Source organism: Bufo gargarizans, chromosome 6 (assembly GCF_014858855.1).
Source record: "Bufo gargarizans isolate SCDJY-AF-19 chromosome 6, ASM1485885v1, whole genome shotgun sequence".
Taxonomy (NCBI): Eukaryota; Metazoa; Chordata; class Amphibia; order Anura; family Bufonidae; genus Bufo; species Bufo gargarizans.
Genome location: NC_058085.1, coordinates 92,966,784 through 93,038,872, shown reverse-complemented (window position 1 = coordinate 93,038,872; position 72,089 = coordinate 92,966,784). Strand labels below are relative to the sequence as shown.

Here is a 72,089-nt window from a genome sequence, read left to right as displayed (position 1 = left end):
TGCTGTGTTTTTTTTTTAATGTCACGTGTAGGTACATGATCCACACCTGATTTTGCTGCGAATTTTAGGCCCAAAAATGGCATGACCAAACATGGAAAATGTCTGCCCTCCCTGCTCCATGATATTAACACAAATCTACAAGCTTGCTATCTCTTTGCCCCCTTCCATGTTCACAGACCCTGGAATCCACACGATGCTGTGCTAGCCTCTATTAGCATCTGACAAATTGCTATCATTGATTGGATTTCCAGCAGGCAGCTATAGGCAATTAGAGAACCCAAAGTGACGCTGCACAATCAATATTGAAATTGAATATAAGCCTTGTAGGCCATTGTTTTATTGATTTCTATTGTCCACTGGCCACAGGCTCCCAGACATAACACATGAAGTATCATGAAAGGAAACTATTATGTAATAGATGGAATCCATCTATTAGACAGAATTTTGTCTCTAACAATAAATTAGCAATTTTAATACTATATTCTCATGATTTCTGCATTAGAGAATACAGATGATCCTATCCTCTGCAGACCCTAGACTCCAATTTCATTGCTCGGTGGCCAATTAATTATTTTTGTGAAAAATTGATATCTATTAAAAATGTTAAGTAAAAATCATACAGACGTAAGCAAAAGGTTGGTTAGCTCACCTGAATGGGTTTACTGGCCTGTCTCCCTAACGAACCTTCTTCTTTCTAGGATTTTTGTCCTTGCCTTCTCAGTTGGGTTCTTGTCTGGCCTTTCTCTCCCTCTTCTTTTTCCTTTGACCACCATAATGCCATGACATTGTCCATTATGGTTTTGGCATAGATAAGGTAGTAGTGATCTCTTATCCCCATCCAGCACCGATAATTGCAGCACGTAAATGCAGCTAAGGAGTGGACAGTGATCAGGAATGAAGTTTCATATAAACCAACTCGGCCTGTGTAAATGGGCCCTAACCATCTATGTTGACTGTTTCTTATATTTTAAAGTCATCTGGATGTATCTTTAGGCCCCTTTAAAGGGGTTGTCCGGGTTCAGAGCTGAACCCGGACATTCCTCTATTTTCACCCAGGCAGCCCCCCTGACATGAACTGCTCCTATGCTCTCCTTTGCAAAGGCATTTTTTGGGAGATTCGGTGACCTACCGAGCTCTCCATGGGGCTGCCAGGAAGCCTGGTAACGTCACCGGCACTGATGGGCGGGATTTAGCGCTGCCCTAGACAGTAAACCGGCTAGGGCAGCACTAAAGCCCGCCCATCAGAGCCGGTGACGTCAACGAACACACTGCCGGGCGGAAGCTTCTGCCCGGCAGTGTGTTATGATAAACAAAAGAGCCTGTGCCCTGCGCAACTTAGAGGAGGGCAAGGGAGCGCATCGGAGCATGAGATGCTCTGATACTAGCCTCAGGGGGGCTGCCTAGGTGAAAATAAGGGTATGTCCGACAACCCCTTTAAAGTGCCCAAAGCTCAGGCAGATTATCAAGCTAACAACAGACTGCACGAATGCTTGTTAGCGATAATCTGCCTTTGTAAAGGTGCTGCCGATTCTGCTTGTTCATCGGGTAATAGATTATTGGCACAGTCCCATAAATTATTGTTTGCCGGCAGCTGATCGTGCTAAACTGCCTCTGCTGCCAACAAACAATGATTATGTATGGGCACAAGCGACGGCATTAACGATCACTCCTCCCCATACTGTGGAGGAGATCACTGCATGTAAATGTACTGGTCTCCTTCACTGACTAGCAGACGATTGTCAGGAAGGATTGCTTCCACCCTGACAATCATCTGCTCCATCAAGTAAAGTGGCCTTTTTGGGGCTGGTTTTAGGGGTATGTGACCTCCAGTAATCTAATTGTGGCTTAGGTTAGCTGTACCTACTGTACTCGTGTTGCCCTGCTTTCAGTCAATTTGAACTCGCCTACTACTTGGGGCCACTTTTAGTTCGTTTTTTTATCAGGGATACTTTAAGTTCTCAGTCCTGAATGGCGCTGATAATTACACAATGCATGGCGAATGGTACAATTTATGACAAAGTGGGGCAAAACAGAAGTATATTACTGTACAGCCACAGGGCACTATCGCAGTACGCCGCCCTGCAGGGTATTGCGATAGTGAGGTCATGGTTAATAGGCAAACGAGGGTTGCTCTTGGTTACTCACAGTTTATGGGAGACACTGGGCAGGCGTACAGCAGTGATGGAGAGGCTGGCACAGGAGACCTCTGGGGCACTGTCGGTGTATAGGGACCAGGCCTGATGTTGGGCGAGGTGCCCTGGATGTTGCAGATGTTTAATGTGCCGGGGGCAAGGTCCCTTTAAGATTCGTGATGCCAGTGCGTCCTTTACTGGGAACAGTTAACTTTATACAGTCTTTAGTAAAGTTCCATACACAGCAGCAGTTGTAAGCAGGCTTTCACAATAATGGCAGGTACAATGTTCCTTTGCAATATACTCAAAGGGTGAAAACAACACTTACAGACCAGGCTGAACTTTTCCTCAGAAATCCTGTGCACTATTCCTCAGAACTCCTGGCTGTCTTTATCCCAAGGCCCGTATGCCCTAATGCTGGCTTTATCCTTGGTAGAAACTTCCTCAGGTATATATCCTTGCTGCGGGTAAATAATCCTTCTGCCCTTCAGCTCTCCTGTCTGGCTGGAATACTGGCTCTGCTCTGCTTTGTTGTGGGAACTTGATTTCTCAGGAGGTAACTCCTCCCCTGGTGACAATCTTCTGAGCTAACTCTGGCTCAGGAACCTCAGGCAGGCTAGACTGCACTCACTGGCCTCCTGGACTACCCTACTCTTTCCTGTCTGGGCCTAACTATATATATTAGGGGTTCCCTAGCTCCCTCTACTGTCTAGGAGCAGGAACTACACCCTAACAGGCCTGTCACACAGAAACACATAAAACATCATATCAGGTACAATATAAGGTACACATCCCAAACAGATACAATGTTACAATTTTTGTCTGTCGTAGACTTGCATTAGAACTTCAATAATAGTAAATGGGAATGATAAGGCAGTTTTTCCAGACAAAACAAATCTTTAGACATAATACCAAAGCTAAACCAGACATCCAAAAGGTCAGTCTATCTGGTTTTGGTGGTAAACAAGTCTGGCTTTTTCCATCCAAAACATATTCCAATTGAACCCCTTATGGTAACTGTGGAAAATTATTAGCTTCTCATTATAAGCAAGAAAATCCCAGTCTCTCAGTATTCATTAACCCTTTACACAGTGTCATTCAAATAGAGTGCAAATAAACAAGATATATATCATAACAAACATATAAAATGCAATTACACAGTATTAAACAATATAAGTCAGCATTGGAGTTGATAACTTTACACAGGGGAAATAGGGGCAAATGTCCACAAACGTCCACACTTCAAAGTACAACTAGCTGTCTTTGTTTAAGATGGTTTTATATGTGATGTTTCTTATGTGTGAATTGTCTTTTTGATATGAGTATTATAATGTGATTTTGAGTTTTAATTGGTTACCGTCTCACCTGTCTGATGTGACGCGGCCTGAGGAGTGATATATATAATACACGCCCCGACTGAGTCACGTGAGGCTTGAGAAAGCGCAGGTAGCGCGAAGCGGCTGCTGCCTGATTTACCTGTGTGGTGCCCGTATCTACCTTGTTTTAACCATCAATAAAGTGCCGCTATTCACTTCTCTTCACTTGTTCACTTCAAAGTACCCCTGCTCCAGGGCATCCTGGAGGCGCTATGAGAGGGGAGTGTAACAACTGGTGTTGCTATAGGGTGCATTATAAATGGGTGGACAATGGAAAATTGAGGAAAGCAAGATGTCTGTGTGGCAAACTCCGCAAAGACGAGATGTGCCTGAAATATCATGGCAGTCTGCTTCCAGTGGAGAAGATGAGGAAAGAGAACATCTACATCAGAGGCGACATCACTGGATATAAGCGGTATGAAGTGCTGCATTATCCTGTATATGTGTGTAATTTAATGTCCATCTTAATATGTCTTTAGCACTATGGCTGGGGGGAGGGGTACACTGCAGTATACAGGGGCGGATTGGTAACTAAAAGTGGCCTTGGAAAAAAAACTTAAAAGTGGCCCCATGATGTAGGTAGGTCCAAACTGATAGAAGGGGGGCAACATAATTAAGTAGGGCCAACAAAAGTAGGGAGGGCCAGCAATACCATAATGCAGAGCAATATACCATGCCAGCTGAACCAAATACCACAGTGCAGCACAAGATACTGCCACCTGCTGCAACTGTATCACTGTCATGAGGACATAGATATGGTTGAATTCAGGAGGGCACCTGTGGCTGCTGGACAGTTGCATAGGAGAGAATCAGATCATTATGTACCTGGATGGTGGCCATGAGAAGGGCTTGGGTGACCCTCCTAGGAATCAGCCCACTGGGAAATTTCCCTGTAGGGTCTATGACCAATCCACCCCTGGCAGTATACTTTTCCTTTTCTCGTGGGGCCCAAGCATAAGGAACAGCCCCTGACCTTTGGTCCCCTTAATCCTCCTCTGATCTGCTGACCATTGAAACAAACAGCAACAGTTCATGAGATCACATTATTAAAAGGGCTATCTGGTCAGTGGCAGACTGGAAACTTAAGGTGGCCATGGAACAAATGTAGGCGGCCCCAAATTGACAGAAGGTGGGGCAACACAAGTAGGCGGGGTCAGCAATACTATAGCGCAAAATACTATCCCCACAGAACTAAATATCACAGTTCAGCACAAAATACTGCCCCAAAGGCTGTCCCTCTGTGATGGCCATTAATAGCTGTCATTTTCTGTCTGTCCTTGGGGAGAGAGAAAGTTATAGGCCATACATGGTGTTTGATGTGGTGCCCAAATTTACCAAGAGGACTGTAAAATTGTGGATCAAACAGGGAGTGAATACTGAGCTACATTGTAGAGCACGCCTCAGTGAGCGATCTCAGCTGAAAGCATCATGGTTGTCTATATAACTCTAGTGCACTTTATCCCCAGCAAGACCTCAAGCACTGAACTAGTGCTGAGCGGGCATGCTGATGAATAAGACATCTCAGCCGGTACATGAACACATCGGACTGGCACAGAAGATAGAAGAGGAGCAAGTCAGGCTGGAATGGCGTAAAGTGTATATGTAAGTAATGTGGGGATTCGCTCTGGTAGACAGGGTGTGCGGACGCAGTACAGAGGCAAATTACCAGTTCTTAAATCAAACTTCCATGTTTATTCACACTGAAGTCAAAAACAAAAGGTCACTTTGCAGTCTTGGTGTTAGTTCACACACAATGGAAAGTCCATATAGCAAAAATGACCTTGTTGGCAGTTCTACCTCCAGCAGTCCATAGCAGGCTTTTAGGGGGACTGTTTCCCCTAAGCACGGGTCTCAGCCCTCCAGCACGGCATAAGCCTCAGATCCCAGCACACACACACCTTGCTGCTGAGCCCAGCTGTCAAACCCCGGACCGGCACTTAAAATCCAGTCCGATGTTTGACCCCACCTGGCTGCAAATCGGCCCAGCAGCACACGCTGGGAGGAAAATACCTGTTTTCCCAGACCATACCCTTCACTGTGTCACAGTAGCGATTGAGTGTGGGAGTCCATGGTGAATGTAAGTAGGACAGAGCAGCGAGTGGATGAATCGCCTGTGTTATTGCTGATCTTGAAACCTAGGGGAAATATATTTGGGGTGGGTTTGGAGTGGCTTGTGCGTGGATGACAGTGAAACTGAAGGGGGAATATGTTAGTAAGGAAGGAATAACAATGATGCTGTGTGAACTGATGTTAACCATTTTGTCATTCACTACACATGGGCAGTGCTTTTACCAGGAAGCAGCCATTGTTTAAAGGGCACTGTCAGGAGATTTGTTTCTATGAAACTGGCTGACCTGTTACATGGGCACTTGGCAGCTGAAGACGTCTGTGTTTGTCTCATGTTAATATGTGTCCCCATTGCTGAGAAAAATGATGCTTTAATATATGCGAATGAGCCTCTAGGGGCAATGGGGGGGTTGCCTTTACACCTAGAGGCTCAGCTCTCTGCCACTGCTGCGCCCTCTGAACTTTGATTGGCAGGGCCAGGCAGTGTAAACGTCATCATGTAGTTGCAGAGAGAGCAGAGCCTCTAGGTGTAACAGCAACACCCCCATTGCTCCTAGAGGCTAATTTGCATATACTAAAACATAATTTTTCTCAGAAATGCCAACACATATGAACATGGGACCAACACAGACACCTTCAACTGCCAAGCGGACATACAACTGGTCAGCCAGTGTCATAGGTACAAATCTGCTGACAGATTAGCAATAGAAACCAACTTTCGCATGACCAGTATTTGGTCAGTATTTTGCATCAGTATTTGTAAGGAGTGGAACCTACATAGAAAACGGGTCATTTACTTTCATTTTAACGCCAGTTTTTGCCATAAAAATAGTTGCAAGACCTCTTTTTGTGACTTTTTAAAGGCCAGTATTTGCTCCGTCCTTCCCACTCGGTAGTGGGGGGGGGGGGGGGGGGTGACTGGGGCTGGGCTGTTGCTGTGCCATCGGCCACAGCACAATTATTTACATCGATGACAGTTTTAGGCCTAAAAGTAGTCGAAAAAGGACTCCATAATTTCTATGGGATTTCCAAAAATAGGCAAGTAAGTTCTCTCAGCTATCTTTGGAAGTCCCGTAGAAATGAATGAAGAGTGCACCGCCCAAGCATGGCCACCGCGCTTCTATGGAACTGCCTGATATATGATAAACTGGAATAAATTGGTTTGTTGCCTTTGGCATTTGCAATCGAAAATAGCTCAGACAGCATTCAGCTATTTTCAGTAGTCTCATAGAAATGAATGGAGGATGGCCGCATATGTCAGGGGCTCCATTCTGGAGATAGGTGAGGGTTCCACAGGTGGGACCTGCCCCTATCTGACATTGGTGCCATATCCTAGCAATATGCCACCAATATCTAAGATGAGACAACCTCTTTACCATGGTGGGATTTAACTCTTTTTTTATGCATTTTTTGACAGCTTGCTGTCTTACATTTAGACTGTTTTCTATGCCTAAACCAGGCGCAGAAAATGATGAATGAGACGAGCCTGCCAGCCCATCCACTTGCCTACCCACGCCCCCTTGTGAGCGTGGAAGAAGGTGCAGATTGTGCTGCAACAAGACGTGTGACAGAATCTGCGCCCATTCGTAAAATACCCCCTAAGGCCTCTTTCACACGGCCGTTGCGGAAACATGTGTGGGTGCGTTGCAGGAACACCCGCGATTTTTCCGCGCGAGTGCAAAACATTGTCATGCGTTTTGCACGCGCGTGAGAAAAGTCGCTCATGTTTGGTACCCAAACCTGAACTTCTTCACAGAAGTTCAGGCTTGGGATTGTTATTCTGTAGATTGTATTATTTTCCCTTATAACATGGTTATAAGGGAAAATAATAGAATTCTGAATACAAAATGCATAGTAAAACAGCGCTGGAGGGGTTAAAAAAAAATATAATAATTTGACTCACCTTAGTCCACTTGCTTGCATAGCTGGCATCTCCTTCTGTCTTCATCTTAGCTTTGTGTAGCAACAAGGACCTTTGGTCACAGTCATCACATGATCCATTACCATGGTAAAAGATCATGTGATGGATCATGTGATGACTGTGACGTCACCACAGGTCCTTGTTGCTACAGAGAGCTAAGATGAAGACAGAAGGATATGCCGGCTACGCGAGCAAGTGGACTAAGGTGAGTTAAATTTATTATTATTATTTTTTTAACCCCTCCAGCGCTATTTTACTATGCATTCTGTATTCAGAATGCTATTATTTTCCCTTATAACCATGTTATAAGGGAAAATAATAATGATCGGGTCTCCATCCCGATCGTCTCCTAGCAACCGTGCATGAAAATCGCACCGCATCTGCACTTGCTAGCGGATGCTTGCGATTTTCACGCAACCCCATTCATTTCTATGGAGCCTGCGTTACGTGAAAAACGCACAATATAGAGCATGCTGCGATTTTCACACAACGCACAAGTGATGCGTGAAAATCACCGCTCATGTGAAAAGCCCCATAGAAATGAATGGGTCCGGATTCAGTGCGGGTGCAATGCGTTCAACTCACGCATCGCATCCGCGCGGAATACTCGCCCGTGTGAAAGGGGCCTAAGTATTCTCTTCTTTTTAAATCCATTCTTGAATTTGGCTTCAAAAACGACATAAAGAAAACTGACCGGGTCAACTCAGCCTAAGGCCTCTTGCACATGAATGTATTTTCTTTCCGTGTCCGTTCCGTTTTTTTGCGGAAGTTACTCCGTGTGCATTACATTTCCATATATGTCCGTATTTCCGCTCCACATAAAAATGGAACATGTCCTATTATTGTCCGCATTACGGACAAGGATGGTATTGTTCTATGAAGGGCCAGCTGTCCTGTTCCCCAAAATACGGAATGCACACAGACGCTCTCTGTATTTTTTGCAGGTCCGTTTTTTGCGGACCGCAAAATACATACGGTCGTGTGCAAGAGGCCTAACAATAGAGATATAATCCTATTGCTGCTGTGAATACGGACGTGGTATCAGGTCAAGTTATCATCTGGTCCTCCTTTCTCTCCATAAATTGGTGGAGAGTGGAGAACATGTAGGACGTGTCCATTTATTTGGTGAATGTGACACAACTTATAATCATGTTAATGAATCTACCAGTATGTACATATTTGTTTGAAGTCTTAGAGGAAATGGGAATAACATACAGACTTGCAGAGGTTGTCCAGATCAAATTGGTGCCATGGATAGCCTACATACCACCCAGCGGTGGAGCAACCATTTTTTGGTTGCTATAACAGTTTTGCCATCTAGGCTGGGTTCACACCTGAGCGTTTTACAGCGCGTTTTACAGCGCGTTTTACAGCGCTGTAAAACGCTCAACAAGGAGAAACCAATGCTTCCCTATCAGCATGGTTCTCACCTGGGCGTTTTACAGCGCGTACGATCGCGCTGTAAAACGCCCGAAGCCCCAAGAAGTACATGAGCTTCTTTGGGGCATCTTGTCGCGCGTTCCCGTACATAGACTTTCGGGAACGCGCGACAATGGGCGTTCGCTTGTCTCTGTATGCACGATTGCAAACGCCCGTAGAATCGCGCATACAGAGCGCTCCATCGCGAACGCTCAGGTGTGAACCCAGCGTTATGGTTGACCTGTGTCATATTAGCTGGTGGTGACGAAATTCTGAGGCAGCTTTTTTGGAGCGACCTTCTACATAGGAAAGTCTCTGCATACACCATGAGATGTGTCAGCCAGACCATCCATGGGGACAAGTGTAAAAACTCACTAGGTACAATTTCTGCATGTTACATACATCTCATTCCTGAATTTTATTACTAGTAACAAAACTTTTTGATAGCCGCACCCTGTGTAGCACATATTTCAATGTAAGGCCTCCTGCACACGAACGTTTTATTTTTTCGTTTAGGGCTTTTTTGCGTTCCGTATACGGTCTGTATACGGAACCATTCATTTCAATGGTTCAGCAAAAAAAAACATTCCGTTTCCGTATTTCTGTTTTTCCGTTCCATTGAAAGATAGAACATGTCCTATTATTGCCCGCAAATCATGTTCCGTGGCTCCATTCAAGTCAATGGGTCCGTGGAAAAAACGGAACACATACGGAATGTACTCCGTATGTCTTCTGTATCCGTTCCGGTTTTTACGGAACCATCTGTTCAAAATGTTATGCCCAGCCCAATTTCTTCTATGTAATTACTATATACTGTATATGCCATACGGAAAAACGGAACGGAAACGGAAACAAGAAACAGAACAACGGATCCGTAAAAAACTGACTGCAAAACACTGAAAAAGCCATACAGTCGTGTGCAGGAGGCCTAAGAGAGCTCAAAGATATGTGACTGCATCACAAGCCCCAGGGGGGACATCCATGTGAATGCAAACTCCTGTCATGTAAATCAGCTGTTTGGCATATAAAAGACACGCACTCGTTTCCACCAACAGTGAAGTGGCCTTCAGCCTGCCACCTGCCCTGCTGACACTGGATACTTGAAGAACATGCAATGTGACAGCTAGAAAAGGACATGTCCTCAGGAAGTCAACCCACGTGTGCAAACACAGACTGGCAATGGCTATTTACACTGCACAGCAAACATCGGCGTCATTCAGCTGTCATGCTCTGGGTTGCAGATGGTAGCAGGTTGAGCTTGGACTTGGTTTTGGATTATAAAGTGTTAATGACCCTTATAAAGGAATATTTTAAGCAGCCGGTATATATAGACTTTGATTTAAATAGCATCTGTATACTGCATACGAGCAGGATACGTTATTAGGCTGGGTCTACGCAGTGACATATAGATGCAATCTGCTAGGATCTCATGCATATTCACAAACGTCCATGTGATAGTCGAAATTCAGGGGAAGGGCTTTGATTGGGTTTAGAGAATACTTTTCCTGTATACATGCAATGTCATGCACTCGTATAGACTTAGGGGATGATTCACATGACCATGATAGGTCTGGTCCATATGTCGGCCACATTTCCCGGACTCGTGCCTCCCCTGACCCAAACTGCTGAATAACAGTCAGTTCCTATCTGATGGCTGGTTTATTGTATTGTGCTCACATGGAGCGGTCTGTCCGAAAGATGCGGCCGACACACGGCCTGTGTTTCCAGGACCGAGCGCTGCCGTGTGAATCAGCCTATAGGACTTTTTATGGTATGGCCACATGTTAGGTTTTCTGATGCAGTTTTGGAAGCTTTCTACCCTTTTATGAGTCACTCCTGAGTTTGCCTTCCAAAACTGCATCAGGAAACCGTCTTACATGGACCGATATATCCGGCAATTATCAGGAACGAAGTAGATATTCCCGATAAATGCCTGATCATCAGCAGAGATGAGGGCTGCATTTACATGCCGTAATCACCTCCACTATATGGGGACAAGCTTTCCCCATAGAGAATTACTGTTTAGGCTGCACGATCTGTGGCACCTTTTAAGCTTCATTCACACATCCGTGGAACACGGTCCGTGAGATACCGGACTGGCATCCTTCTTAGTGCAGGAGCGCACGGCGTCATTGTTTGCTATGACGCTGTGCGCTTTGTGCCTCCGCCGCAGTACAGTAATACACTCGTATAGATCATACCAGTGTATTACTGTACTGCGGCGACGGCACAAAGCGTACAGCATCATAGCAACCAATGACGCCATGCGCTCCTGCACTAAGCAGGATGCCAGTCCGGTATCTCGAGGACCGTGTTCCACGGACGTGTGAATGAAGCCTTACACAGGCCACTTATCAGGAATGAATGTTTCTACAAATGCTCAACCCACATAATTTGCCCTTTTATTGCTCTGTGTGAAAGGACCTTTAGGCCTCTTTCACACGTCAAGGTTTTGGTCACTGATTTCAATCAGTGATTGTAAGCAAAGGTGAGCAGGTGCAGATCTTTCCATTATACCTTATCTCTTTAAAGGCCCCAATTCTAGTTTTGGCTAACATTATCACTGATGGAAATCAATGACCAAAAACTGAAGTGTGAACGAGGCCTTAGGCCTTGTTTACATTTTCATGTCCATGATGACACCTGTGACAAGATGGTCAGGTTTTTTTTAGCTTAGAAGGTTCTGTTTTTGGTCTACGTGTCCTCTATGTTAAATTTCAGCATGCTCTGGGTTCTGCTGGTTTTACCCCATAAATGTGCATATATTTTTTTGCCCTGCTTAAAAGTGTCCGTTTGCGTATTTTAAATGGCATTTTTGTACCAATGTATGTTCTGAACGGATCAGGTTGTATTATCTCTAAAATGACCCAGACCAAAACTATTGTAAGTCAACGGGGGCCGGATCCGTTTTAGTTTGTGTCCGAAAATTTAAGATTTAAATACTCCAAGCCTCCCATATCTTAGTTCACTTCTCTTGAGCATTTCTTTGCTTATATAAAATATTCTCATAGTTTTTGACCTTGTTAACCAAATTTATCCATGTAATCACATCTGGAGTATATTGTGAAAACCGGGACCGACTAATCGGGAGTCTGGCCAAAAATAATATTCTACCTAGAAAAATATTTTTAAATTTATGGCTGCTTAATAGTGTTGATCAAGTGCCAAAGTGCTTGGGTGCTCGAGTAGAACACTTTGGGATGCTTGGGTGGTCTACAGAACACCCGAGCACAATGGAAGTCAATGGGAGAACCCGAGCATTAAACCAGGCACCCCCTTCTCTGAAGAGGGGAGGGTGTCTGGTTCGCATGAAAAGGTCAGAAATTTATGGAAACACCACTGAAATGGTTTGGGAACAGCATGGGGAGGATGTCTGGATGCATCTTGGACTCCCAGGTCGCTGCTGGGAATGATGTTGTCTGAGTAGTAGGCCAATTCTACAGACTGACAATAATACCCACACGACCAAAGATAAAATCGATTTCAGAGGAAAAATTGTTAGGAAACATTCTTTCCTGTATATTTACTTGTGTATATAAAGTGCAAGTGCTGCCAAAAATTACAAGGAAGAGGCACTCCGATTTAACCTGTATATCACATAAAGGAGGGCCTCATTCACATTGTGGTACAATTGTTCAGGTAGTGGGACTCCTACACATAAAGGAGGGCATCATACACACCCATGAAAAATTATGATTGATGGCCTGATGGTGACCCTCTAAAACATTAGGAGCAAGGGCCTGCTGGTGACCCTCTAAAACATTAGGGGCAAGGGCCTGCTGCTGATCTGACCATCTAAAATATTAGGGGTGAGGGTCTGCTGCTGAGTTGACCCTCTAAAACATTTGGGGCGAGGGCCTACTGCTGAGCTGACCCTCTAAAACATTAGGGGTGAGGGTCTTCTGCTGAGCTGACACTCTAAAACATTAGAAGCGAGGGCAGCCTAAAAAGCTGTTGATATGTTGGAGGAGGATGTGAGGGTTGCCATATTGAGCCTTCAGATTCCATCTTGTGCTTACTACTGCCATTTTATGTTATAAACTGTTAACTTCTTTGCTAAGGTTACTATAACCTCAAGATCACTCCTAGCCCCCACCAACCTGGTCTAATAAGGAATTTCTATAATTTCTAGAAAGACTGGTACGTGATTAACACCCACATTTAGGATTAGGGAGACGCTCCGGGCATATAGCCTAGAGATGCTCATTTCAGATTGTAGTTTTAATGAGTTATATGATGCAAATGGTTAACTATGCCTCCAGTTGGAAATGATCCAGAAAAATGCTATATTAACCTCTGCTTTCTTTCAATAAAGTTAGAAACACTGTGCCTGTTATCAGTTTCTCGGAGTACTTGCATAACTTCTAATTCGGAGTCCACCGCTCACCTGGCATTGGGGTCTTTGCCCCGACAGAAACTTGGTGCCCAAAAACATGGAGCACGACTTAAGTCCTTTCTGCTAAGACCCCCGACACCTGGACGTGCCACATCGGGACAAACAGATAAAAATCAGCGCTGAGGTAAGAGCTTTTTCTTGCAAGTAGTCTGTACCTCCCTGTCTGGTATTTGTCTTGTTGGAGGGTCCGGCAGAGTATAAGGTAACTTTATAATCGTGCCTAATTTATATTTAAGAGTCTGCGACCCTGATAAAGGGCTGACAGATAAGTAGTGGATGGATTCAAACCAGGATTTTAGCTGGGAATAGCTTGGAATTGTTCTAGGAGCAACTGTCTAAATATTTGTCATTGTCTACTGTGTGTGTAGAATTTGTCAGGAAGCTAGGGGAAAGGGTCAGAAGCACAGTGAAGCTTTGGCTCTAAAGTAACACATCGGGTACACCAGAAGGATGCGGTAAGGAAGCCACTGTGGGAAAAGCAACACAAAGGTACACCTGGAAGGATAGGGTGGGGAAGCCTTTGTGGGAAAGAATAGACGTCGAGATTTCTCCCTGGTAAGCACAAATTCAAGAATAGGCAATGGGTAACCAGAACAGTGTTCCCGAACATTATGAAACAACTAAACAACTGGTAGAAAAGAGAGGTGGCAAAGATGGGTTAAAGAAAGTTGACAAAGTGTTGGAAAAAGGAGGTATGAAGCATGGAAACCTCAATTTAGAGGTTTGGGAAAGGTTCAAGCACACCCACAGTGGGTGGATTAAGGATCATACATGTGAAGATGTATTTAGCATCTGGACTATGGTAGCAAGAGAGACAGAAACCGAAGGTTGGAAGCCACAAGTTTACAGGGGAAAGTTGTACTACAAACCCCCTGAAGAGGAAACTGAAAAGGTTACATCTGGAGGTCCACCACCTTATAATTCTCCAAGGGTGCATGCCTCTCCCACAGCCCCGGCACAGGGACCAGAGGGATGGGTATGCAGAACCTCTGGGAATCAGAATCCAGATTGGACTGAAACCTGCAGAGTGTGTGGTGCCCCCAGATACTGTACTGGATTAAATTCAGTGCTATTGAGAACAGGGATGATACCACAGGTCCCTCAGGCACCTGCCGCCAATGGAGCTGGTGGTGGAGATGGCCAAGACTGTCAACAGGCAGCACTACCTCCCCATTATCATCAACAGCACCTTATACAGTATGTCCCATGGAGTCCGAAGGACAAACTGGGACTACTGTCAGGAATACCTGACCCACTGACGTGACCCATGCCCACATCCCGAATGTTACAACAGATACAGGCAACTTACAGAGCAACATGGGCAGACTTAAATGACTTGGTAGCCCTAAAGTTAGGGGAGGCACAGTATAACCCGGTTAAGAATACCCTAGAGGGCAACAGAGTGAAAAATTACCCAAATGTGGCCTGGAGGGATTGGGAGAAGACAGAACAGTCAGGGACAGAGTACTGCAGGACTTTTGGTAGATGGGCCAGGACAAAGGAGGATGAGAGTTCACAGAGCCTAAAGGACGTACTGCAGGAGGCTAAAGAGGATGTAGTCTTTGAGTCAAGAAAAATAACTGTCTGGACTGACATGGGGTGGGATGCCAGAAACTTGGAAGTAAGCATGTGAAGCACTGTGGAAACTTGCTCGGTGCAGCGCAGAGGAAGTATTATGTCTTGTCTGTCTGTGTATCTGTGTGACCTGTTGCCCGGTGAATATGTCGCAGAACCCGTAGAAACTCTGTTTGCCGGGATAGAGAACATATGGAGATGGAAAGTTGAGTATGAAGAGTGAGACAGAGGGATTTGCTTTTCTGCAGCTGCGGAGGAGTGATGTTACGGCATTGGAATGTGTGATAGCGAGAACACTGTCTGAAATATTAAGAGAAAATAACAAGGCAATGTATGTGAGGTACTTAGTGTGAGTGTATGGAGCTCCAGAAAATGTTATTTGTTAATAAGTTCAAAGACTTGTGTGTGTGTTAATGTATGGGAAATATATAAAAAGATAAATAAATATGATGAACAGACATAGGGAAACTCACTGTGTCTCCGGTTACTGTGTATCTTAAGTCAGGATGTCAGCCCCTTCAGTGAAACAGTATAGCCCCTCAGTCATGCCAAGGAGATAGCAGTGGGATACTTCTCAGCTATATTAGATCCTGTTGCTCGAGGTGCCCCCTTCTGCGTCAGGGCAGTCGCGGCAGTGCAGACAATGATTGAAAAAGCCTCAGAAATAGTGTTTTTTGCAAACTCCCCATGACATACAGGACATTCTCACACAAGTGCAATCAAAGGATATTTCTATGGCTTGACAACTCAGACTCCAATGTGCACTCCTCATGCCAGACAATATTTCTTTTAAAAAATCTGCTACTCTGAATCTTGCTACTTTGTTACCAATCACAGATTCAGAAATGAGGGAGGGTAGCACAGGTAGCCTTTTGTCTGATTTAGCTGAAAATGATCCTCATGATTGTATACAGTTGATGCAACAAGAAACTTCTGGATTTTCTCATGTGCATAAAAAAAACGCTTGATAACCCTGATCTGGACTATTTTGTAGATGGAAGCAGGTTTATGGGGAGGATGGCCGGTTCCACACTAGATATTCAGTGGTCACACAGCATGAGGTAGCCGTTGCTTAACCACTCCCTCTGCACATGTCTGCGCAGGAGGCAGAGTTGAAGGCACTCACTGAGGCATGTAAAATGGCCGAAGGGAAGAAGGTGAACATCTACACGGATTCCAGGCATGCCTTTGGTATTGCACATGATTATAAACCAATTTGGCGGGCCAGAGACTTTTTGACATCAGCAGGCCAGCCCTTTAAAAACAAAAACTCTGTGCTTGAACTCATGAACTCGTTATTGCTACCTGAAGAAGTGGCTATTATAAAAGTCAAAGCCCATACCACACAAAGTACTGATGAGGCAAAAGGAAACAACAGGGCTGACAAAGCAGCTAAACAAGCGCCCTCAATTCCAGAGACACTGAGATTGTACCAGTGAATGCCTTTGAGCCTCAGGAGATGCCTGTGGAGGTTTTGGTAAAACTGTCTGCTCAGGCAGATGAAGATGAAAAATAATTTTGGACTCAGAGAGGCGCTACCCTAAATGAGCAAGGACTATGGGAGGTTCAAGGTAAAATCTGCCTACCCAGAGCCCTGTATCCGATGATGGCCCAAGAAGCCCATGGGTTGACGCATCAGGCAAAAGGTCCTATGATCAACACTATGGCCAAAAGGTGGATCGCTTCAGGGTTCTCCACCATGGCAAGTAGGTTTGTACAAAGTTGCATGATTTGTGCTTTGGATAATCCAGGGCAAGTGGTGAAGACTCCAAGCAAGCACACTCCTAGGCCATTTTACCCATTCCAAAGACTGCATATAGACTATATACAACTACCTACGGAAGGAGTATATGAGTTTGTTCTTGTGTGTGTTGATCTCTTTTCAGGGTGGCCAGAAGCTTATCCCGTGTCTAAGACAAATGCAAAGAACACCGCAAAGAAACTGGTCAGTGAACTGATATGCAGGTATGGTGTTTCTGAAGTTATTCAGTCAGACAGGGGTTCCCACTTTACAGGTGAAGTGATGAGAGAGGTTATGCAAGCATTAGGGGTGACCCAAGCCTTCCATACAGCTTACCATCCCCAGCAGTGGCCGAGTTGAGCGCCTGAATGGCACATTGAAACTGAAAATACAGAAGGCCATGCAGGAGACCCAGAGGCCCTAGACAGAGTGTTTGCCTCTAGCCATATAATCCATAAGAACCACTCTAAACAAGAAGACAGGGTTGTTCCCTTTAAGGCATTGTTTGGCAGTGCCCCAAGGCTAGGACTGTATTTTCCTCAACAACTGAAGTTACAGGCTGATAGTATGGTCAGCTATATAAAGGCCCTTACTGAAAGACTAGATCCCACTCATAAACAAGTGTTTGCTTCCATTCCAGACCCTGATTCAGTAGAAGGCACACACAGTCTTGAGCCTGGAGATTTGGTGGTGATAAAGAGGCATGTGAGAAAGACCTTTGAGCCCAGATTTGATGGTCCCTTCCAAGTTCTGTTGAAAACTGCAATCTCTGTAGAGGTGGAAGGAAAGCTTAACTGGATTCACGCCTCACACTGTAAGAAAGTGCCTAACCCTTAGAATGAGGATTCTTGTACTTCTACTCCTGGCCCTGAGCATTCAAGCTCTACACGTGAACCTGAAAAGAGACTGGGACAATGCCCTTATTAGGTATTATCAGGTTATGTTGAAAAACATGACAGATGCGGACAATTCTAAAAACTGTTGAGTTCAAAGACTATGCCTTATTTAGCGATCCCGGTACCGTGGTTAGAACTTGCTGACATAAATTGTAGAGACTTCTTATCCATCCGAAGACCAGAAAATGAAAGTCTTAAGTTTAACTCCACTTTAGTTCCTCTTCCTATTGCTGGGTGGGTGGAACCCCCTTGGTGGCAAGCCAATATGACCGCGAGGAAGGACAAAACTGTCAAAGTATGAGACTTTGATGGGCAGAAATGGGCCAGAAAGAAAGTACAAAAGTTTCATTTGGGAGATTTTGATTTTCCAGTACCAGTCTCATTTGCACTGGCTAAGGGATACGATCAAACCGAAGGGGTCACTACAGTAGTAATACAAATAACTATTTATAATGTATCATGGGAACATAATAATAGGTTTGAAGAAATTGTAAAAGGTAGTGATGACTGTAAGGACAATCCTGGGGTTGTGCTAACTCTTGAAACCAATGACAGTTATTCCTGCAGGTTTGGAGGGGAAATAGGTAGTGATAACCATGGTGGTCAAAAATGGTGTTTATATAATGAAAGTGTAACTATTACTGCAGTTGCTTATACTCTCCTCTATCATGTAACCTACAATTATACTCTTCCTGATGATCTTTATTTTGCTTGCGGACCGGCAGCATGTCAGTGGATCCCACCTGGAGCCAGCCACTTTTATGCTGTCACATGATAAGCTTAACATAAATGCTGTGCTTAAACATACATTATATAGAAGAGCTGCAGATAACAATCACAGACCTAATGGAAAACCTCATGTAGTGGAGATGAATATTTCAAACAAGATTTTTAGTGCTCTGTTTATTTACCTAATGTTAATGCAGATGTTGAATAAGTTAGTGATAGCGACTGACTACCTAGATGACCAAATATGGGATGTGTTAGGCCTTGTAAACCAAACTAATGGTGTACAATCTCAGTTTATTATAGTTACTAACCAGCATACTCTAGTTCTGGATTATCTCACTGCCCAGAAGAGAGGAATGTGTCAAGTGATAGGACCAACCTGCTGTCATTACATAGATCCACGAGGTAATCTTCAAATAAGGGCAGGTATTGAAAAAATGAAGGAGATGAGAGATAAATGGCTGGATGCACATAGTGCTGACAAGGACTCTTGGTGGTCAGATACTTTTTCCTTCTCGAACCCAGCAAATTGGTTTAAAAATGTTGGTGGGTGGCTTATGGGTAGAGTACAGGGAATAATATAGATTTTGTTAATTATTGCATTAGTTAATTAAGCTCATATTGATGTGTTTGAGCAGGGTGTATAGCAAGAACAGAAGTAGAAAAGACAAACGTGTTGAGATTATCCCTCATGCAGGGACAGATATGCAGAATCTGGGAAACCAACAGCAAGGGGAATGTCCAGCTGAAGTATGTGTATCTGTCACCTGCGATGAGTGAATATCTCAAAATGGGGGAATTGTGAGGGTTGCCATATTGTGCCTTCAGATTCCATCTTGTGCTTACTACTGCCATTTTATGTTATAAGCTGTAAACTTCTTTGCTAACCTGGTCTAATAAGGAATTTCTATAATTTCTAGGAAGACTGGTATGTGTTTAACACTCACACTTAGGATTAGGGAGACACTCTTGGCGTATAGCCAAGAGATGCTCATTTCAGATTGTAGTTTTAATGAGTTATATGATGTAAATGGTTAACTATGCCTCCAGTTGGAAATTATCCCCAAAAATGCTATAATAACCTCTGCTTTCTTTCAATAAAGTTAGAAACACTGTGCCTGTTATCAGTTTCTCTGAGTACTTGCATAACTTCTAATTCGGAGTCCACCGCTCATTCGGCATTGGGGTCTTTGCCCCAACAGAGGACGAGAAAAGGAAGATGGAACCATATACGCTTTTTTTTGTGGTGGAAGGGGTGCATGGGAATACAGTGTATTCAATACACCATAAAAGCCACATTCAAAGTGCCTTTTTGTTTAGCCGCTTTTCTCTGGTGAAGTAGAGAAGTCAGGGGCAATACAGGCCTTGTTCATTTTGATGAGTGAACTTGTCAGCATTTTCAGTTGGCAAGCGGATGCACTTATCAGTTATTATGCCCCCAGCAGCACTAAATACCCGCTCTGACAAAAAGCTGGCGGCAGGGCAGGCCAGCACCTCCAAGGCATAGAGCACCAGTTCATGCCACGTGTCCAGCTTGGACACCCAATAGTTGTAAGGCACAGAGGGATCACTGAGGATGCTGACACGGTCTGCTACGTGCTCCTTTACCGTCTTCCAAAACTTTTCCCTCCTTGTGACACTAGGCCGTGCTTCAGGGTGAGGGTGCTGGCGGGTGTCATGAAACTGTCCCAGGCCTTGGAGAGTGTTGCCCTGCCTCTGTTGGAACTGCTATGTGTTCCCCTCGTCGTCCCTCCTTGGTTGCCCAAGGAACTACGTACTCTGCCGCCAGTGTAGTCAGTGGCGTTGCTAGGGCTGGTGTCACCCGGTGCGGTAGAAAATGGTGTCACCCCCCCTGGGTGACACCCGACAGTGGAGGCTATATGTGTATAACATAAACATATTTCATATGAAAACTTACAATTACTTGACTTGGCCCATGGGGATCTCGGACGCCACTTCCACACTGGCCGGGGGCTCGGCGGAGCTGATGTGTTTTATCCTAATGAGAAAGATTTCATATGAAGGATTTGGAGAAGGGGCAGAGGGAGAGCAGAGCAGGGAGAGGCTGGTGCTGCTACTAGGGGGTCATACCATGGGGGAGTAATAACGCCCACCATAATGCCCCCCCCAGTAGAAATAATTCTCCTTATAATGTGTCAGTGCAAAAAAATACCCCCCTGTAATGCCCCCAGTTGAGCTAATGTCCCCATAGTGCCTCCATAATGTGCCAGTATAAAATACCCCTGAATAGTGACCCCCCAGTAAATGCCCCCATAGTGCTCCTCTCCCCCCTAGTGCCCCCCATAATGTACCAGTATAAAATGCCCGATATATAGTGTGCCAGTAGATGCCCTCAGTGTCCCCCATAATTTGTAAGCATAAAATACCCCTTCTCAGTGCCCCCGTAGTAGTCCTCTCCCCCCTTCCCCATAGTACCCACCGCAATGTGTCCCAGTATAAAATGCCCCTATACAGAGCCCCCATATAAAATAACCGTTCTTTGTGGCCTCAGTAGATGCCCCTATAGTGCCACCAATAATGTGCCAGTAAGAAGTGCCCCCATAGATGTCCCCCAATAATGTGCCAGTGAAATGTGCCCTCATAGATGCTCCTTAATCATGTGCCAGTAGCCTAAGCCCCCCCATCAACATGTGCCAGTAGCCATAGGCACCCCCCCATCATGTGCCAGTAGCCATAGGGCCCCCCTATCATGTGCCAGTAGCCATAGGGCCCCCCTATCATGTGCCAGTAGCCATCAGTATTGTAAAAAAAAAAAAAGGAAAAAAAACACTTACCTCCTTGTCAGCGATGCGATGCAGGCCTCTTCTGGCCTGTGTCCCGCACTGTGTACGGTTCAGGGCTCAGGCGGCGCGATGACGTCATCGCGCCGCCTGCGCCGGCCTCTGATAGCAGGGCTCCAGACTAAAAAAAATACCTAGTAGCCATTGGCTCCTGAACTGAAAAATGTAGGAGCCAAATTAAATTTTTAGTCGCCAAATCGAAACCGAATGAAAATTTTGGTATCGTGATTGGGAAAGGGGGGATTTAAACGTAATATTTTAGAGTACTTTAACACTAGCGTTTTTCTTTTCCGGCATAGAGTTCCGTCACAGGGGCTCTATACCGGAAAAGAACTGATCCGTCATATCCCCATGCATTCTGAATGGAGTAATCCGTCCAGGATGCATCAGGATGTCTTCAGTTCAGTCATTTTGACTGTTCAGGCAAAAGAGAAAACCACAGCATGCTAGGGTTTTATCTCCGGCGAAAAAAACTGAAGACTTGCCTGAATGCCGGATCTGTCATTTTTCCCCATAGGAATGTATTAGTGCCAGATCCGGCATTCAAAATACCGGAATGCAGGATCCGTCCTTCCGGTCTGCGCATGCCGGTAAAAATGTGTAAAAAGATACAAGACGGATCCGTCTGTCTGCATGACAAGCGGAAAGATGGATTCATTCATCAAGATCGGCGGATCTGGCAGGCAGTTCTGACAACGGATTTGCCCGCCAGATCACACTGCCGCAAGTGTGAAAGTAGCCTTAGTGTTTGTGTTTTATTTTCACTTACTATTAGCCCCCTTAGGGGCTGGAACCCTTGTCCTATTCACCCATAGGCCCCTTTCACATGGGTGAGATTTCTGCGCGGGTGCAATGCGTGAGGTGAACGCATTGCACCCACACTGAATCCGGACCCATTCACTTCTATGGGACTGTGCAGATGAGCAGTGATTTTCACGCATCACTTGTGCGTTGCGTGAAAATCGCAACATGCTCTATGTTGTGCGTTTTCATGCAACGCAGGCCCCATAGAAGTTAATGGGGCTGCGTGAAAATCGCATTGTATCCGCAAGCAAGTGCGGATGCGGTGCGATTTTCACGCTTGGTTGCTAAGATGAAAGTCTATTCACTGTGTTATTTTCCCTTATAACATGGTTATAAGGGAAAATAATAGCATTCTTTAATACATGCTTAGTAGAAGGTCAATATAATAAACATTATATACACCCCAGTATAATAAACATTGAGTGCGCCCTCCCAGTATAATAAACATTGAGAGCGCCCCCCCAGTATAATAAACATTGAGAGCGCCCCCCCAGTATAATATACATTGAGTGCGCCCCCCCCAGTATAATAAACATTGAGAGCGCCCCCCCCCAGTATAATAAACATTGAGAGCGCCCCCCAGTATAATAAACATTGAGTGCGCCCCCCCAGTATAATAAACATTGAGAGCGCCCCCCCAGTATAATAAACATTGAGAGCGCCCCCCCAGTATAATAAACATTGAGAGCGCCCCCCCAGTATAATAAACATTGAGTGCGCCCCCCCAGTATAATAAACATTGAGTGCGCCCCCCCAGTATAATAAACATTGAGAGCGCCCCCCAGTATAATAAACATTGAGAGCGCCCCCCAGTATAATAAACATTGAGAGCGCCCCCCCAGTATAATAAACATTGAGAGCGCCCCCCCAGTATAATAAACATTGAGAGCGCCCCCCCAGTATAATAAACATTGAGTGCGCCCCCCCAGTATAATAAACATTGAGAGCGCCCCCCCAGTATAATAAACATTGAGTGCGCCCCCCCAGTATAATAAACATTGAGAGCGCCCCCCCAGTATAATAAACATTGAGAGCGCCCCCCCAGTATAATAAACATTGAGAGCGCCCCCCCCAGTATAATAAACATTGAGTGCGCCCCCCCAGTATAATAAACATTGAGTGCGCCCCCCCAGTATAATAAACATTGAGAGCGCCCCCCCAGTATAATAAACATTGAGAGCGCCCCCCCAGTATAATAAACATTGAGAGCGCCCCCCCAGTATAATAAACATTGAGTGCGCCCCCCCAGTATAATAAACATTGAGTGCGCCCCCCCAGTATAATAAACATTGAGAGCGCCCCCCAGTATAATAAACATTGAGAGCGCCCCCCCAGTATAATAAACATTGAGAGCGCCCCCCCAGTATAATAAACATTGAGAGCGCCCCCCAGTATAATAAACATTGAGAGCGCCCCCCCAGTATAATAAACATTGAGTGCGCCCCCCCAGTATAATAAACATTGAGTGCGCCCCCCCAGTATAATAAACATTGAGAGCGCCCCCCAGTATAATAAACATTGAGAGCGCCCCCCCAGTATAATAAACATTGAGAGTGCCCCCCAGTATAATAAACATTGAGAGCGCCCCCCCAGTATAATAAACATTGAGAGCGCCCCCCCAGTATAATAAACATTGAGTGCGCCCCCCCAGTATAATAAACATTGAGAGCGCCCCCCCAGTATAACATTGAGAGCGCCCCCCCCCCCAGTATAACATTGAGTGCGCCCCCCAGTATAATAAACATTGAGAGCGCCCCCCCCGTATAATAAACATTGAGAGCGCCCCCCAGTATAATAAACATTGAGTGCGCCCCCCAGTATAATAAACATTGAGTGCGCAAACCAGTATAATAAACATTGAGTGCGCCCCCCCAGTATAATAAACATTGAGTGCGCCCCCCAGTATAATAAACACTGAGTGCGCCCCCCAGTATAATAAACACTGAGTGCGCCCCCCAGTATAATAAACATTGAGTGCGCCCCCCAGTATAATAAACATTGAGTGCGCCCCCCAGTATAATAAACACTGAGTGCGCCCCCCAGTATAATAAACATTGAGTGCGCCCCCCCAGTATAATAAACATTGAGTGCGCCCCCCCAGTATAATAAACACTGAGTGCGCCCCCCAGTATAATAAACACTGAGTGCGCCCCCCAGTATAATAAACACTGAGTGCGCCCCCCAGTATAATAAACATTGAGAGCGCCCCCCAGTATAATAAACATTGAGTGCGCCCCCCCCAGTATAATAAACATTGAGTGCGCCCCCCCAGTATAATAAACATTGAGAGCGCCCCCCCAGTATAATAAACATTGAGTGCGCCCCCCCCAGTATAATATACATTGAGTGCGCCCCCCCAGTATAATAAACATTGAGAGCGCCCCCCCCAGTATAATAAACATTGAGAGCGCCCCCCCAGTATAATAAACATTGAGTGCGCCCCCCCAGTATAATAAACATTGAGTGCGCCCCCCCAGTATAATAAACATTGAGAGCGCCCCCCCAGTATAACATTGAGAGCGCCCCCCCAGTATAACATTGAGAGCGCCCCCCCCAGTATAACATTGAGTGCGCCCCCCAGTATAATAAACATTGAGTGCGCCCCCCCCCAGTATAATAAACATTGAGTGCGCCCCCCCAGTATAATAAACATTGAGTGCGCAAACCAGTATAATAAACATTGAGTGCGCCCCCCAGTATAATAAACACTGAGTGCGCCCCCCAGTATAATAAACACTGAGTGCGCCCCCCAGTATAATAAACATTGAGTGCGCCCCCCAGTATAATAAACATTGAGTGCGCCCCCCAGTATAATAAACACTGAGTGCGCCCCCCAGTATAATAAACACTGAGTGCGCCCCCCAGTATAATAAACATTGAGTGCGCCCCCCAGTATAATAAACATTGAGTGCGCCCCCCAGTATAATAAACATTGAGAGCGCCCCCCAGTATAATAAACATTGAGTGCGCCCCCCCAGTATAATAAACATTGAGTGCGCCCCCCCCCAGTATAATAAACATTGAGTGTGCCCCCCCCAGTATAATAAACATTGAGTTTATTACTGGGAGGGGGGGGGGTGCACTCAATGTTTATTATACTGGGGGGGGGGCGCACTCAATGTTAATACAAATGCAGGAGACCTCTATGATAGGGGGCTGCGATCAGCGGCAGTTAACCCCTCAAGTGCCGCTCCCTGTCATAGAGGTCGGGTGCCGGCTATTTGATTCCGGCACCCGCCTCCTGTATTTGTATTACAGGTCAGTTTTCTTCATTGGTGGCGCAGTGGCCACAGCCCCTCCCCTCCTCCTGCCATCCCTCTTCTCATTGGCGGAGGCAGCAGCAGCACAGGGGGAGGGAGAGAGCCCCCCCCCCCCCCCCCCCCGCCTCTATGGAAGCGCCGGCCCTGCCTAAAGTTAGTTAGTCAAGGACTAGACTGAGTCAAGGAGAACTCCGGCGGCCGGCGGGTGACACCCCATCAGACTGGTGTCACCCGGTGCGGCCCGCACCCCCCGCACCCCCCTCGCAACGCCACTGAGTGTAGTCAGCTGAACATTTTTGGAGAAATTTTTCCACAAGGACTTTCTGGAATTGCACCATTTTGCTAGTCCTCTCCACCACAGGAATGAGAGATGAGAAGTTCTCTTTGTAGCAGGGGTCGAGAAGGGCGAACAACCAGTAATCGGTCTTGGCCAAAATGCGTATAACGCGATGGTCACGGGAAAGGCAGCATAACATAAAGTCAGCCATGTGTGCCAGAGTCCCAACAGACAAGATTTTGCTGTCCTCATCAGGAGGATGACTCTCAATCTCCTCATACTCCTTTTTGGCCCATCCACGCTAAACAGATAGAATAAACCTGCTATGGGTACTACCCTCTGTAATGGAGGCAACCATCTCCTGTTCCTCCTCCTCCTCGTCCAATTCGCGCTGAGAAGACAAACTGAGGGTGGTCTGGCTATCACCCTGTGTACTGTCTTCCTCCATTTACACCTCTTCCACATGCAAATCGTCCACATGAAAAGCGGAAGCTGACTGGAAAGGCGGCGACCATGTTGTAGCTGGTATTCCACTACTGCCTTCTGCTGCTCACAAAGCCTGGCCAACATGTGGAACGTGGAGTTTCAGCGCGTGCTCGCGTAGTACAACAGTCGGTGAGCTGGCAATTGCAAGCGCTGCTGCAGCGTTGCCAAACCGGCGGCAGCTGTAGATGACTTTCGGGCATGGCATGGTATGTGTGTGAGCTTGCCGAGCTACAAAGCCGCCACCAAGTTACGGACATTATCAGACACAACCATGCCTGGTTGTAGGTTGAGTGGCGAGAGCCACAGCTCAGTCTGGTCCCTTATCCCCTGCCACAGCTCTGCAGCGGTGTGCTGTTCTGCCGACTCGCCCCGCCCCCCTTTAGTTACTGGACCCAGCTGGCCCACTGCTTAGGCTGCTTACTTACAGTTTACATGATTGCTCAGTCCCTGCAGCCTCCGGCACCTCTGGCTCTCCACTGGCTCAGGCCCACCCAGCTCCCGCCCACCACTGACAGCGGCGGAGAGAGTGAGAGAGGAGACGCCGATTCTGTGGCCCCAAACCCCGCCCCCAGGCCGACTCCATTGCTGTCTGTGGCCCCAGACCCGGGACCCCCCGCCTCCGGCTCCACTGACAAGCCCGCCCAGCAGGCAGGGCGGATGCTGGAGGCGCGGGCGGCAGTTTAGTGTTGTGGGTGTCGGCACGAGCAGGAGTCAGGAGGCAGAGCGGCACCAGGCAGGAAAAGGAAACAAAAGGAAAAAGGTAATTTTTCATTTATTTCATTTTTAAATTAAAAAAGATTGAATTGGCCAATTAGGGGAACAGGGAAGGAAGGGGTCAGGCCAGGCTGCGCTGCCCATGTGTGGACTAGGGCGGCGGCGGCCGTGGGCACTGGCAGCCTGGCTGTCATGACCGTCACTGGCAATGGCATGGTGGCACTAGCTAAGACATGTCATTGATTTTACTGGATCGCTAAGGCCACCAAATATATTTGCTTAGGCAATGTGTAATTAGTCCCCTGTTATCCCCACATCCCTTTCTTTTCATGTATTCACTTTACTAAACTGTGATTAATATGTGTAACTGCAAAACTTATAATTAAACACCTTTCAAAAAGGAAATGTCTCTGAGCTTACTTTTGGTAAGTATTCCAATTTTTTTGCACATTTTACTGCATTGCTTTTTATTTAATTCCATACATTTACTTTTATAGCCCCCCCCCCCCCCCCCCAAAATTGTACTTGCATCTCTGTTCTCTAAAGGGGCGGTTTTAGGGGGCGGCCCTAGGGGTGGGTAGGGGCGTGGCCAGGGGAGGGGTGGTGAGTTCCACCACCTTTTCTCTGAGAAAAAAAGCCCTTGGTGGCGGCAATCCTAATGGAAGTAGGGTCCGCAATCCCTGGTGTTGGTAGCACCTGTGCCATCCCAGTGTACGACTCGCTCCCTGCCTCTACAACAGTGTGCCGTCAGGGAAATGTAGTGTCCCCGGCCAAAAGCACTTTTCCATGTGTCAGTCGTTAAGTGGACCTTCCCAATAACTGCGTTGGTCAGGGCACGGGTGATGTTACGAGACACATGCTGGTGTAAGGTGGGAACGACACACCGGGAAAAATAGTGACGGCTGGGGACTGAGTAACGAGTGACGGCCACCGCCATCATGCTGCGGAAAGCCTCAGTGTCCACAAGCCTAAATGGCAACATATCCAGGGCCAGCAATTTGGAAAGGTGCGCATTTAGTGCTTTGGCCTGTGGGTGGGTGGCTGGGTATTTGCGCTTTCGTTCAAAGGCCTGGGGTATGGACATCTGTACGCTGTGCTGGGACACAGAAGTGTATGTGCTAGATGATGGTGCTTGCAAAGTTCCAGGTGCAGGGTGGGAGGCATTCGGGCCTACGTCTTGGACAGGGGATTGGCCAGCAAGTAACACAGGGGAAGAGGAGGCAGTGGTGTGACCCGCAGACACTGATTGTGGACCCAGGCGTTTGTCCCACCTATTAGGGTGCTTTGATGCCATGTGGCGGATCATGCTGGGGTTGGTGAGGTCGCTAGTGTTCACGCCCCTACTCATTTTGTTACGGCATAGGTTGCAAATGACAATTCTTTTATCGTCCGCACTTTCCTCAAAAAAGCGCCAGACCGCAGTTCACCTACCCCTTGGCAAGGGAGATTTCCGCAAAGGGTGCTTCAGGGAACAGTTGCGGGCCTTCTCCCTTTTGCCACCCCACTGCCTCTTCCAGCCTGTTGCGGTGCTGCGGATCCCTCCCCCTCTGTACTGCTGTCCTCGCTCAGCTTGCCTCCTTCCCAGGTGTGGTCAGTGATTTTATTGTCCTCCACCTCCTCTTCTACTTCCTCACTCTGGTCATCCTCCTGACTTGTTGACCTAACAAGAACCTCACTTATTGACAACTGTGTCTCATCCTCATCATGAACCTCTTGAGACAGTAATTGCCGTTGACTTATTGGCAATTGTGTCTTATCATCATCATCCACCTCATGAAACACTAATTGCCGTTCCCTACCGTCATCTTTTTCTGACTGTGGATGCTCAAGAGTTTGGGAATCCGTGCACAAGATCTCCTCACGTCCCTCTTCAAGCAGACGTGGCGAGAGGGCCAAATCAAGGAATGGCGATGAAAAGAGCTCCTCGGAATATCCGAGTGTGGGATCACTTGTTTGCCAAGACTCTCCATGGTGGGAGGAAGGAGGATCAGGGTGAGGATTCTGTTGACCAGACTCTTGGCTACTGAGACTGGACTTTGTGGAAGACAGGGTGGTGCTTAATAGTGTTGATCGTGAATATCAGCCCTTAGAGAATTCGCGAATATTTAGAATATAGCGCTATATATTCGTAAAATCGAATATTAGTTTTTTTTGTTTGTTTTTTTAACACAATACACATCAGGTGATCATCCCTCCCTTCTTCTAGCTTGTGGGCCAATGAGAAGGCTTTGTCACAGCTTAGAAACATGCCTCACAACCAATATAAAAGTTGCCTACCCCTTACTATATAAGAACCTCCCTAGCAGCTATTTTCTAAAGTTTATTGCAGTTATGAAAGAGACAGCAGTGTCATTGCTGTGCTCTGTGCTTTGTTGTATTACATATTACATTAGACAGTTAACTTATATATATAATTCAGATAGTTAGGGGGAGATAGTCTGTAGGTTACATTGATCTATAGTGTAGCTGGTTCCAGTGCAGGGTGTTAGGCAGTGTGATAGGTTCTGCTGTCCATACATACATGCTACAGACATAGTGCTGTGATGTCACAAGTAGCACGTATTGCTAAAGGATATGCGCATCATTAATTGCCGAAAATTCGCAAGCGCAAATATATTGGCGCACTCTATCTGCATATAAAGATATTCTAATGTTCTGCCGTGCCAACCATTTTCTCCAGTCTCAGGAAACTCATACCAGCTTGAAAATGTAGCATAAGTGACCCACGCCTGTATTTTGCGCGCATTACGCGAATATTACATTGCCAATTTTCGCAATCAAGAATACAGGGAGTGCAGAATTATTAGGCAAGTTGTATTTTTGAGGATTAATTTTATTATTGAACAACAACCATGTTCTCAATGAACCCAAAAAACTCATTAATATCAAAGCTGAATATTTTTGGAAGTAGTTTTTAGTTTGTTTTTAGTTTTAGCTATTTTAGGGGATATCTGTGTGTGCAGGTGACTATTACTGTGCATAATTATTAGGCAACTTAACAAAAAACAAATATATACCCATTTCAATTATTTATTTTTACCAGTGAAACCAATATAACATCTCAACATTCACAAATATACATTTCTGACATTCAAAAACAAAACAAAAACAAATCGGTGACCAATATAGCCACCTTTCTTTGCAAGGACACTCAAAAGCCTGCCATCCATGGATTCTGTCAGTGTTTTGATCTGTTCACCATCAACATTGCGTGCAGCAGCAACCACAGCCTCCCAGACACTGTTCAGAGAGGTGTACTGTTTTCCCTCCTTGTAAATCTCACATTTGATGATGGACCACAGGTTCTCAATGGGGTTCAGATCAGGTGAACAAGGAGGCCATGTCATTAGATTTTCTTCTTTTATACCCTTTCTTGCCAGCCACGCTGTGGAGTACTTGGACGCGTGTGATGGAGCATTGTCCTGCATGAAAATCATGTTTTTCTTGAAGGATGCAGACTTCTTCCTGTACCACTGCTTGAAGAAGGTGTCTTCCAGAAACTGGCAGTAGGACTGGGAGTTGAGCTTGACTCCATCCTCAACCCGAAAAGGCCCCACAAGCTCATCTTTGATGATACCAGCCCAAACCAATACTCCACCTCCACCTTGCTGGCGTCTGAGTCGGACTGGAGCTCTCTGCCCTTTACCAATCCAGCCACGGGCCCATCCATCTTGCCCATCAAGACTCACTCTCATTTCATCAGTCCATAAAACCTTAGAAAAATCAGTCTTGAGATATTTCTTGGCCCAGTCTTGACGTTTCAGCTTGTGTGTCTTGTTCAGTGGTGGTCGTCTTTCAGCCTTTCTTACCTTGGCCATGTCTCTGAGTATTGCACACCTTGTGCTTTTGGGCACTCCAGTGATGTTGCAGCTCTGAAATATGGCCAAACTGGTGGCAAGTGGCATCTTGGCAGCTGCACGCTTGACTTTTCTAAGTTCATGGGCAGTTATTTTGCGCCTTGGTTTTTCCACACGCTTCTTGCGACCCTGTTGACTATTTTGAATGAAACGCTTGATTGTTCGATGATCACGCTTCAGAAGCTTTGCAATTTTAAGAGTGCTGCATCCCTCTGCAAGATATCTCACTATTTTTGACTTTTCTGAGCCTGTCAAGACCTTCTTTTGACCCATTTTGCCAAAGGAAAGGAAGTTGCCTAATAATTATGCACACCTGATATAGGGTGTTGATGTCATTAGACCACACCCCTTCTCATTACAGAGATGCACATCACCTAATATGCTTAATTGGTAGTAGGCTTTCGAGCCTATACAGCTTGGAGTAAGACAACATGCATAAAGAGGATGATGTGGTCAAAATACTCATTTGCCTAATAATTCTGCACTCCCTGTATAATTTCGAATTCTCGAATATGATGAATATTCTACAAAATATTCGCAACATATCGCAAATTCGAATATTGCCCCTGCTGCTCATCACTAGTGCTTAACCGACTGGAAGCATTATCTGCTGCATTCCAACCAACCACCTGGTCGCACTGGTTTGACTTCAAGAGTGGTGTCCTGCGCCGTCCTGCAAACTGGGACATGAAGCTCGATATCGTGGATGAGTGTGTTTCTTGTGATCTACCAGCAGGCACAGTTTTTACTGCGTCCAGGGCCACGGCCTCTGCGTGCACCATCAGCAGCGTGGTCACTTCCCCGTCCCTTACTGCTCGCCTTCAGCATATTAAATGGTATATATGCTTGCAAGTATGTCACGTACAGTAGGGCAGGTTTTGTAAGTGTATGCGCAAATAAATTACACTGAATGTCACGGATATTTAGGATGTGTAAACGTTATACAGGAGATGTAGTGCAGGTAATGTTGCTATCACCAGCGGTGAAAACATTAGACTGAATGAATGTCACAGATATTTAGCAAGCGCTAACGTTATACAGGAGATGTAGCGCAGGTAACGTTATACAGGAGATGTAGCGCAGAGCATGCTCGCTCAACTCTACTGCTTAACTTAGAAAGATCACTCAGTATCAAACATTCTACCTTAAAAGGAAACTGAAGCTTCAATTTATGAATAAGAAAATTATCAATACCATTCCAATATTCTTTTAGTTCTGGACAGGACCAAAGCTTGTGTAGATGATCCGCACCTAGGTGCATGCAACATTTTTACACCATCCTCGCCAGTCATAAATTGGGAGCATCCTCCGGTAGAGGCTGTCAAAGACTGGCATAAAAATGTTTGATAAATGACTCCTCACTAGGGATGAGAGAAATTCTGTTTTCAAGTTCGTCGTACAAGGTTCGGGTTTGGGTTATTTCATTATGGATTCTGCTACCACGGACCATAAGTTATGGTCCGTGGAATAAAATCCATAATGGAATTCTTAGATAACCCGAACCTTGAAAACAGTAGTTCGATCATCCCTACTTCCTACATGTGAAGCCAGCCAAAAGGTAGTATGTAGTAGCCCTATAGAGAGGCTAACAGAGTACCTGCAACACCACACAATGCAGCCTGATATCCGCCAGCCAGGAAAGAGTTAAGTGTAAGCTGGGTTCCATCTGTGGCTGACATTCTCAGGGACATCTGAAGCAAGGGCCTCAGCTGGCACTCTGGGCATCTGAAGCAGACACCCACTTTTATGAGAATCTCCATGGGCTTAGTGTCTAAAAAGTTGGAGCCAAAAATGGCCATAGCATGGCTGTAGATTTGCTGGACAGGACAAACTATACAAATACATCATAATGATGACGATTCTCTATTTCTCCTATGGTCACTTTGAAAGAGGTTCAGAGGGTCTAAATTCTTCAGGTGCTTTATGGTATGTGAAATCATATTTATGTTACAGTTTTTCTGTCTTTTGTAAAGTATATGATAAATCAGCCTTGTTTTCTGCCATGCAGCCAGTAGAGGAGCTCAGCTATGTGGACATGTAATGCTATGTACTATGAGGGAGGTGTTTCCTGTTGAGGAGCAGGTCCACCCTAGTAGCTGGGAAGGAGTATGAGCTCCCTGCCCCCTTTTCCTTGTCTTCTTCCCAGCCCCCTATCCTCCAGCAGAGGCCCTGTAACCTCCTGTGTGGTACGGAGCTGTCGCAGGAGGGTACAGAGTACAGAGTCTTCCTAAGAGGATATATAAGATGGTTGGAATCCCAGGATCATTCCAGTGTAAGTACCATGGTCTTCATTGTCACTTGTTGGTGGGACTTACTAAGCTGTGCGTTCTGGAAATGATAGTGTTAAAAATTTTAAACCCTGCAGATGGTGGGAGCCCTTATTCAGGGTGGACTCTGTATTAACTCTTTGCTTTTAGAAGGAGCAGCTTCCAGAGAACATTCTTAAAGAACTCTCTAGATATATTGCTATAAACATTGATGTCACTTTTCTGGCTGGAGATCAGCATTGGTTGTGAAGGGGTTATCACTGCTGTAGTTCGGACATGGATGCGTTAGGTCATAGATTGCCTAACATCCTTGGTGATGACATTACAAACGCTATATGGGGATGTTCAGATGCTGTGTCCAGGGTCTTGGCTGCTAAGAGGTTAAAACTCTGATGCACACGTCACCTATACATATGTATGTTTGATATTGTGGTACTGAACATGTTAAGACCGCGCACGGTGGAGGGTGAGAAGATATTTAGAGCAAGATTTAGAAGATTGAATAACCATGGTTGTTATGATCAGATTGTGAATACTAAATTGTAGATGTGCCTATAAGAACTCGATCAGACCATGCTGAACGCTTCTTTTTCTTGGGAATATCGCGCCATGTATTGTTTCATTGGACAATCCTTTGATGGAGGTAATGTATTGGTCCCCTCCATCTTCACCTATGGCATGTTGACTTTAATGGTATCTGCGTTGACTCCAAACTGTTGCTGAGTGGACAGATGTTCTTGCAGGAGGCTCATCTGATGGCTTGTGGTAAGGGTGAGTGGTTGCTGTGTGTCACGTGTGTATATATGGTATGTTAGTACTAGCCCGTGCCCCGTACTATAAATATTATGTCTCCGCTGGGTGTTCTGTTTATCTCGCCATAAAATGTACCCGCCATATACAGTGTAGCGGGAAGGTCTGGCCTATGTACACAGTAGCACTGGGTCTATCCTTTTTTGGTTGCTGTGTATGGGCCAGATCGTGCCTTCTATACTTCATCGTATTTACATTTCAGTGATGGCAGTTCCCAAAATAGTAGGAAGGTTTCGGCTACATAGCGATTTTGGGGTCACGCGTCCAAGTATTGAAGTGTAGCAGAGCAGCCATAGAAATTAATCAGGTTGCAGGTTTGCTGCAACCCCAGATTCTAGACTCTAAGTCGTGGCAAACGTGGGAGTCGTGTTTCAACCCCATTCATTTTATCCCAAGACTTGGGCGCCTGACATGTATTGCACAAAATCGTTGTGTAGCCAAATACTAAAGGGCTGGTGCCGAAGTTCTTAGGCTCTCTGTGTCCATTCCGTTTTTCTTTTTTTTTTGCGGACCGTATACGGAACCATTCATTTCAATAGGTCTGCAAAAAACGGAAAGTACTCTGAGTGCATTCCGTTTCCGTTTGTCTGTATTTCCATTCCGCCAAAAAAAAAGAACATGTCCTATTATTGTCCGAATTACGGACAAGGATAGGACTGTTCTATTAGGGGCCAGCTTTTCCGTTCCGCAAACTACGGAATGCACACGGACGTCATCCATATTTTTTGCAGACCGCAAAATACATACGTTCGTGTGCAGGAGGCCTTATAGTGATGTCACAGGCTGGAGGTTCTGGTTATGGGGTTTAGGCACAAATCACATATGCAGTTTTTGAAGCTTGGAGTGAATCCAACAGGATGGGGTTCTTGAACAAAGTCCAGCATTTTATGCCAGTCTTTGATGCCCCCCTGCTCCGCCAGAGGATGCACTTCATTTATGATAAAGCGCAGGCCTTGTCATAAATTAGGCCCCTTTATGACAGTCCATTCATCTGGAGTAAAAAAATAAAAAACCCACTAAATTCTACCTGCTATGTGCCATGACGGCTACCATACAATTCAGGGAGTGTAGGTTCCACATGCATGCTGGGCCCACCTTAACGTTTGTCATCTTTGGTGCCAAAATGGCCACCATTAAATCCAGGGAATGCAGGTACCAACATGCATGCCGAGCCCACTCCACACCTCTCCTGGTGTACTATTTTTGCACCATTTGATGCGGATTTTGCTGCAGCAGAATCCTGGCAGATATGTTGCGTCCCCTATAGACGTTCCCTTATAATCCAATTTCCATTCTAGAACTGCTGATCCTGGAAACTGCAGCTACAGTTTGCAAGGGGAGATATGTTTTTGAGGCCAGAACATTGAATAACCTACCAGTCGGGAGCTTGCCCCGGCTGCATGAGTCCAGCTATGGAGACTTGTTATCTCTAAGCTTCATGGGTGTTGATGTTCCACGGACCATCCCTATGACAAGGATGAACTCTCAGACCATTGTACAGGAATTTATGTCATGGGGGACACTTGATGGTGGTTTGGGGCCTGCACCTTTAACCATTAATATATCCATCTGTAATAATATGAGGTTTTCATAAAGAGGGATTATTTATATATCCACATATATACGGGAGTGGATTCCTGCGTATGTGTTCTGTATGTATGCTCCAATTTATACCTATTTAGAGCGATGTAACAAATAACTGCTCACATATATCTCCATTTGTGTACAGTGAAATAAGCAAGGTTAAAAAAAAAAAAACAGCAATACAAAGGGTTCATGCACACGAACGTATCTAGTTTCCGTGTCCGTTCCATTTTTTTTGCGGCCCTTAAGTATGCTGCTCCCCCGCTCCCCACTACACTTTACCATGGCTGCCAGGACTTTAGCGTCCCGGCAGCCATGGTAACCATTCAGAAAAAGCTAAACGTCGGATCCGGCAATGCGCCGAAACGACGTTTAGCTTAAGGCCGGATCCGGATCAATGCCTTTCAATGGGCATTCATTCCGGATCCGGCCTTGCGGCAAGTCTTCAGGATTTTTGGCCGGAGCAAAAAGCGCAGCATGCTGCGGTATTTTCTCCGGTCAAAAAACGTTCCGTTCCGGAACTGAAGACATCCTGATGCATCCTGAACGGATTTCTCTCCATTCAGAATGCATTAGGATAAAACTGATCAGGATTCTTCCGGCATAGAGCCGCGACGACGGAACTCTATGCCGGAAGAAAAGAACGCAAGTGTGAAAGAGCCCTTAGTAACTACTACCTGGTAATAACAATTCTGGAGAATCTATTTTTTTTTTTACTCTGTTGTGCAGTTCCTTTACTATTCCTGTTATGAATGAATTGCTAGCAGTTTGCAATAAAGGTCCAGTTGGGGGGGGGGGGGTCCCCTTTGATAGTATCCTATCTGTGCAGAGACACCCTCCCAGTTGGTAACACTCATCTGCACCTTCATTGCAAACTGCTAGAAATTAATTCATAACTTTTAGCAGGAATAATAAAGGAAAGGCACAGCAAAGAGTGATAACTATAGATGCTCCAGAATTGTTATTTGTTAGTTACGAGATATCAGGAGAGGTGACCGCCATGTCCTCTAGAAAGCAATATTCTCCACAGAAAACAAGCATTTGACAGGAAGCCGAGGGGATGGACTATTGAGTCGTCAATTCTCAGTGGACATGATCGGGGTCCAGGCCTGGCTTATGTTATGGTGTGTGAGGTTTCACAGAGCCAGCCCGTCTCTTAGAGCAGCTGCTATAGATTAACGTCCGAGACTCCATTGATTAGACAGACAGCGCGCCTGCATATAAATAGACATATTCTTGAAGTAGTGTTTTTGTTCTTTAAAGGGAACTCTTTTAGTTTTGTGTGTGAGCGCGCGTACATATGGTTGTGGTTATACACATATGTAAGGCACATGTGTGCAGGTAGAGGAGATTCATGCTAGTTATAATACATCTCTGGAGCCAGACAGTCTAGCTGCCAGATTTTACCTCAGGCTCCAAGCTTTCTAGGGAATGATTTGTATAAATATCTTCCTTAATTAGTTCCTTCTACCTGGACTCCTAAAACATTGGTCTCTAAGGACTTGGACTACTTTAGGCCTAGTTCACACAGGATAATAGTGCTGCTATTAGGCCTCCTGCCCATGGCAACTGTGTGTGTACGGCAGTATACAGAGTGTACTATGGGTGCCTCTGCCAGGAACCATGGGCGTCATTTACTTTGTGGTGTACATCTGTCGTAGATTTGCGCCGCAATCTGTGACTTTTCCCTGCTCAGGCCAGGTCTAAAAAAAAAGGGCACATGGCAGGAAAGGGGACCGTCCGGTAGGCCCATCTCATTTATGATTTTTTACGTATGTTTTAGGCACAGAAAATGGTCTAAATCTACGCCAGCAAGGGATATGCTGAAGTTATGTAGAGGCCGGCGCATTGTGCGCCAGCGCAAGGGGTATTAAGACCGGCATCTAAAATGCTGGTCTTAATAAATAACCCCCCGTATTTCTATAATTTTTGCAGAATACCCCTGTGATATGGCTGTGATTTCTTTTTATTCATTGGGGGGACATAGCGGAATGGGTGGGGAATGTGGACGTCTGTGGGCATTATATTCGGGATATGATTTATATGGTTATTAGCCCTTTATGGCCCCCATATACTTCAGATTAACCCACCGATTTGGCAGGACCAGAAGACTGTCTAATATGAGAGGGTACTCCCGACTCTCCTTTAACAGGTGATGTCGGGGGATAATGGATGGAGACATTTTTTTTATTTCAAGGCCTGATCCTTTTGTCTTAGTAGAAGGTAGGCCTCCACCAAAGGTCTGCACAGGCTTTTCCATCTCTTGCCATTGATAATTAGCATGAATGTGTGGCCGGGGAAGTGGCTGCTATGGGGCCCAAACTCAGATGGGACCAACCCAGGAGGAGGACTAAAACATTTTATTGCCAGGGTCCCCTCAACAATATTATACAATGACATTTTATACGGTGACATGACATACAGTATATACGTGTAGAGAACGGATGGAGCGGTTGTCGAACCTGGTCTGAGAGAGTGTTCTTGACCAACAGCACAAGTGGGGGTTGCACGGGATGAGGGGATTGCGAAGAAATTGCTTGGGTGGTGGGGTTCAAAAATTTGCTTTGGGGCCCAGCCATTTCTGGTTATGCCACTGAGCATGGATACGTATGTGGAGGGGGAATATATGTAGTTTTGGGTAGGAGATCCCACTACTAGCGCATGGGCAAACCCATTGCCTCTAAACCAGGGCCCTACAGCCTGCAGCTCCTGATCCCTGTGTGGTCATCCAGAAAGGAGTAGATGAGGATAGATGGTCATGCATGGATTTAGTGGTTTATGGGGAATGGCTGTTTCAGCATCTCCTACAAACTACAATGGAGAGAGATAGACTTTGTGGAGTGCGCACCGAGGAGAAGGGACCACATTCTCCAGGTGACGGTTTTACCTCCAGGATTCCCACAATGGGAAGAGGGGAATAAGGTGCCACCAGACTCCTCTGTTGAACCGACATGCCTGGCCATCCTTTATTCCCCTGGCATCTGCCATTATTCCCGCAACATTTGCCATCGGGGATCAGCTGTCCTTTATCTAACGTATACAATATTAGCATATGTACTAAAACCGTATGCCAGTTTTTTTTAAAGTAGGCAGAGCCTTTCATTAAGGGACAGGACCTTCCCCTGCCCAACACATTTAACATAATTTTAGCCAGAGAACTTGTGAGAGTTAATAATGAAATGCATGCCAGCCCCTAGCTAAGGTAGAGCTCAGTTTCTGGCACATGAACGGCACAAGATCTGACAAATTTATTTACCTTATATGCCTTTTTGCAGCGATCAGTAATAGGCCTTATGCTAAGCGGCTGACTTTTTATTGTGACCTAGTCACCAGAGAGCATGACCAAAGCTCTCCCATGATAGCCAGGCAACTGCTCTAATGGCCCGGATCAGCAGAGGCACTGATCTGGGCCGTTTAACCCCTTAGATGCTGCAGTCAATAGCGATTTGTGTATCTAACTGGTTTGGAGGGAGGGGGCTACTTCTGTCAGACATTGGCACCACCACGAATGAGGCCTAATGAAGGCTCCCAGGCCTGCCCTCAGTGATTGCCTCTCAGGGCTGCGCCAGACAGTATAATACACTGTACTGCTTAGGCTACTTTCACACTTGCGGCAGTGTGATCCGGCGGGCAGTTCCGTCGTCGGAACTGGCCGCCGGATCCGCCGATCTGCTGCTGCCTGAAAGCATTTGTGAGACGGATCCGGATGCGGATCCGTCTCACAAATGCATTGCAAGGACGGATCCGTCTCTCCGCTTGTCATGCGGACCGACGGATCCGTCTTGTACATTTTTCCGCATTTTTACCGATCTGCGCATGCGCATGCCGGAACGACGGATCCGGCATTCCGGTATTCTGAATGCCGGATCCGGCGCTAATACATTCCTATGGGAAAAAATGCCGGATCCGGCGTTCAGGCATGTCTTCAGTTTTTTTCGCCGGAGAAAAAACCGTAGCATGCTACGGTTTTCTCTTTTGCCTGATCAGTCAAAACGACTGAACTGAAGACATCCTGATGCAAACTGAACGGATTACTCTCCATTCAGAATGCATGGGGATATGCCTGATCAGTTCTTTTCCGGTATAGAGCCCCTGTGACGGAACTCTATGCCGGAAAAGAAAAACGCTAGTGTGAAAGTACCCTTAAACAGCACAGTGTATTATAGAAGTGATCAGAGGATCGCATGTGAAAGTCCCCTTGTAGAACCAATAAATTATAATGAATAAAAGTTAAATAAAGTTTTCAAAATCTCTTTTTTTCCCATTTAAATTTTTTTCTCTCAATGGAAAAAACTGCAAAAATAAAGTCCCCTTGACATATTTGGATTTGCTTTACTACACAATTATCGCAAAAAAACAAAACAAAAAACAGAATAGCTGTTTTTTTGCTTAGGCTACTTTCACACTAGCGTTAATATTTTCCGGTATTGAGATCTGCCATAGGGTCTCAATACCAGAAAAAAAACGCTTCTGTTTTTCCCCCATTCATTGTCAATGGGGACAAAACGTACCTGAACAGAACGGAATGCTCCAAAATGCTCCTTCCCATCTCATACCAGAGAGAAAACCACAGCATGCTGCGGTTTGCTTTCCGTCCTGGGATGCAGGACCCACAATGCAAGTCAATAGGGACGGATCAGTTTTCTCTGGCACAATCTGCCACAATAGAAAACGGATCTGTCCCCCATTGACTTTCAATGGAGTTCATGACTGATCCGTCTTGGGTATGTTAAAGATAATACAACCGGATCCATTCATAACGGATGCAGAGATGGTTGTATTATCAGTAACGGAAGCGTTTTTGCTGAACTCTGCCGGATCCAGCAAAAATGCTAGTGTGAAAGTAGCCTTATTCGTCACCAAAAAACGGAATAAAAAGCGATCAAAAAGTGTTATTTACCCCTAAAATGATACCAATAAAAGGTACATGTCGTCCCTCAAAAAGTAAGCCCCCACACAGCTCAGTATAAAGGAAAATAAAAAAAATGATGGGGAATGTAGCGATACGTTTTATTTTTATTTTTTAAAGGAGGGGAAAGGAGGGGTTTTATTATGCAAAAGTAGTTAAACTACTGTAATTGTAGTGACTTTGAAAATTATCACGTTATTTATGCTGAAAAGTGAACGTAATATAACTTATCATAAAAGTTCAGTGAAAAACTCACTCAGTGCCCCCCCGCCCCCCCAGAAAGAGGTAATAAAAGCTATTCAGTAGGTTACGTGTACCCCAAAATTACAACTTGTCCTGCAAAAAAAAAACAAGATGAAAAAATGAAAACAATTGCTTGGTCACAAAGCCCAAAACAGGCTGGGCACTAGGGGGTTCAGATGCCCTCTTAGCAAAGTCTGTAGGAATGAGTTAGGGCAAATGTATTAAGACTGGCGTATGAAATGTCAGTCTTCAGTAAAAGTTGCAGAACTTTTCAATAGACAGTGTATTATTATATAAATCCCAAAAATCCATCAGCCGGAGACAGGATGGTAGCCATCTGTCAGGTTGTGGAGGGGCCAAGGAGGATCAAGACATCCACAGAAGAAGACAAGAGCCGGGTGTAGTCGAGATGAGGCAGGGGTCCTTATGGATGAGCGACTGTCTACAGTCCTGACCCCCCAACCCCTCCTTCAGAATATGTTTCAGTGATGTGAATATTAGCAAGTGAGGACAGAATCCATTCTCTCTATTTTCTCTCTCTTTTCTATTTTTTTTCTATCCTCTCTCTTTCCTATTTTGCTCTTTCCTTTCTCTACTTCCTCTCTCCTCTTCTGCCTGTTCTCACTTTCTTTTCTCTACCTTTTTTCTATCTTCTGGTTTCTCTTTCTAGTTTCTTTCTCCCTCTCTTCAGTTTCTCTGTCTTTTTTCTTTTTTTTTCTCTTCTCTCTGTCTCTTTTCTCTTTTAGCTCCTCTCTCCTCCCTCTCCCTCCTCTCTTTGTCTGTTCTCATTTTCTTTTCTTTCTCTCTCTCTTATTCTGTCTTTCTGTTTTCTCTCCTTTCTCTCTCTGATATCTCTTTTCCCTCTCCCTCTCTTTTCTCTCCATTTTCTGTATACTCCTTTCTCCTCTCTTCAGTCTATTCCCACTTTTTCTTTTTTGCCTTGTCTCTATCTCTTCTCTCTCCTCGCCCCTGTCTGTCATCAATTTATCTTATTTATCTTTTTATCTCATTTTTTTTTTTTTCTCTCCATCTTTTTTTCTCTCTCCTCCTCCATCTCCCCTCCTCGTCTGTTCTCACTTTCTCTCTTTTGCTCTCTTTATCTTTTCTTTCTCTTCGCCTTACGCTCTTCTTTTCTCTTTTTTTCTCTTGCTCTCTTCTCTCTCTATTTCTCTCTTTTTTCACTCCTCTCTCGTCTTTTCTTTCTGTTCCCACTTTTTCCTCTTTTCTTTGTCTCTCCCTCTCATTTCTCTCTCTTCTCTCTCTTCTCTCTTCTGTCCTCTCCCCCGTCTGTCATCAATTCCTCTCATTTCTCTTTTTTTCCTCTCCCTCTTTTTTCTCTCTTTCCTCCTCCATCTCCCCTCCTCTGTTCTCACTTTATCTCTTTTGCTCTCTTTATCTCTTTTCTCTTTCTCTCTCTCTCTCTATTATAGTTTGTCTTTGAATGCTTTCAGGGTGTATTTATATGAGTCCATTTTTGCAGTAATTTCTAGAGCTCCTCATATAAATGCACCCTAATGATTTGAATGTGGGTGCAGTCACTGACTAAATAATATATCTACAAGCTGCTGACGGGCTGTCACTCTATGGCACAGTGACAATGCCTGTGGGTGTGGGAGCCGCCAGGTGTGTAGGTGACCTAGCAGGTGTGTTACTTCTACAGCACCTGGGACTCCCTTCAGCGCTTCCCACCAGGTGTCCAGGTTACCTTGGGCTGGACTGTGGGGGATGTGCGGTAAGTGATTAACCCCTTCGCTGCTATCAGACAGCAAGATCTGGAAGATGGGACTAAATCTCCTATCCTGTGGATGGAGGAAATCCTGTATCTCCATCTGCATCTTATCCCTGCCCTCCATATGTCCTTTCTTTTCCCTTCGGAAATAGAATTTTATTTGAGGCAGATGCAGAGTTTTGTGAATAGACGCAGCCCTGTATTTATATGTTAACAGCCCCTCAGCTGGGTGACAAAACATTTCCTTCATGGAATGAGCGGTCTTTGTGCGGCTAATGACCCCTCCCAGAGTGCTTTGCAGAAAGCCGCCTATTAGCTTACTTACTGATGTGGCCGCAGCACACAAAGACGGCTCTCTATGGCCCCAGTTCACTTCTGCTCATACTAATGGCTTATTTACCTCAGGATTAGTGCACTGATGGGTCAAAATGGGAAAATACAGATTTCTATTACCTAAGATTGCTCAACCTGCAGGGGCATGGGATTTTCACAGGAGGAAGCCATCTTTGTTTATCACAAAGTTATTCACGTTAGAGCGATATGTATAATACACAATGGCAGTACAGTGTATACAGCAGAGTGGAGGCTGCGGGGCTAGTGCAAGAAATTTATCATTCCCGCTACTCTATTAATTATTAGTGGATAATCATTCAGCTGAAAGGCAGGTGTTTGATAACTAATATATTATATTGCTGTTTGTTGATATGGGATTGGGAGATTTATCAAAACTGGTGTAAAGGAAAACTGGCTTAGTTGTCCACAGCAACCAATCAGATTCCATCTTTCATTTTTCAGAGCTCATTTTAAAAATGAAAGGAGGAATCTGATTGGTTGCTAAGGGCAACTAAACCAGTTTTCCTTTACACCAGTTTTGAGACTTGTTGTGTACTTGAACCTACAGCCCCAAATATCACATGGCATTTATATCACTGGTGACCCCCTCAGACTACAGGGCCAAAGTGCAATGGCAACAGTCAATAGTTGTGCTCCGATGTTTTATGCCCACAGTCGGGAAGTCACATCGCCATGTGCCAGCATTGGGTCCTGTTGGCCAATGTACATCTCTGCATCTCCACTCTTAAAGGGGTTGTCTGAGGTACAAAAAAAAATATAGGAAAAGTATTAAAATAATAAACTCCCTGGCCCTAATTTTATCATTCCTTCACTCCACAATTCTGGCTTCAAAAAGTTGCAATATAGGGCTCAAAAATGTTTTGTAATGTGGGTGTGATTAGCTATGTTAATGAGTTTCACTCTAGATTTACCATTGAGACTTTTTTTTAAAGTCACAAAAAAAGTCGCAGTCTCACTCGAGTAGGAAGGTGGAGAAGGAAAACTGGAGCAGCTTTCCAAGACAAAAGTGTTAGGTTTAAGTTGAACCCCTCTGCTCCAGCGCCGCCTCTACGATCCTCCCCACTGCTGCGGCCATGACATCATGTTTTTGGCTGCAGCAGTGACCTCCCTCATTCCGTGCGTGACCGCCTCAACCAATCTCTGGCCTCAGTCTTAGACCTTATACACACGACCGTATGTATTTTGCGGTCCGCAAAAAATACGGATGACGTCCGTGTGCATTCCGTATTTTGCGGAATAGAACAGCTTGCCCTAATAGAACAGTACTATCCTTGTCCGTAAAAAACGGAACAGACATGGAAAGAAAATACGTTTGTGTGCATGAGGCTTTATATGGCACAATGTATGGCTGCAGCGGTCATGTGTGGCATATGGACACCACTGCAGTAATCAAAAAGTTAAAGACTATGCAGTTTCTTGGTTGGCCTTATTCACAGTGGTTAGCATGCTGTAAGGCCTCATACACACAACTGTATCTGTTTTGCGGTCTGCAAACCGTGGATCCACAAAATATGGCCGCCTTCCATGTGCAGGCTGCATTTTCCCAGTCTCATTTATAGAAATGACTATTCTTGTCTGCAAAATGGACAAGAATAGGACATATAATAATCTATAATTCGCGGGACAGGCATATGGTTGCGGACAGCCGTGTCTTGTCTGCTCTTTTTTTTTTTTTTGCAGAACCATAGAAATGAATGGGTCTATGTGCAAACCCGCAGACAAAATGTCCGTTTGTGTGCATGAGGCCTAATACATCCACACGTAAGAATCTAAAGCTAGCCATACAAATAAGATAAATGTTGGTCAAACCAGCCAAGAACGCATGTATAGAGGGGCGCATAATGCTATTTACAAGGATCACACGTGATGGATGGTAGCCATATTTGCAGCCTGGCCTCTACCTCTTCATTGAAGAAATTGTAAGACTGCAGCTGAAACTTGTCATTATAAGTGGTCCTCACTCTTGCGGTGGCGACGCAGAATTTGGGTCGGTTACTTTTTTCTGGTGGGATGACATTTGTATATATACAAGTAGCACGTCCATGCTGACCCCTATACAGTGCACACATGGTATGGCCCACCTCTGCCCCTGGGGCTGTGTAGTAATGACATGCTGTGTAACGGAGGTGGGTGGCTGATTTCCTTGTGAAATGAATAGCTGGGAGCCGCTCAGTCTCCATCAGACATCCTGGAGCCGCAGGCCGCTCCTCTGGAATGCAAGCAAAACCTCACTCTCTGCTCCCTTCTGGGGGGGAACAATTAATGGCTGTAGGGTCTGTGGTCATGGGAAGCTTTTAACAGGATATCACAGAAATCAAACGCTGGATATCTTAATTCCATCTGAGCTTTATCCACAGTGAAAGTCAAATAACAGACGCAGAAGAACCGTAGTCAAGAATACATTTTTTATTTTATTTTTAATTCTAGATGATAAAAGGTCTGGGGGTCTGAGTAATGTGTATCTGCAAAGTTAATTGGGTTCTTCTAAAGAAAAAAGATACCGCTTTAGCATTACAGCGTACATAGAGATACCGCTTCTAATGCCGTCATATGAATGGACAAAGAAAAGAAAACAAATAAATATTTAATGTGCCGAAGAGCACCATCCCATTATAGACTACGATGGTGGTCTAGAAACGGGGAATATATAAATAACCGAGTACTAGAAATGATCTACCTAGTAAGGGTGCCTTTGCCGTGCCCCAGAAGATAACTGCAAGGGGAAATTATTGTTAAAAGGGTTAATGTCATTTGTTTCAGGCACTGTCTATCCCACATCGGTGAGTATGGGCAAGGAAATGGTGTATCTGGCAGCCTCGTGGTGTGGTTGCCAGGGTGATGTGCTAGTCACGCCCCTGTCTGGTTAGTTTTTGGCTAGTTTAGAGTCAGTCTGGTTCTGCCTGTGGTTGGTGGCAGATTCTTTTGAATCTGGCTGAAGCCTGTGTGAAGGAAGAGAATCTGTTCTCCAGGAGAATGGAATTCATGTTTTATAGAAGCTGCCAAAGAAAAAGCTACTGTGCCGACTTTTAAGGGTGCATTCACACGAACATGTGATGGCCATGTGTTGTCAACATCAAACCACGGATCCACAAAACATGGGCACTGGCCGTGTGCACCCTGCATTGTAAAAGATAGGACTTGTTCTGTCTTTTACGGCACGGAGACACAGACCCCGAAACAGACGGAAGGACTTCCATGTGTTTCCATGTGCTTTCAGGTCCATACCTCTGCACCTCAAAAGATAGAATATGTCCTATCTTTCGCCGAACCTTGCAGATCATGGACTCAATGGGTTCATACCGTGATGCGGGGTGCATGTGGCCGGTGTCCATGTTTTGTGGGTCCGCGGTTTGCAGTTTGCAACATGGGCGCAGCCTTCACATATTCGTGTGAATGCACCCTAAGGGTCTATTCATACGTCCGTAGTGTATTGCGGATACGCAATACACCGGGTCGGCACGCCTATAGAAATGCCTATTCTTGTCCGCTATTGCGGACAAAAATAGAACATGTTCTATTTTTACCGGAAGTACGGAGCCGCGGACCGGAAATTCGAATACGGACAGCACAATGTGTGCTGTCCGCATCCTTTCCGTCCCCATTGAGAATGAATGGGTCCGCACCCATTCCGCAGAATTGCGGAACAGATGCAGACCCATTCTACGGACGTGTGAATGGACCCTAACCCTGAGAGAAAGCAAGAAAGATATTCACAGACTGTTTAGGACCAGGTGAGTGCATGTGCAGGGACAGTAAAGATAACCTTGGACTTTGCTGCATGTGGAATGGGTTGCAACCTCTGGTGCCTACCACATTTTTGAGAGACCTCCATACAATTTGGAAAGATTGCAAAGTTTTTAGTGAGTAACTCACTAGAAAATGGATAATAAGCAGAGTTCAGGCTCCTTTGGCGGCAGATTATCACACATGAGAACACAGGATCAAGCCTGTTGAAACCCAACACGGCCGATTCTTCTTCCTCTGACATCTGTTTTGGGAGGTAGTTAGCACAACCCCTATTGGTGGTTTCTGCCAACTTTGGTCTCATGAGCCACCCTAAGGCCTCAAGAAAAAAGCATGTATGAAATCTTGGGCATACTAACGTGTAGTAGGGTCCCACACAAAGTCTAGGGGTTCCCTATTAAGACTTCTTACAACACTTAGGTTATGTATGTCTCAGAGTTTTTACTCATTGCTATATCTGAGTGGGAGGTAAGTGTTTGTGTACATGCTCTCCTTCATGGATATCCATGGGGATTTCTGTATATATCCAATGTCTATGGATGAGTAGTTCCAGGAGGACGCCAGCTGTGAGACATAATCACTCATATGTGGTCAGTGAAGGACAAGGCCTGCAAGCTATTTTCAGTTATTTTAGTGGAAATTGTCTCAACGGAATTGGGGTATTGAACGTAAAATAGGCTTCAAGGTTGGTTTCAACCAAATTTTGCTATACAGTATTAAATTAAGCAAATGTATGCATTTTATCATCAGATTCACCAGAAAAACTCAAAAGTTTGGAATCCATTAGATCTTGCAAAGCTGTCAGTTGCTCCTCACTTGCTCCTCAAAAATGCTCTGCAACATCTGAATCTGACAGGTTCCAGAGATGTCTGAGGGCTGGTTATCTCCTCTCCCTCCTCTAGTGAAGTAGCATGCATGTTCCATCAAGTCATGGGTCATAGCTGTCAACAGCTCACTAAAGATTAGATTAGATTTCTTTTTCCTGGGCAGACGAAGCTTTGATTAGGAGAAATGTATCATAAGGACTAAGTTATGTGACTCTGTTAAGGCCCATTTACACAGGCCGATCCACAATCATTTTCTGATCACTGAGAAGGGGCAATAGCCATATAGATCCTTGCCTCGGTATGGGGGATGAATGATCACCACTGCTGTTAATTGATGCATCTGAGCCTAACGATATACATTAGATAAACATTGGATAAATTCTGACCAGTGCAGTTATTGTCCTTGGATTAGTTGTCAACCTAATGTGAATGGTGCCAACCGGATTGTCATCTCACTTTGTGGAGGATCCGGCATGTTTCATTTTATGATAGATAGAAGATAAGAATATCAAGAGTTCGTACAGGGAGTGTGTTACCTCCAAAATTAGTTTCAGAGTAAACCTACCACCATGTAGGGTAGATGCCCCGAAACACAACCATACCTTTCTTGTGAAAATACGCTCCTCTAATCACGAGAAATTCTTTTTTATGCAAATAAGGTTTTTGGTGCACCGTGGATGGGGCTACTCAGTTTGGTGCACCCTTGCTCCATGATAACATCGCCAAGGTCTTCTCTTCTTGTTTGATTGACATTCCCTGAGATTTCAGAGCCGGTAGTGACGAAACAGGGGAACCAGCAGGGTTGCCAACTGTCCAGAAATTTCTAGACAGTCTGTAAAAATAGGCAACTTTTTTTTTTTTTTTTTTATGCTGGTGGTACTAGATGAACATTTTAATTTGCAATTATCAGCATTTTATGCTGGTAGTGAATTCTTATCAGTATCTTGAGCTATAGACATGTATTACTTTATCTTCTTTATCGTTCATTATGGTTTTTCAGTAGTTCCGTAAAAAATGTTAGGTGTCCGTGATTTTGTGATAAGTTATCCAGAAAAAAAAAAATTCTAGTTGGCAACCCTAGAAACCAGGTACACCAAATGAAATGTCCCCACCCATGGTGCACCAAAAACCTAATTTGCATGAAAATAAAAAGAAGCATTCCTCAGGATTAGGCCGAATGCACACGGCCGTGGAACACGGACGTGAGCGGTCTGTGGTATCCCGGCCTGGCATTCTGCTGACATCAGGAGCGCACGGCGTCATTGGTTGCTATGATGCCGTGCGCTTCATGCTGCCTTAGGCCTTTTGCACATGAACGTGTGCGCCCCGTGGCCGTGCAGCGGCCCACAAATTGCGGGCTGCAATGCATGAACACCCACCATGGGGCAGCCGCAGCAGATCGCGGACGCATTCACTTTTATGGGTCTGCGATCCGCCCGTTCCACAAAAAAGATAGGACATGTTCTATCTTTTTGCGGAACGGAAGTACGGGACGAAACCCCATGGAAGCTCTCTGTAGTTCTTCCGTTTCTCTGGATTTGCGGACCCATTCACTTCAATGCACACGGAACGGTGCCCGTGTTATGCGGATCCGCAAATGCGGTCTGCAATACGGCCACGGAGCACACGCGTTCATGTGCAATAAGCCTTAGAGCAGTGTATTTTCACATGAGAAGTATGGCTGTGTTCAAGGCACATATCCTACATGGCGGTATGCTTGCTTTGATTTTGGAGGTACCCTTACATACCTTGGCTGAACCTGCAGATTTTGGAAGGGGCCGGCTGACTGTCTGATGTGTATGGGGATGTCCCAATTCTCTGTTGGGGAAAGAAGGATCTGGCATGTTGAATTTTGCATGCCTGACCCTTTTGTTCTCATGGGAGATAAACCTCCACCAGAGGTGTCTGGCAGCCACCTACCACCCTTTCCCCTTTGAAAACAGGCACTCTTGGCTAATCCAAGTGTGCATGTGGCTGGGGGGAGGGAAAACAATGTCAGCCGATAGCTATTGAAGTTGTACGACTTTACCGATTAGTGTAAACACATTTACAAAGGCGTTAGTGTAACATGAACCTCCTGGGCCCCTAATATGCCGAAATCTGTACCATGTGGTATTTATAACACTGGTTTCTTATGTATCAAAGGGGCAGTTTGGGTCCCCTCTGGCACTAGGGCCCACTGCCATTGCTACTGCTACACCCCTGTTGGTGACCTAGAAGCTTTTGACCATCGTTAGTCATTGGCCAGTTGGTACCGAAATGGACCTATAGGTACATGGTACAGATTTCGGCATATTGGCGGCCTCATAGAAATGTAAAAAAATAAAAAATAAATTGTATTTAAGTAATATAAATGTAAAAAAAATCAAAGAAAAAAAATTGCTTTCAAAAAAGTTTCCCTTTTTGTAGGCACTGAAGTTTCAGATAAATCTAGAAGGATGGAAGTAATTCTTCCTTTGCTCTGCAGTGTACTGTTGGGTATAGTAGCGGCACACAGTTTTGTGGTCTTCTCTCTGCCTGCCCAGCATGCGATGCTTTTGGCCAGGAAATGCCCCCGCTTGTGCACCCGGCCTGCGTATATTAAGGACTTCCAGTTCGATTGGCTCTGAGCCAGCGGTAGGTGTATATCTAGTGACATAGAAATGCAGAAAGCCCTAGTAACAGAGCGAGTGAGAGCACCAGGCAGATATAGACAGGAGGGGGTGTCTCTCTCCGTGGCAGAAGAGAGAGGGGGGGGGGGGGATAATTCAGTTTGACAACACATCTGCAGTCCATCTGCGCCAGAACAGTCCTGCTTCTTCCAAAAAACGCTGAGGAATCACAGATGTGTTAAACACAGGCAGGGGCGGAGGGGTGTCCCACTCAACTCAACCCAAGAAAATCTCCTATTTAAAAATTCCACACCCGCAGATCCCAGACGGTAAGTCGCCTGCGTTTCAGTGCGCTCCCCCCCTCTGCTCCCTCCCTGTGCCCTTGAATACGGATCGATAAATCCTATCCTTACTGCAGATATTTTTTAAGACGTGGCGTAAAGGGTTAACGGCGTGTCTTAAGACAGCCGCGACAATTAAAAGTGTTGCGTATTTGAGAGCGCGTCTTGTTAACAGCTTTGGTTATGGGGGTGAAATTTGGTGTATTGAGCGGAGATTTTTTTTGATGTAATTGGTTTTCTATTTGCTCAGATCAATGATAATCCACTCGCCGCTGTGATGGACACAGACATACATTAAGGCGCCCTTGCTTTATGTTCCTTGTAACGACTGTATATGTGTGTAGCTGCAGTATACGGTAGAAGGACTGGTAGTGGCGGATCTATCTATCTATACATACATATTTATAGCCTCTCAAAACCTGAACAAGCAGGACTGTGACTAACATTAACCCCACTACCTCCCTCTCCCCACTTCACACAAACAACTGACATTTTTTGGTTTTTTGTTTGTCTAATAGGGGTTAAAAATGTGATTCCCAGTCATATTTTAGTCAGGGAAAGAAAATCGCCAGTGCCCACAAGGATCCTGGCAAACAACCCCCTTCATCTCAGCTTCCTAGATGCCTGTGAGTATGACCCAGAGCAAAGAAAGTGTTAATTTCCATATATTCAGTGGAACTTTTATGGGAGAAGAGGTTTTGGTTCCTCATAAGGACCAGACGTGGGCGCGTACTGTCTGTTCTGTGTGACTTAGGCCTTGTGCCCACTAGCGTGTCCGCCTTGCAGTCCTCAAAAACACGGATCCCTGAGATAATGCCAACCACTTATTTATAAATGTTTTGCCTATCCATTAACTTTTGGGTCCGTGGTCTACATATTCTATCTTTTTGCAGTACTGACATATGAATGCACACGATGGTATGGGTCTGCAAAAAAAAAGAATGCAAGGCGGACGCTATATGTATTTAGGGAATCTGCAAATTGTGGACAGCAAAATCTATATATCGTCCTGTGCATAAGGCCCTGTATTAATAAGAGAATTTTCTAATAATAATTTTGCTTTCATTTTACCCCCCCCCCCCCCCCCCCCCAGGACAGACACTTTTCTGACAGATGACAAAAATCTCATTGTTTTGAAGCGTGTGACATATTCATCAGTGTGCCATGTTGGGGACTTCAGGTCATCCTTGGCTCGTTTCACCACTTCTATGGTGGCACATTACTGGGCATTTTTATAACACATTACTATATTGAAAACAGCAACTGTTAAAGGGGTAGTTCCACAAAATATATTCTACAAGTTTCAAACCAGCACCTGGATCTGAATTCTTTTGTAATTTCATTCAATAAAATGTATCTATATAGCGCCACCTGCTCTTTGCTACTTTTCTTATTTCTTTGTCCTACTCACTGAGATGGTCGCACATGCTCAGTTTCATCCTTCAACTGCCTCCTGAGCTATGATAGGGAGAGCATGGACACGCCCCCTTAGCTGCAGCAGGAAAAACACTCCCCTTTAACTTTCAACTTGATATAAATCTAGCAGAGCAATTAATGGGGAGATCTCTGGATCCATGTGAGGTACAGGGCTGGTTCCAGCTTTATTAGAAAGAGATTGTCATGTACTATATGATGTCTGTATGATTTTTTACATTAATCATGGGATAACCCCTTTAAAGGGGTTGTCACAGGTCAGATGATGGTGGCGAGTTGCCAGGATGTGCCAGCAATAACTGATCAGCATTGGACCAAGCAACCGCTGTGCCGTGCCACTCTGCTTGGTTTTCTTCAGAAGCTAGAAAGTTGTCCCATGATAGTCAACCATGAAGACACCTGGAATTATTATTATTTTTATTCTCCTGTAATATATTACGATCTCATACATGTGCACATACAGTGAAATGCCTGTTTTAGTAACTGCTTGCATGGAGGCAAATGGCACGCTTTAAGCTTGCCATAACTTAAAACTAATAATAAACACACAAAAACTTCTCCATTGGAATAAAATGGCCGCAATGCTTTATTAAGGGTAAATCCATAATAAATAAATAATTTAAATCATCATGCTTCATAAATTAACAAACCATCAGAAATCGTCAGTTAATTACCGAAATAAATCAAGCGACAGGTAAAAAGAAAGTAAATGGGGAGGGAGGGCGGGGCGACGATCTGGTTTTCTTCAACTGGCCCAGAAGCGCCGCCAAACCCCACAATTTAAAGGCAAATGTTTTCCTGCCGTATGCAGGACAACAAATCAGGGACAGGAATTCTCCCCCAGCAACGGCGTCCTCCAATCAGAAACGGAGCTACAAGTGCTTGAGAAGAGCCTGGGTAAACAAGCTGGAACCGGTCCATAACTTGTTCTTTGAGGTAAATCTGAAATAAAGAGCGGGAAAGGGGGGAAACAACAGAAAATGGGGGGAGAAAACCCTACCTATCTAAACTAATGGTGCCATTGCCCCCATGTGTCTCCCCAGCAAAACACTCTGGGGGCCTATACAGTCCCCATGTAATCACAATTCTGGAGAATCTATTGTTATGACTCCATGTTGTGCCATTCCTTTATTATTCCTGCTAGAAGTTATGTATGAATTGCTAGCAGTTTGCAATGAAGGTCTAGTTGGTTGTTACCAGCTATTGATGGTTGTGGACACCTTAAAGGGAACCTGTCACCTCCAAAAACCATCCCAAGCCGCCAGCCGTACCTGACAGTAGCCAGCAGCGTGTTTTCGACGATAATTTTCTTCCTGAAGGCCGATGCGACTAAAGCTCAGAAAACGTTCTTTTATCCCCTTCCGGTGTGCTTCTCTAGTCATGGGGCAGCGGCCTCCTTGCTTCAATTCAAGATAACCATGTCCCCTTCCCTCCACCTTCGCTGTGACTGACAGCCGGCAGTTCGGCTGGCTTTGCCACACTCTCTGCATAAGCGGTCAGTCACAGCGAAGATGCAACCCAAATAGGTGAGCAAACAAATTTTTATTGTGGATTATCCACTTATCGAACATACTCACCCTATGAGCGCCGCACTCTACCCTCTGGCCACTATTTGTTGAGTCACAGCGAAGGGGCAGGGAAGGGGACGTGGTTATCTTGACTTGAAGCAAGGAGGCCGCTGCCCCCTTGACTAGAGAAGCGCGCCGGCAGGCGATAAAAGAACGTTTTCTGAGCTTTAGCCGCACCGGCCTTCAGGAAGAAAATTATCTTCGGAAACACGCTGCTGGCTACTGTCAGGTACTCCTGGTGGCTTAATATGGTTTTTGGAGGTCACAGGTTGCCTTTAAATTGAAGCTTCTGGGCACCATCTGTAGCAGTGCACCTAATTTGTGATGATATCTTCTTATGTAGCAGAGGGACCTTTGGGCCCCCTCAGGTACCAGGGCCCGGGTTCTGCAGCTAACCTAACACCCCCTATAGCTACACCTCTGTATGTCTATAAGAGGTATGAGCACCATTATGGCTCCCTCGGTTTGTCATTTAGTGTCTAATCGGTATATAATCGGACAGATAAGCCATTCCGGGGTTTGGATAGGTTGGGCCTAACCTCTATGAGCTGGACGCTTGGCCACACTGTTTTCCCTGGAACATTGGGGATTTTTTTTTCAACTTGAGAACAAGAGGTCGGCACAAGGACTTGGTATAAGACATGACTGAATCTAAAGGAAAATAAATCCAACCGGTTGCATGCACATTATATGCTGCCCCGAGAAGGGAGTGCAAGAAGCATTTTGTATTGTACAGTGACAGATGTGTCCCAACCCCTACCCTGCTTCTGACACCTGGTACCGCTTGTGTCACCCAGAATCCCAGTCGCTAACCTTCATCTGCTTCCATTGTCTCATATGGAAATTAGCATTGTATTCTGGCTGCAGGTGACTGTCCTGGTATCAGATGTTGTCCTTCACTCCGGTGCATGACAGGCATGTGCACGAGCGGAGGAGACGTCTGTGTGTCAAGTAAACCTTCCCCAAGGAAACAAAATGCAATGAATGCATGCTTACACTCTCCACAATGCGGGTCATAAATTAAGATAACATGTCCCAGTAAAGAGGAACATTCGCCAAACCCTCCGATTTCTCCAGAATCATTCAACAGTCTAATCTGTATGGAGTTGTCCTGACTCTCTTGGATGTTGGATTTCAATATGCTGAGTCTTGATGTCTGAGCCCATGAGGAGCCAATGTATGGTAGTGGCCCTGATGAAATGTTATGTAACAGTGTACTCCCTCAGGCCTTTCTCTGGACATCGGTACAGTGGAAAAAATGTAGTTTAAAGAATGAGGCCAAAAGTGAACATAGAACAGTCTGTTTTTACTATGTGCAAAATATAACTTTTGGTACAACTACATTCAATATCAGCAGATTCAAAGTGCTATTTCTGGTACCAGTAAAGAAGTATGGAAACAGGTTGGATAGCTGCAACTTAGCACTGTCTATAGATATCCACTATCAGGTCTAGACTTAACTGGCCTAGTAGTAGACTGGGTGATGGGTGTCTATGCTGTAGTCCCTCACTTTACAGCAGTGTCTGAAATGCAGGTTTTTAGCTGTATACTCTGCTGTCTTGTCTCTCAAGTATCTGCTTGAGACTGGTTTATAATAAATTCTCTGGATAATATTTTCAGGAGCTGACGCTCTGCGGTATGCTTCCTCTCCTCTCTGTGTCTCAACAGGAACTCCTCCTCCAGGCAGGACCAGACCACTCCTATCAAGAGGGGCAGAACAGGGTAGTCAACCCTGTTTCTGCCAACCGTACTTCTTACTGGAAGTCATGGCCAAAGCATACAATTACAGTACAATACATAACCATATAAAATAAAACAATTGCAGATATCCCCAGGTCTGGGGTACTGTAATATCCGCTTATTCCCCTCTCCTTATTGAGAACATGTACACTTGGCCAAGCCCAGTGTTCATGTATATGGAGGAGTTGAGAGGAAAGACTCTTGGGAAATTTATAGCATATCAAGAAAGCAGACATCTGTCCCAGGTGCAAGATATTCCAGATAGATTCTAGTGACTGATATTAGAAGCCCCTCTGTACATAAAGCCTATTTAAAGAGGACTGGCCACCACAAAATGCAATCTAATATGAAAGCAGCATGTTATAGAGCAGGAGGAGCTGTGCAAATTTATATAAAGTTTTGTAGGAAAAGATTCAGCAAAACTCGTAATTTATACATTTGTATCTCTGCCATAGTTCACACGATGAAGGAGCGAAACGCTTGTTCCTTGGCTGAAATGATGTTTGGTTTAGACACCTCAATCGTTGTTTCTGGGCATCAGATCATGCCGTCTAAACGACTCTATTTCCCAGAAACAATGCAGCTGTATGAGGACGAGCGATATTAACAGCTGTCGCCTGTCCTCATACTGTGGAGGTGATCACTGCATGTAAGTGCAGCTCTTCACCTCCACTTACGAGCAGGCAATTAGGAAGGAATGTTTCCTTTCCGACAATCATCTGCTCATTGTCGCAGTGTGTATACAGCGATGCCAAGATCTGTACACGGGGGTGGACTTAAGTTCAGAAAATGCAGAGATATAAATGTATAAAGTATAAGTTTTACTGAATCTTTTCCCGCAAAACTATATGGATCAACCTGCTCAGCTCCTCCTGCTCTATAACACTATAACGTGCTGCCTGTAGATGTCGCTGCATTTTGTGGGATACATTAGAGAATTGCCTAACTGGCAATCCCCTTTCACAGTCTTATCAGAGTTCCTGCCTCTACCAGAAGGAGCGGATAATACAGCAGGTTAGGCGGAGATGTTGACATCTAATAGTGCTGTGCATGATTGTCTTCTGTTTGGTGCTATAGAGGTTAATGTCAGAGGAAAACCTCAGCCTGTTAGAAACGGGAAACAGATGGAAAGTGGTTTTACCACTGCGCTCAGGGAGAAAACACAGAGAGGATTCTGGGAAAGTCGGAGCTAGAGAATTTTATTTCATGGCTTTTAATTCAGTGTTTTACTTGTGTAGGCGTCAATCTAATTATCTATCTATCTATCTATCTATCTATCTATCTATCTATTATCTATCTCTCTACTGATGTAGCAGAGCTGAGTCACTTTGAAGCTCCATTTTTAGTGTGCTATTATAGCCATGATGATGCAGTCTATTGACTTGAATTTGTATGAGAAACCAGGATTATGTACATTGTGATAGCAAAATTGGCTGTGCTAAATGACAAATTGTCACTTCTGCATCTACATGCAGTATAACCTCTTTCAGGCTACAATCTGAATATCTAAAGGGTTGTCTGTAAAAATAATTTTAAAAAAGTCTCAGAATGCTGTAAAAAAAAAAATTATTTAAATATTGGTGGGGGACTGGGAAGTGTGGTGGGGTGAAATAAGTATGATCTGCAGCTAGCAGATCCTCATTTACTACCATACTGGTCACATCACTAGGACCTGCACCTATCAAATTGCTTATCTCCTAACATGGTGGTCACACTTCGAGGACCTGCACCTATGTATCCTCATCTCCTACCATGCAGGTCACACCTTGAGGACTTTTACCTATCGGATTCTCATCTCCTACCATGCAGGTGACACCTCGAGGACCTGCACCTGTCAGACATCCTTTACAATTACATACATTCTGAATTGGGTATCCAGATTTGTCCAAACGTTGTGACTTCACCATTTCAGGCATGCCCAACCGACTTTTCTAGTAGATGACCCTAGGCGGGGCTGCTGATAATAATCCCACACATGTGGAAACGGAAGCAGAGTCTTCGAGACCACAACTGCACTGGATAAACTGTACCTTTTTTTTAAATCTAGTTTTTAGATGCATGTAAAGGTTTGATATTGACTGCATATCTGTACTTACACTATTCCATGTTTGTTATTTTGTAGTCACTGGAGACAGAAGGGTGCCTTCAATGCCTGGGTCTCCCATGGAAGTGAAGATTCATTCTCGATCCTCACCTCCTACCATGGCACCATTGCCACCTGTGAACCCAAGTGGGCCGCGGCCTGTATCCTTCCCTCCCTCGTCACGTATGTATCATGATAACGGAATAGTCTATATTATGTGTATACAGGATATAAAACAGCGTGTCTCTTCATATGTGAGCTTCAGCCAAGTGATCATTCATAAAAGGTGACATGTTCTCCTTCTTCAAACTTTTAATCTGTGGGGATCTGACCGCAATTCATTACCCCTCCCCTTGACCGCGAGGAGGAGTTATTGTGGAGTGGCAGTCGATCATATGAACTGCCACTTCATAGGATCCTATGGGAGTTGTGGAAATATCTGAGAAAGTACTCAACTCCAGTTGAGTTGTATGGAGCAGTCGTGCACATGCTTGACACTGCCCCATGCACACTCCTGACCATCCCTGTGGCAATGCTGGTGGGGTGGATGGCTGCATTGTATTTCCCTGCACATATGCTTTAGTGTACTTCTTTTCGACTGCATTTTCTTTTCAGCCCTGTCTGTCTATAATCCAACATGGTGTATTTTTTTGGGTTTTGTTGATACAGTCCTGTATTAGGCCTAGAGCCTAGCGCAGAGGTTTTTGTCGAGCCAATGCTCGCCATTACAGTGAAAGGGTCTGTCAGGTAGCATTCGATAGTGCCAGATATAGACATCTGTGGCAGGCTGCTCCCTGCCGAAACAGCCTGCCGGAGATGGTAAATGCTAGCGTGAAACTAGCCTAAACACTGGAATTCCCACCGATCATTAGAACGGAGAATGCTAGACCATGACTAGAAGGGGTGTGTATAGAGCAGCTGTCCAGCATGCAACCTGCCTCTCCATTGAAAGTTGACCCCCACCAATCTTCTAGTTATCGCATGTCCACCTCTAGATGACAATTGCTTTTGGCCAGAATATCCCTTTAAGATTTTTCTACAAGACAATACATTTGATTGCTGTGGACCACATTTGGGAAACAGGATCCTAACAAAGACGTTGAGGTCAGCTGGCTGCACCTGCTGCTTTTTGTAATGCCCTGAATGAAAGGGCATGTTTACATTACATCTGCATATTATTAGGTTAACCCCCTCAGGCTGATCTATTGTAATCCCATCATACTGAACACAATGAGGTTTTTTTTTGGCTTGCATCTGCCTTGTAGTGCGCTGGTTGCTGTGACACAACCTGTTGCGTGTCTACCATGGATCCACTAGGAGCAGCTGGTGGTTTTAATGAGAAATGTTGCTCCGTGTACTTCAACATTGAACATATGAAATCCACATCCAACCTGGCAGAGATGTAACTTAAATTTCCTGGATCCCAGTGCAAGTTCAGTCCCTAAATAATACACTGTAGTCTTCGTATGTATCAGAGGAACTAGAGATGGGGCAACTACAACCTCTGCACCCCATAGTCACTGCTTACAGGGGGGAACAAGCACACAATATCATATCTATTCTTGGACATTTACTACATCTAAAATCAATATACTCCCAGTTCTGGCATTTGCTCATGCCACCAAATAGTCTTTATAGAAGAGAAGGGTGGTATGACCCAATGACTGGCTTCCTTCTTCATGTTTTCTAATAGCCCCATACACATTAGTGTATTGTTGGCCAAACCCTTCATTTTCTTATATGCATGGGGAGCTCCCGACATCATCCTTTCAGGGACTAGTAGGAATCTAATGTTCAACAGTAGGTAAATGCAGATCAAGCGTTTGAATGAGGAACCTTTTTGTCTATTCACAATTCATTCTAGATGGACCCCCGCTAGTACGAATGTATCCACCATTGGGTAGAAGTGCAGATGAAGCAGTCTTCATAGTAATCAAGATGTCAACATGGGTGGCAGTACATTGTGACAATACCCTGCCAGTGAACACAACATCAGCCAGGTGTAAACCCATTAGATTTAGGGTTTGACTCCAGGCAGATGCTTAATTTAGGTGTCCTTTCCTTTGTAAAATGCAGAGTTTTTTTGTATTTGCCTTCAGTCATAGTTACAAATGAAAACACACAAAGTCATACACTGTTACGAATACCAGTGGTGGGACAATAGCGACCCTATGTTATCCCTATGATCCTACAGCCTGACAGTATTGGACTCTAAGTGCATGATATATGTATACATTTCAGCTATATAGTCTATGATTAAATCTGTTCCTCACTTGTGGCCTTCTGCGGCCAGATTTTGCTTTTGTTGTACACTTCTCTATCTGGAATATTGTGCCCACGTGTCCTATTTTTCACTTTCAGTCTAGAAATTGGCACTGGTATGGATAAAACCATCTCCATACAATGTGATGAATGCTCATTCCATATCATACTAAATGAATGTCTTTTTTTTTTTTTACTCTATAGTTTCTAATGGAATGAACCATTCCCCTCCATCTCTGCACGGAGCTCCATCTCCGCCGCAGCGCTCCAGCAATGGCCCTTCATCATCTTCTTCCTCATCTCTAGCCAATCAGCAGCTGCCTGCCACGTGTGGAGTAAGGCAGCTCAGCAAACTAAAGAGGTTCCTCACCACATTACAGCAGTTTGGCAATGATATCTCTCCGGAGATTGGGGAGAAGGTCCGAACCCTTGTTCTTGCTCTGGTGGTAAGTTAACGTTAAGAACATCTGAAGGTGAAGACGATGTTCATGTAATGATTAAATGTATTACTGTAGGCTCTCCTAGCTGGGGTGAAATTAAAACTTTGATCATTCTTGGAGTTGTAGTTCTGAAATAGCCACAAGTTGTAAACAACTGCTAGTCATAAAAACCACTATGGGGGCATTAACAGATAATGGAAAACCATATAGATCCATTGTGGGCTTGAGCTCTGACCTGAAATTTCACCCAATAACTCCAGTCCTATGTGGTCATTTTAACCTCTCATATGTTCTGCAGAATTCCACTGTAACCATAGAAGAATTTCACTGCAAGCTCCAGGAGGCCACCAACTTCCCCCTCCGACCATTTGTCATCCCATTCCTCAAGGTGAAAATTATAGCTACGTTCTCCACTAATCTATGCTAAGAGACAATTTACTTACTGGGTTAAATTTAATCTGGATGCTGATTTTATTTTCAGGCCAATTTGCCGCTTCTCCAGAGGGAGTTACTGCACTGCGCGCGTGCTGCCAAGCAAACTCCTTCCCAGTACTTGGCGCAACATGAACACATCCTCCTCAATACTAACACGTCTTCTCCATCTGATTCATCTGAGCTGCTTATGGAAGTGCATGTGAATGGAAAGAGACATAGCCCAGAAAGGTAAAGGTTTAAGAGAATGCACAATATGATGTCTGCGGCTCCTTGAAGCTCATCAAAGAATGTTATAGATTAACATCTGTTGTCTTGTTTGTAGGAGAGAAGATAATGTCTTTGAAAGAGAGCCTTTACCCCCAGAGCCCCCAGTCAAGAGGGTGTGTACCATCAGTCCAGCCCCCCGACACAGCCCAGCTCTTTCTTTGCCCCTCTTGAACCCCTCCAGCCAGTTTCACCCAACCCCTCCTCCTCTGCAGCACTATACTTTGGATGATATACCAGGATCACAGTTGTACAGAGAACCACTGGGCAAGATTGTGGAATGCAGAGATGGGAGAGAGCGCCACCATGCTATAACAGCAGGTAATTACCACACATCCTTCTAAGTATGTTTTATAAAAAATCCTTAATTGTAGTTGTTATTGCTTACAGTATACCCGTATTCTTCTGTCTGTAGGGATCAATGGCAGCTTAAACAATGGTTACCAAGAAGAGCTTGTAGATCACCGGCTGACGGAGAGAGAATGGGCAGAGGAATGGAAACATCTGGATCATGTAAGGCCTCTCACACATTTTTCACTTGTGGAGAATTTAAACTTCCCTACAGCCCCTCCATTTATTTTAATATAGATGCTGCAACTACTAAGAGAGAAACTGAAATTTACCGTATTTTTCGCCCTATAAGACGCACCTAGGTTCTAGAGGAGAACAATAAGAAAAAAATTGTTTTCATTCGACCTCATATCAGCAATCAGACCCCCAATGTTAATCCGACCTCAGCTCACAGCCCAAATCAGATCCCCAATGTTAATAATCCCCAACATATCAGACTCTCACCTACAGTGGAATCCTTCAAAAGAAACCTGAAAACCCACCTCTGGTTGTAGACAAGCCTACAACCAGTGACCCTGCTGCATCTATACCGCCATGACCAACTTCACCCGCACCTACTATGTCCTTCTTCCATACCATGTAGCTTGTAAGCCCTCACGTGCAGGGCCCTCTCTCCTTCTGTACCAGTTTGTAACCTGTCTTGTTTATGATTAGTGCAATTGTCTGTATTATGTATGTATACCTCTTCTCATATGTACAGCGCTATGGAATGAATGGCGCTTTAATAATAAATAATAATAAGATCTCAGATCAGACCCCAATGTGAATGACCCCCAATTAGACCTCAGATCAGAGCCCAATATAAAGACCCCCAATCAGACCTCAGATGAGACCCCCATGCCTCATATCAGCCCCCAGCCATATGTACTCCGCCCCCCAGCCATATGTACTCCGCCCCCCAGCCATATGTACTCCGCCCCCCAGCCATATGTGAGCAGCCCCTAGCCATAATTCAGCCTCAGATCACAAAATAAAAAACCCACTTACCTCTCCTGCTCCTGGATGCCGCCGCTCCTCACATCACAATCCTCTTCCTCCTGCTGTCGCCTGTGCTGTGAACTGGCGCGCACAGTGTGAGGTCACAGAGCACCCTCACGCTGTGCGCAGCCTTCACAGCCGACAGCCGAGGACCAGGAAGAGGTGAGTACAGAGCCTTCACTGCTTCATGGTCTTCTGGTATTAATGAACGCTTCCATAATGTAAAGTATTTGCCCCATAAGACGCAGGTGCATTTTCCTCCCACTTTGGGTGGGAAAAAGTGCGTCTTACGGGGCAAAAAATACGGTATTGTTGTTTCAGCAATTCTCTGATAGATGTTAAAATGTTGTTTGCTTCTCTTTTGTGACCAAAAAAGAGTTGACCACTTTCTGGTTACTTGTGACCAATGTGTATGGGGCACTAATATAGCCTCTCTTGATATTCTGTGTCATTTTCTATATGTCAAAAATGTTCTGTGCTGTCCACATAGAGGTCCTGTCCATAAGATGGCCACTGATGGAGGGTCATGTGACCAGGAAAATCCTCTCCATGTGATGTTTCTCTATTCACACACGGCACCTGCACTAAACTTCCAGAAGTGCAAGAGCAGATGGCAGGTTCAGTGTATTTGAATGGAGGAGACCTCGGATGGAGGTGATTTTCCTGGTAACATGTTTCTCCATCAGCAGCCATTTTATGGACAGGACCTCTATTTGGACAGCACAGAATAGTTACCTAACAAGTCATGGCTTCTGAAATATAGAAAACGGTGCAGAATATAAACAAAGGGTATATTAGTAAGTGCCATATAATCATCTTACATACACATTGGTCACAAGTAGCCAGAAAGTGGACAACCCCTTTAAGCAATATGGAAAACTGGGCAAATTCCTAGCCTCCATTATCTAGACACCTAGGTGCAACCAAAAGGCCCCAGACACGTAAGAGAAACGTTGAACCCATACCAGACGACTCTCAGCTGTTTGGCAATACCTCTGGTGCTGGAAGCAGACAGCTCCATCTATTTCATCACTGCAGCACTTCTCCCATTGATTTTCTTAGGATAGAGTGGACAACCCCTTTAACTGAAGTATTTGGTTTGTTTTCAAGTAAAACATGTATCTGTATAATATATTGTAACTACAACATCTTAACATGGCTTGCAGAACTTCTTTCTTTGCTCCCCATGTCCTATTATCTGTTAAACTGGCCCTGGCCTCGGTGACATCAGTTTGATATAATAGTTTGCACACTATGTAACACATGGAATTCTTCCTTTATGTGTGTGTTCACTGTTTGTCACAATGTTCACCATCTTTCCTAACACTACAAATGGATAGTACTACTTGATGTTTCCTCCATTATAATGCATGTACTGCCTCATTCATTTACTTTGTAGAGCTCACAGCGCCCTCTTGTGTTTAAGAAGACATTAACTATTTTTGATTCCGTGGTTTTTGTATAGGCTTTGAACTGCATCATGGAGATGGTGGAAAAGACAAAACGCTCTATGGCTGTACTGCGGAGGTGTCAAGAAGTGGACAGGGATGAGCTGAATTACTGGAAGCGACGTTACAGCGAGTCTTCTGAGCTCCGGAAAGGAAGTGAACTTTTAAGCAGGCAGCACAGTCCAGCGTCTACTGACTCCGGCACCAGCGGTAAGAACATATCTCCTAACGTATTTTAGTGGCTTACAGTTTTTTAGTGATTGTTGTAGTCGGTCTACTGTGTTTGTACCTTGTTGCTTTCACCGATTGTGCAGGGAGAGGGGCGCGGGGCTAGAGATGGAGATGGAAATGACAGCAGCAATCAAAGTGGTTGTAGTCCTCATGGTGGGTCTATGCCTGCAGCTGTTGGAGGGGTATAACCCTTCTTCCCCTCAGGGCACACCATGGATTTTGGGGTCTCCTGCCTAGTGGTGGCTGGGGTACCCATGATGTCAGATGTACAGGTAACGGGGGTCTAAGGCAGGAGAACAGGGGCCTGGGATATAGGGGGTCGGATATAGAAACCAATGGCTTGGTTATGGTAAAATGAAGACTCCTTTACTGAATCGATGATAGGTGTCAGAGTGCAAATACAAACATTAGGCACAGTCCTCAGGTATGTCACAGAGTAGTTTTTCCCCCCAAATGCTGTGTATAGGGTATGGCTACTATGGTGGTTCTTCTTGAGTCTCTTTACAAAGATTCATGCAATCTTTCCAAATGACCAAAGGCATGCAATTTCTCTCGATATTTCTCTGCAATTCCTAATCTGCAGGGTGTATTTCTAGATTGTCGGTGTCAGACCCCCACTGATCAGATATTGATGACCTACCAGAGAATAGTTCATCAGTTAAAATATCGAAGAAAACTGCTTTCACTGTTTACTACCCATATACAGCCTTTTGGCACGCATAGTAAAGTTACATTACTAATTTGTACTACTGGAAGTGCATAGTTAGCATACGCTAACAGTAAACCATAGCATTATCCCTTTAGCAGTGAACCAGAGGGTCACTGCAATTGGAATACTAGGATCACTAGAGGCAACCGTTAGCATACTAAGAAGAGAGAGACACCCGCAGCAAAGATCACCTGGGCCTTCTTTATGGTTTTGTCACCCAGGAAAGAAGAGCCTGCTTTTTGTCCCTTCCCTTTATGGTCTGTCCATGGCCCTTGAGCCTATTCACCTCTCACTCACCAGACAATTCCTCTGGGAGTCCACCATCCACATGAGCTGCCTCCATGGTATACTGTATATACCTTTTGGAGGCTCATACTACTAAAACTCAACTTACCAATTCTGAGGTTTCATTGTCATGCAGCTTTTGTCACACTCACACTGGAACAAGCAGCAATTTTCTTGCTGTCAAAAAATACAGAGACCCTCATGGAACCCAAAAAGACCCCATTTAAGTCAGTGAATTCCATCAGTCAGACGATGGATCCATCATGGAAATAGCCTAAGGTTACTTTCACACTAGCGTCGTTTGAATCCGGCGTTCAATTCCGACACCGGAACTGCCCGCCGGATCCGGAAAAACGTGTGAAAACTGATTACATTTGAATCCTGATCAGGCTTTCGATCACAATGGAAAAATGCATTGGAAAAAAACGGATCAGCCATTTATGGACTTTAACTTTTTTTTTCCTATTTTTCGGGTTTAACATGCAAAAGCCGGATCCGTTTTGACTGAACACACGGCGCCGGATCCGGCGTTAATGCAAGTCAATGGGAAAAAGGCCTGATCCAGCGTTCAGTCAAAGTGTTCAGGATTTTTGGCCGGAGGTAAAAATACTGCATGCTACGGTTTTCTGAAAAGCCTGATCAGTCAAAAAGACTGAACAGAAGACATCCTGATGCATCCTGAGGGACGGACTCTCCATTCAGAATGCATTAGGATAAAACTGATCAGTTCTTTTCCGGATTTGAGCCCCTAGGACGGAACTCAGCGCCGGAAAAGAAAAACGCTAGTGTGAAAGTACCCTAACTCCGTAGTATATAATAATAATACATCATCTCTGCGTTCAGAGCTGAAATTAGAATTTTTTTTACAATTTGGATAACCTCTAATTTTGCCCATTCATTTGACATAAATGCGAGGGCACAATTCTCAGTTAGCATTTTCGATTCCCTTTCTCCCTGGTAGCCACCAACTATGTGGTAGAAGCATAAAGGTCAAATTCCTCCCCAACCCTACAAAGGTTGAGGCTGAGAAGATAAATAAGATGATCCCTTAGGTGCCTACCAAATGTACACAGTGGGGTCCAAGATGGAGGGTGAATAATTTCCTATACTTTCCTCCATGCAGACTCTCAGAGGGACTTTGGAAGCCGAACTGGAGGAAATTATGTGACTGAAGAAATCTGGCGGAAAGCAGGTATGGTCCATTGCCTATTATACTGCCATTTGAGTCGTCGATAGAATAGTATTTTTGGTGGAAATACTATTAATTATATTTATACAGAATGTTTCCCACTTACAATAATAATACAGTAAATGTGACTTTCCTCCTCTCTACACAGAAGAAGCTGTAAATGAGGTGAAGCGGCAGGCTATGTCTGAGGTACAGAAGGCCGTATCTGAGGCCGAACAGAAAGCATTTGAGATGATTGCTTCAGAGAGAGCCAGAATGGAGCAGACTATTGCAGATACCAAGAGGAGGGCGACCGAAGACGCCATCCTTGTAGTAAATGAGCAGGAGGAGTCAACAGAGGTATGGAATGGACTCGTGTTCCTGATCCTTCTTCTCTAGATATCATTGTGGGGGTTTCAGCCTTCATGTCATCAGAAGTTTAATGCAATGTACAGTGGTGAACTTTGGTTAATCTGTAGAATGGACCAAAATGGGCTAAAATGTCCCATTCTCTCTGGGAGGAGCAGTAATCTCACCCCATCTTCTTTCTTCTTGCCCATCGATTTGACTAGCTGTGATTATATCATAGGGAGGGGTAGTTACATGGAGAAGAAGGTGTGAATAGACATTGCTGAGCAAGTTTTAATGTTTAGGTGAATTACACCACTCCTGCACCAGTGGGCAAATTCCCCACTGTTGATGGTGCTATTGATTTTAATGAAGATTGTATAAATAGAAATGCAGTGAGCGCCACCTTGTGGCAGCAGCTAGCAGACAGATTTTTCATGGAATGGGAAGCGTTTATGGGGTGAATGGAAGCCAAGATGAGGAATCTGGTTTCAGTGCCAATCTTTCTGATCTGACCAACCGAGCTGTTTGGGACAAACTGGTTGCTGTGACAATATTTTTCAAGGGATGTTATGCAGGCCGTCCATACCAACCAGTCTCCCGATCATTAAGGTCTTCAGTTCAGGGCTAAATTCATGCTAAGCTCAGGAAGAAGAAGGGCAAGTATAATATGTCATGTGCCTGTATTTTATGACTGCATACTATGACTAGGGTTGGTGATGATTTAATAACCAAGTGGAGCTTTTACATAGTTACCTAATCCTTGTAGTTTTATGATCTTACAGTCCTTTTATGCTTCTTTGCAGAGCTGTTGGAACTGTGGTCGTAAAGCCAGCGAGACCTGCAGCGGGTGTAACATTGCCCGATACTGCGGATCATTCTGCCAGCACAAAGACTGGGAAAAGCATCATCGTATCTGTGGCCAGAACATACATGGTCCTTCCAAGGCACTAACTCCTGTCCGTTCCTTAGTACCCAAACCCTCAGAACCCATTTTGCTTAGTCCTGGCATTGAGAGGTCCTCTGGTGCCACCTCACGCTCTTCCACTCCTGCATCTGTCACCGCTGTCGAAAGCTTGTAAGCGGGGGTTCTACCTTGTCTTGTGTCTCTTGTGATTTCTTCCACCAACTTGGACTTTGGATTATACTAAAAGAATATATAAATGAAAAACTTTTTTTTTTTCTGAACCCCTGTGAGATATGTATTTGCCATATTGTTTACCTGGTGGACCAAACCATTTACATAAGCGTTCACAAGACATAAGAAACATGGAAGAACTGCTGTCACAAGCAAATATCATCCAAATAATTCTCTGCCCGTTGGTAACCACCCACTGCTGGGGGTACATGGTGGCAGACCACATACAGTCATCTGATGGCCCAGTCTTGGTTCTGAAGATGGAAATCTACTAGTAATAAGATATGAACTTCTTAATATGGCTGAGACTCAAAGACTAAGAGACCGAACTACACCAAAATGGCAGCACAAGACATCACATTGCTCCTGTGCATGTTATTTTTAATGTCTTTGTTGTACATTTGTCTTCATTTTTTTAGCTGAAATTAATTGTGTCCTTGTGTAAAATGGCTGCTGCTAAGCCCCTTCACTAATAATGGAGAATAGTAGATCAGAAATCCAGGAAGAAAACACGCTCAGTTAAAAACTGTTACTCACAATGGATGAAGCTAATGAGATGCATTGTGGGAGACTGGCCTCTAGTTCCTGGGTGGAGACCTGAAGTACCAGACCAGTCATGTAAAGATGGCCGTAAAGGAAAAATGAAATTTGCTGTACTGTTCCTATGCAAAATGGTTCACATACATGTTTCACTCTGAGATCTGATTTTAGCTTTACTGTTCTTTAAATTTGGTAGGTTACTAATTGTGTTACCAGTCTTTAAAGGTTATGGACACCTTTGGGATAATTTTTTGAATGATTGCATTTTTGCTCATTTTTGGCTAAAAATAATTTTTTGGTTAGACATTATTAAACATTTTCAGCCGTTTTTGAGTTATAGGGGTTAAAAATCAGTGTATTTGCAGACTGTCCCTCCTGAGTTCCGTCAGTTGATGGATCATGTGAAGAATTGTCTCTGATCTCTGTTTAGCTATAATGAGTGTTTATGAGATCAGGAGATCACAGATAAGGCTTCACATGAGCCATCAGCTGACGGGACTGAGAGGTCATACTTTGCAAACAGTCTGATTTTTATTTATTTATTTATTTTTAACCCCCATACTCAAAAATGTCTGAAAATTTTAAATTTTGACCAAATGAAAAAATATATTTAGCCCAAAATGAGTAAAGCGCGATTGTTAAAAAAAAATTCCCCTAAGGTTTCATAACCTTTAATTACAAGACATGGTAAAAGGAATCATTCTTAAGAATTTAGATGCATGGAAGCAAAAAACAACATAGCCAAAGTTGCAGATATTGCTTCAGAGTCTTGGGTGCTTCTAAAGAATCCAATTTAAGGTCCTGGGAGCTGGGAACTTTATCAATCAATGGGTCCTAGCACCACGAAAATGCACAAGCTGTTACACCAATGAAATCAATGCCTTTCTTGTGATATCTGAAGTGGCAGAGCCGAAGAGATCTAACCACTATGTGAGTAGCGGGATCTTATCTCTCAGGGTATTGGTGGGGGTCCCACCTTCTAGATCTTCAGCATGCTGACAAGATGATTTTAAACTTAGGTGAACCCTTTAATCCAGCACGTAACCCATTAAGGGACGGAAATGATCGCATCAAGTGTTGGCTATAGATATGCTTTAGCATCAGGTTGCCCTGTGTGCTGTGTTCTGGTAGCGCCAACCCTTGGCAAGGGTATTTAGAAACAGGACCAAATGTAAGATTTGCCCTGTGTGAATGGGAGGCCTAGCTACGACCTTTGCATGTTGCTCTCTATGATCATTATCTGTGTTGGTGTACCATTTTAAATGTAGCAGAGCTGGCTTTGTCATCTAATACTTGCATAGTAGAAAACTATAGGTTTACCCACAGCCACTGATAACACAATCTAACAAGCTGGGTGAAAAGATAAACTCAGTCCTGCTCCATCTGTACAAGACCAACCCTCATCCGTTCGGGCTGCAGTTATGACATGGTGCGTGTTATGCAGCCATTTCACATATATCCTGCACCCCCCTATCTTTGTCAGTTGTAAAACTCCCTTGGTGTCCAAAGACGAGGCGCCACCAAATGCAAATCCCATTGTGTCTGTCTTGGAGTCATCTATTTTTCTACACAAATGTCCGTAGTCCTATTTAAATGTGTGTGTTTATGATTTTTTTTTTTGGTTTGCTTCACGGCTGCGTCCTTAAAAGAAGCCCAAATTTTCTATATTATCAGATATTTCATTTAAATGCTATGTAAATGTGTATCCTGTATGGATAAGCTAGGCGTTTATTACCAGGTTTATTCAATAAATTCTGTTTTATCCACCTCTATGTAATGATGAATTATTGTATGATCTAACCCCTTAATGACGAAGCCCATTTTCGTTTTTGCATTTCAAAAACATAATTTTTTTTTATTTTCTGTCCACATAGCCATATGAGGGCTGATTTTTTTGCACGGCAAGTTATATATTTTTTAATGGCACCATTTAATTTACCATGTTTAGTGTAGGAAAAAAGGAAAAAATCCTTTGTGGGGTGAAATTTAAAAAAATCCACAATTCAGCCAAATTTTTGGGGGGTTTTGGTGTTACGGCTAGGGATGAGCGAATCGAATTTGGATAAAACATCCGAAGTTAATTCGCATAAAACTTTGTTCTAAGGCTAAATGCACACGAACGTATCCGTGTCCGTTCTGTTTTTTTTTTTTTTGCAGATAGGATGCGGACCCATTCATTTCAATGGGTCCACAAAAAATGCGTACAGCACACAGTGTGCTGTCCGCATCAGTATGTCCGTTCCGTAGCCCCGCAAAAAAAATAGAACATGTCCTATTCTTGTCCGTTTTAGGCATTGTTACAATGGATCTGCAAAAAAAAAAAGTTGATGGCATACGGATGTCATCCATTATTTTTTGGGGGCGGATCCGCAATTTCCGGACCGCAAAACACATACGGTCGTGTGCATGTAGCCTAATACTGTAGAGAGCAGGAGCTCCGTACAGTATTATAATGTATTGGTTACGATGAGCCAAACGTATTGCTTTATGAAGTTATGGCGCGAAGTCCCGCGATACTTCACAAAGCAATTTTTGGGTCAATAGAGACAATATATTCTAATACTGTACGGTGCGCTATCTCCGTACAGTATTAGGCTACTTTCACACTTGCGCTTGATCGGATCCGTTCTGAACGGATCCGATCATATTAATGCAGACGGAGGCTCCGTTCAGTACGGATCCGTCTACATTAATAACTTAGAAAAATTTCTAAGTCTGAAAGTAGCCTGAGCGGATCCGTTCAGACTTTCAATGTAAAGTCAATGGGGGACGGATCCGCTTGAAGATTGAGCCATATGGTGTCATCTTCAAGCGGATCCGTTCCCATTGACTTACATTGTAAGTCTGAACGGATCCGCTCGCCTCCGCACGGCCAGGCGGACAGCTGAACGCTGCAAGCAGCGTTCAGCTGTCCACCTGGCCGTGCGGAGGCGAGCGGAGCGGAGGCTGAACGCCGCCAGACTGATGCAGTCTGAGCGGATCCGCTCCATTCAGACTGCATCAGGGCTGGACGGAGGCGTTCGGGTCCGCTCGTGAGCTCCTTCAAACGGAGCTCACGAGCGGACCGACGAACGCAAGTGTGAAAGTAGCCTTAGAACAAAGTTTTATGCGAATCGACTTCGGATGTTTCATTCAAAGTCGATTCGCTCATCCCTAGTTACGGCATTCACTGTGCACTAAAAATAACATGATGTCCTTATTCTGCGGGTCAATGTGATTACAGTCATACCTTTAAAAAAATTTCATTTGCATCCCCATTTTCTGACAGCCATAACTTTTTAAATTTTTATACTTAGATCTGTATGATGGCTTGTTTTTTGTGGGACGAACTGTCGCTTTTATTCATACCATTTTTGGAGTGCGACTTTTTGATCACTGTTTAATTTTTTTGGGGGAAACAAGGGGACTAAAAAAAAGGGGCGAATTTTTGTGTGGTTTTTTTTTCCGTTATGGCGTACAGACGTGAATATTTCAGACATTTTTGGACAAATCGATACCTGATGCATGTTTATTTTTGTATTGATTGTTTTTTTATGTAAAATTGGAAAAGGGGAGGGAATTAAATGTTTTATATATTTATGTTTTTTTCCCAACTTTTTGCAGAACAAATTTTAGCTAGAACATGTCATCTTGTTGATTGCTTGTCCCATGGACCATAATAGCCTAGAATTCTGATGCTCTGCCTGCTGAGCCATGCCTTGTGCAGAGCTTTGCAGTCAGTTTGCCATCACAGGCATGCTCACCTTCAGGAGGCCCCAGGCTGTCATGATAACTGATTGGAGCCCTGCAATTTCATTGCAGGGGTTCCAATCAAATGGCAGAGAGGTTAAATGACCGGGTTCTGCATCATTTTTCAATCCCAGTCATTGCGGCCTGGTGCTGGCTGAACTATACGGCTGGCACCTGCCATGTATGGAGCAGGCTCAAAGCAGCAGCCTGCTCCATACAACTCCTTACACATTATTATGTACATGTATGTGATAATGCACAAAGGGATTAAAGGCTATGTACACCTAGGGGATTTGTTTTTATTTAAAAATGTTCAGCTGTTTCTATGAAACAAGGGTTAAAGCAAATCAAGCTGTGACTTTCTTATTTGTCATATTGTTATCAGCTTGATAAGAACTGAACTTTAATGAGTGTTGGAGGTCAGGAGTAGGGATGAGCGAACCCGAACTGTATAGTTCGGGTTCGTACTGAATTTTGGGGGGTCCGTGACACGGACCCGAACCCGAACATTTTCGTAAAAGTCCGGGTTCGGTGTTCGGCGCTTTTTGAAAGACTGCAAAGCAGCCAATCAACAAGCGTCATACTACTTGCCCCAAGAGGCCATCACAGCCATGCCTACTATTGGCATGGCTGTGATTGGCCAGTGCAGCATGTGACCCGGCCTCTATTTAAGCTGGAGTCACGTAGCGCCGCACGTCACTCTGCTCTGATCAGTGTAGGGAGAGGTTGCAGCTGCGACGTTAGGTTGAGATTAGGCAGGGATTTGCTTAGCAAAAACACTTAATGAAGTGATCGATCTACAGCTGTGAATCATTCAACTGCTGCTATTTAATTGCTCACTGTTTTTAGGCTGCCCAGAGCGTTTTTCTGTCACTTTTTTCTGGGGTGATCGGCGGCCATTTTGTGTCTTGTGGTGTGCCAGCACAAGCTGCCACCAAATACATTTAACCATCAATAGTGTGTTTTGTTTTTTTTGCTATATCCTACATCAGGTGCTTGGCTGTGCTTGCTATTTTATTGAGGGGTGAAATACAATTGCTAAAATAGCAGTACCCTAAGGGCTCTTTCACACCTGCGTTATTGTCTTC

The 72,089-nt window shown here is 44.6% G+C and overlaps 1 protein-coding gene across 4 annotated transcripts; it reads left to right on the top strand.

Moving 5' to 3' along the window:
- The first annotated feature begins 32,594 nt into the window (after positions 1 to 32,594).
- CBFA2T2 (CBFA2/RUNX1 partner transcriptional co-repressor 2) lies at positions 32,595 to 69,044 on the top strand. 4 transcript variants are annotated; one of them, XM_044298413.1, is made up of 12 exons: positions 32,607 to 32,723; positions 50,369 to 50,476; positions 56,715 to 56,858; positions 59,142 to 59,383; positions 59,676 to 59,765; positions 59,859 to 60,040; positions 60,135 to 60,397; positions 60,492 to 60,589; positions 62,871 to 63,063; positions 65,202 to 65,270; positions 65,416 to 65,606; positions 66,401 to 69,044. In XM_044298413.1, the coding sequence occupies exons 1-12, from the start codon at positions 32,696 to 32,698 to the stop codon at positions 66,674 to 66,676; spliced, it is 1,884 nt and encodes a 627-aa protein (XP_044154348.1). In that variant the 5' UTR covers positions 32,607 to 32,695; the 3' UTR covers positions 66,677 to 69,044. The 4 variants fall into 4 exon arrangements, with proteins under 4 accessions (XP_044154349.1, XP_044154348.1, XP_044154350.1 ...); XM_044298415.1 differs by lacking the exon at positions 32,607 to 32,723 and adding an exon at positions 49,709 to 49,838; XM_044298414.1 differs by lacking the exon at positions 50,369 to 50,476 and having other exon boundaries at positions 32,595 to 32,723.
- Positions 69,045 to 72,089: the final 3,045 nt, after the last annotated feature.

Bases quoted from the DNA above. Each gene is read 5' to 3' on its own strand.
- CBFA2T2 (XM_044298413.1), top strand. From the start codon at position 32,696: ATGGTTGGAATCCCAGGATCATTCCAGT. The intron at 56,859-59,141 runs GTATGTATCATG...TTTACTCTATAG, and splicing joins ATCCTTCCCTCCCTCGTCAC to TTTCTAATGGAATGAACCAT. The intron at 60,590-62,870 runs GTAAGGCCTCTC...GTTTTTGTATAG, and splicing joins AATGGAAACATCTGGATCAT to GCTTTGAACTGCATCATGGA.